We start from the raw sequence: 72,089 nt of genomic DNA on the forward strand, positions 1-72,089 counted from the left end.
CTCCTCCTCAGCTGATGAAAAATGGAGTAGTAGTAGTAGAGTGCTATGGGGCCTCATTTTTTAAATCAGAGGAGAGTCCCAGCATTGGCAGAATTTTTGGATATAGTATAAATGTGCCAGATTTTACACAACCCTTTAATCAAGATATTAGATTTCTAATTGAACCAAAGCATTTTTTTCCCCAAAAATGCTTAAAGGGAATCTATCAGCAAGTTTGGCTATGTAATCAGAGAGCAGCATGATGTAGGGGCAGAGACCCTGATACCAGCAATGTGTCACTGACTAGGCTGTGTTTTGCCATTTCAATACAATCAGTGTTTTATCAGCAGGAGATTATCACTGACAGGACTAGTTGTATTGTGCCTTCTTGTCCAACCACGCCCCCAGCACTGATTGGCAGCTTTCTGCCAATCAGTGATGTGGGCGGGGTTATACACATCTCAGCATTGTGAGCGTTGCTAGATTTGCAGCAGAGAAAACTGTGATTCTATCACAACTGCTGCACCCAGTAAGTGACACATCGCTGGAATCAGGGTCTCTGTCCCTAAATCATGCTGCTGTCAGATTACATAGCAAAAAACTGCTGACCCTAAAAAGTAACAAAACTTTGAACATGTTTTTACATATCTGACAGGCACAGATTGGAGATGGTCCGATCTCCATATAGTTGTGTGTTCCTGTCTGTTGAGTTGTACACCATTCGATGGTCTATTGAGCAATTGATGGGGGTCTCAGGACCCGGACTCCCACCAATCTGCAGTCAATAAAAGTGCCTGTTAAATATGAAAAAAATATGTTCAAACTTTAGTTAGAATGTCTGACATATGTGTGCACAAAGACGAAGAGGGCAATGGAGGATGACTAACGATGAGGTTTTCCACCAAAGGACCAATATCAAGTAGGGGTCTACCGGAAAGGAACCCTACTGAAGGGTATGGGTGCCAGCTATAGACCTCCTTACACATGGCTCCCAGGAAAAAAATGTTGCTGTTCTGCCAGTTCACCAGTAATGGAGTCCATCCAAGCTTAGACCTTTACATGGGATCTACGGGATGGTTGGGACCACCAGTAGGTAGCAGTGGACCTATTTCCTTGGGAAACCCTGTTAAGATACTTAGGTTGTCCATGTGGTATGTCCACCATCCCTAGGCTACATACCCTACCGTTCAAAAGTTTGGGGTCATTTAGAAATTTCATTATTTTTGAAAGAAAAGCTCATATTTTTTTCAATGAAGCTAACATTAAATGAATCAGAAATACCCTCTATACATTGTTAATGTGGTAAATGACTATTCTAGCTGCAAACGTCTTGTTTTTATTGCAATATCTACATAGGTGTATAGAGGCCCATTTCCAACAACCACCACTCCAGTGTTTTAATGGTACATTGTGTTTGCTAACTGTGTAAGAAGGCTAGTGGATGTTTAGAAAACCCTAGAAAATCTTTGCACAAGTATGTTAGCCTAGCTGAAAGCGGTTTGGCTCATTTGAGAAGCTATAACATTGACCTTCCTTTGAGCTAGTTGAGAATCTGGAGCATTACATTTGTTTGTTCTATGAAACTCTCAAAATGGCCAGAAAAAGAGAACTTTCATGTGAAACTCGACAGTCTATTCTTGTTCTTAGAAATGAAGGCTATTCCATGCGAGAAATTGCCAAGAAACTGAAGATTTCCTACAACGGTGTGTACTACTCCCTTCAGAGGAGAGCACAAACAGGCTCTAACCAGAGTAGAAAGAGAAGTGGGAGGCCCCGCTGCACAACTGAGCAACAAGACAAGGACATTAGAGTCTCTAGTGTGAGAAATCGACGCCTCACAGCTCCTCAACTGGCAGCTTCATTAAATAGTACACGCAAAACGCCAGTGTCAACGTCTACAGTGAGGAGGCGACTCCGGGATGCTGGCCTTCGTGGCAAAGAAAAAGCCATATCTGAGACTAGCTAATAAAAATAAAAGATTAATATGGGCAAAAGAACACAGACATTGGACAGAGGAAGATTGGAAAAAAGTTTTCTGGACAGACGAATCAAAGATTGAGGTGTTTGGATCACACAGAAGAACATTTGTGAGACGCAGAACAACTGAAAAGATGCTGGAAGAGTGCTTGACGCCATCTGTCAAGCATGGTGGAGGTAATGTAATGGTCTGGGGTTGCTTTGGTGCTGGTAAAGTGGGAGATTTGTACAAGGTAAATGGGATTTTGAATAAGGAAGGCTATTACTCCATTTTGCAACGCCATGCCATACCCTGTGGACAGCGCTTGATTGGAGCCAATTTCATCCTACAACAAGACAATGACCCAAAGCACACCTCCAAATTATACATGAACTATGTAGGGAAGAAGCAGGCAGCTGATATTCTATCTGTAATGGAGTGGCCAGCGCAGTCACCAGATCTCAACCCCATTGAGCTGTTGTGGGAGCAGCTTGACCGTATGGTTTGCAAAAAGTACGCATCAAGCCAATCCAATTTGTGAGAGGGGCTTCAGGAAGCATGGGGGGGAATTTTTCAATATTACCTCAGCAAATTAACAGCCAGAATGCCAAAGGTCTGCAATGCTGGAATAGCTGCAAAGGAGCATTCTGTGACCAAAGCAAAGTATGAAGGAGAAAATTATTCTTTCTAATAAAAATCATTATTTCTAACCTTGCCAATGTCTGGACTATATTTTCTAATCATTTTGCAACTCATTTGATAAATAAAAGTATGAGTTTTCAAGGAAAACAAAATTGTCTGAGTGACCCCAAACTTTTGAACGGTAGTGTATATTAGGTCAATCCTCACTATAATGAACTGTGTCCACGAAGACCTCAAATTGGGTCTTCATTGGATCTTTCCAATAATGTGATATTAATTAGAGAGTAGTCCAACATCCGTATAAATCAGAGTGAGATTGGAACGCAGTGCTTGGACTGACCAGTGGCTCTCCCGACCCGAGTGTGACAGCTTCATGCATTTCTATTCCTGGCCAGTCTGTGCACTGCGTTCCGATCTCGCTCTGATTTATATGGCGGTCGGACTGCGACCTAATAAATATCACAATATTGGAAATGTTCCAATGAAGACCCAATTTGAGGTCTTCGTGGACCTGGTTCATTTTAGTGAGGATTGACCTAATATGTGTAGCCTAGGGATGGACATGCCACATGGGCAACCTAAGTATCTTAACAGGGTTTCCCAAGGAAATAGGTCCACTGCTATCTACTGGTGGTCCCAACCATCCCGTAGATCCCGTGTAAAGGTCTAAGCTTTGATGGAATCCATTACTGGTGGACTGGCAGAACAGCAAGGGTTCTTCTCGGGAGCCATGTGTAAAGAGGTCTATAGCTGGCATCCATACCCTTCAGTAGGGTTCCTATCCAGTAGACCTCTACTTGATATTTGTCCTTTGGTGGAAAACCTCATCGTGAGTCATCTTCCATTGCCCTCTTCACCTTTGTGTACACATATGTCAGACATTCTCACGTTGAAGCTACAGTCTCTGACTACTTTTCCTTTTCCATCTAGCTGAAATGAAGAGGCGTTTGGAGATTTCGGGGTAATGTTGTAAAGAAGACAAATATTGTATCATAAATGCTGTCTCTCTAATGTAATCTCTGTATCACGAGTCCCACGGGTGAAATTCTGCAGAAAGAATGACTTTTTCCCACTTAATAATAAAGGAATACGTTGCTTTTAATGTCACGACCTTGACTTTTTTCTTCTCCCGGATTCCTCGTTTCCATTTTTCTCTGAAATGCATCCACTTTGGAACATTTACAGTTTTTTTTAATTTTTTTGCCACTTCTGTAGGCTCGTTTAATGCATCATTAATTTGTACAAATGCAAAGCTTTATTACTAGAGGAAATAACATTTGGTTATAACGGTAGGGGAAAAAAATAGGGGTCATTCGAGAGACGACTAGCTTCTAAGAATCTAATAAGTGTGAGAGAATTGTACTAATTTACTTGCAACTGGAATTATCGGCTCTACTGGACCTTCTGACACAACGCCGCATTTTATATATCTACCACGAAATTGGACTCAAAACTAAAGTTGTGGCAAGGATATCTCAGCAATGTTTTTGGAGACTTCATGGAATGTTCTACCATTATTGACCTCTCAAGAAGATCGGAGATGCATCCTAGGACCTGAGGAGGTCTACAAACTGTTCTTCTATTTCTTCTATTATCTTCCCTACGTCATCTCTATGAGACAAAGGATTTTAGTGTAGATTACAGTCTACGGATGGAAGGTTTCCCCGCCATGGAAAGCACCAAGGACACTGACACTCCATGCAAAATAGAGGTCCAATCCTGTCCTTGTACATGAGGTCTTAGACGTTCTTGGTTCCATTGGCTCGAGCTTCTGAGGTCATCATATCATGACGTCTTCTCATAATCAACCAGTTAAGAGTCACATGGACAACTTCAAGTGAAGATCTACCAAGAATCCTTTAATACATATAATGTGGAACAGTGTTCCCCAACTCCAGTCCTCAAAAGCCAACAACAGATCATATTTTCAGGATTTCCTTAGTATTGAACAGGTGATTGAATTATGACATGTGCAATACTAAGGAAATCCTCAAAACATGACTTGTCGGAGGCTCTTGAGGACTGGATTTGGGGAAGACTGTTCTACATCATAAGTGTTAAAGGAATATTGGTGCCCATTATTTTCCGCTCCCCCTTGCCCAACCCCAGGCTCCCCTCCTTTGGGAGAGGGGCCTGTCTAGACTGGCTCCTGGTTTCACTTGGGTGGCAGCCCGGGTGGATGCCGGGAGCACGATTTGAGCTTCGGCAAAGGGGAGCCACTAGTCCTGGTGCCTCACTTTGGCCTTCTGGCTCAGAGGGATAGGAAATGGTTTATCGGGGGTCCTGCTTCTTTTGATAAACCGCATCTTTGTGCACGGTCACATTTTTCAGAGCACCTGGGTGAAGAGAGCACCATCTCGGGCTTTCAAAAAAAGACTACGAGCAATGACGGTGCGTATGCAGAATCCCGGGCAGGGATGACCAGTCAAAGAGAGAAGAGTGACTTGTCAGTCAACCTCATATAGATTCTTACACAGAGCATCAGCAAATACAAAGTTACCCTTTAAAACAGTCAATTCTTACAGTTTTCAAATCTGGTATGAAGTCACCGATTTGGCCATTAGAGGGCAAAATGAAGCAAGAGAAATGAAGAACCTCATAAAACGAGCCCCTGTGCCAAAAGGTGAAAATCAGTCCAGTAATAAGGGACATTAATATAAATGAGTAAAGTTAAAATTAGAGCTAGAATATTAAAACCAGAATTAGCGGTGGAGAAGTCTCTAAATACTCCGTGTGTATTATTAAATTGAAAAGGAAATTGATACAGCAAATAGACTTAAAGGAACGAGCAGAGAAATTAATCTCCTCCCCGAGACGAGGACGGGCACATTGCGCTGTTCATTATCCATCACTTAATATCCTTAACCAGTGGAAATCTGAACACGGCGACTGCGATTTCCCCAGTGATGGAGCATTACGTATCATTACTGACTTGCTGCATTGTTAGAAAACTTAAGTAAAAGTTTTTTTTTCACTAATTGAAATAAATCTTCACTTGTTGGAGGTAGCAACCCAAGATGTCTCTCATTCAAACCATATAGACCTGGCTCAGGAGGCTAGGTGCCACCTGAGTATTCAGGTAATTGCCCTCCATCTCCACTGTAGACTTCTTGCATGCACTTGTATTGAACTCTATTTCAAACCCAGCTCTGCTACTTCCGTCTCACATTGCAGGGAAGCTCTGCTATATTGATGATCCAGCTCTGCTACTATAGACTGATCTCTGCTGCTCTGTACACTCATAGCTGAGTCAACTCTGCTACTTTGCTATGTCATCATAGCTACTTCAACTCTCTTACAAACCGAGATCTGTTACATTTTCCTCTGATTTTGGAGACACTTCATAAATAGCTCTGTTGCTTGGACTTTGTTACAAACTCAGCTCTGCTACATCACCGTGCTCTCTTTTCCATTCTGAATTCTGTTGCAAACATCACCGTGCCATCTCTGCCATACTGAACTCTGTTGCAAACATCACCTTGCCATCTCTGCCATACTGAACTCTGTTGGAAACTCAACTCTGCTACATCACCATGCTTGCTGTTCCATACTGAACCCTGTTGCAAGCATCACTGTGCCATCTCTGCCATACTGAACTCTGTTGCAAACATCACCATGCCATCTCTGTTATACTGAACTCTGTTGCAAACTCAGCTCTGCTTCATTGCTGTATTTACTCTACTACACCAATAGCCATGACTTCATGCCTGCTTCTTTGTGGATGACCATTCTGACCATACTGTATTTGTGGCCCTGCCTGATCTGCCACCATTGTTCCTACGTATCCCCCACCTGTCCCTATGTCATCTGTCCATTCTGCATACGGATTGCTCACCTGGACCTAGGTCTTCAAAAGCATCGGTGATAGTGAAGCCGTCCGCTGTCCTGGAATTACCAGGTAGATTTAAAAAAAAAAAAATTCCATTTCAACCCTGAGAATAATGAGGCCAGAGATTTGAAAAAAAATATAATCAGGAAAATCTGCCTTTTTCATCTTATCTAATTAAAGTTTGTCTTTATTAATCACTTGTGGGACCGGTAATGTCAGTGTTATTCAGAACTCAGAGGAGGGGGGACGCCACAGAAGAGATGAAATTGAATTGAAATTGATATCTTCACTCTGGGGACTCTCCGCACAATCCAAAAATGAAGTTTTCATGGCGGAATTTAATTTACGGAGATTAGAATTTAAAATAACGATAAAAATGATCAACAGGATGTAAGGCCATGTCAGCAGGGACCGGACAAGAAGGTGGTATGGATACTAACATGTCCACTGTAACTAATCCAGATATATATATATATATATATATATATATATATATATATATATATATAGACAGTACCAAGTCATTTGCTTCAGCAATGCTGCATTTTGTGGTCTGTATTCATTCCACAATGCACAGCCTGGTGGAGGGTCTCCTGCCCAGAACTCGACAGCCTGATATATGCCTACAATCCTGTTCATCGTTATTAGCACCCATGAAGTTTAAGTACATAATGTGAAATATCTCCTGAAAAAAATGAATCAAGGTAAACAGTTTTTTTGTATAGAGCACTCAGATTAAATACAAAAGAGCAAATGATAAGCAATAATTTAAAACAAAAAACAATGGGAGGGAAGAATAGGAAAACCTAAAGCTTGCTGTGTCACTGGTATTAGCACCCTTTACATTAATTTAGTATGGAAACACATTTTGACAAAAAATCACAAAAGAGATTCACCTGTGATTAATTGTCGGTGCCCATATGACATGAATTAGCCAATGAATGATGACTTCAGTGTTTTAAAAAGCCACATGGTAGGCCCTGTTCCTTTGTCAAAATGGTAAAGACAAAGGAGCTGTCTGAGGACATCAGAACTGCTATTATTAGCAAACACAAGACTTCCAAAGTGTATAAAGCCATCTCCAAAGACCTTGGTATCACAGTTTCAACAGTGCGCAATGTTATTAAAAAGTTTTCCATGCATGGAACAGTCATGAACCTCCCTGGATGTGGGGGAAAGAGGAAAATTGACAAGAAATGTCTTCAAAGGTTGGTGTGAATGGTGGAAAAAACACCACGTCAAACATCCAAAGACCTGAAGGCCAACCTGGAACAGTCTGGGATCATGGTTTCAACAAGCACCATATGCCACACACTAAATCAAGCAGAGCTTTATGGGCGAAGGCCAAGGAAGAAACCATTGTTGAAGAAAAGCCATAAGAAGGAACGACTGATTTTTTTGTCAAATAGTACCTTGACAAACCACAATCCTTCTGGAAAAATGTTCTGTGGAGAGATGAAACAAAAATAGAGCTTTTTGGCAATTCAAAGCAACAGTTTGTTTGCAGAAAGCGCAATGAAGCTTATAAGGAAAATAACACCTTACCAACAGTTAAGCATGATGGAGGATCTATAATGTTGTGGGGTTGCTTTTCAGCGTCTGGTACTTGGGGCCTTGACCTTATCACAGGAATAATGAAATAAGAGAATTATCAAGAGATTATAGAGCGAAATGAACTACCCAGTGTAAGAAAACTTGGTTTGAGTCAAAGATCATGGGTCCTCCAGCAAGACAATGACCCAAAGCACACATCCAAAAGTACACAGGAATGGTTGAAAAAGAAAAAATGGACTGTTTTAAAATGGCCAGCAATGAGTCCTAACTAGTGTTGAGCGAGCATGCTCGACACTGCTCGTTACTCGCCCGAGCATCACGCTACTTGGGATGTTCGGCTAGCATCAAGCATTTCCGGGTTACTCGGGCGGGAGCTCGGATCTCTGCCCTGCACGTTTGGCGCTCTTTACAGAGCCAATGAACATGCAGGGGTTGCCAGCCAGTCACTGTAATGCCGCAGCCATGTTGTTTGTGGGCATTACAGTGATTAGCTGGCCGCACAGCGTCACCTCGAGTATTTAAAACCAGGCGCCGCCTTCTTGGACAGAGTCGCTCCGGATCAGACGGTGTAGGGAGAGTGCAGCTGAGTTAGGAAGAGATATATAGTGCGAAATAGGTAGTGTGGGGTCTCTAAAGCCTGCCAAATCAAACAAACAGTCCTTCTCAGGACTAATATCCATCCCAGATATCAGGCAGGCAGGCTGTATAGGAGACGCAGTGGTTATACCAGCAAACGCTGCATTACAGTCCTGTGTGCTCCTGTTGGTCAAATTGCTAGACTTATCACCCCGGTCTCTGGGGCCAGGAAAAATTATGTTTTTTTTCATCTAAATCCTGTATTTTTTTTTTCCTCAGTCAGACTGACCAAATACGCGTCTTATTAACCTTTTGGTACTCCCCCCCCCCCAAAAAAAAAAAATTGAGTGTGACTGTGACTGTTCAGACACCAGTATATCTGTTTAAAACAGTCTGGTGTAGGCCAGAAAAATAGAACTGTAGTTTTGCAGTTCCACGGGTCAAATCTCTGTATTATCCTGTTTTTGGCATTTTTTGCCGTAAAAAAACAGAAATAGTGTCTCCCTGACTGGTCAGACACCAATATATCTGTTTAAAAGAGTCTGGTGTAGGCCAGAAAAATAGAACTGTGGTTTTGCAGTTCCACGGGTCAAATCTCTGTATTATCCTGTTTTTGGCATTTCTTGCCGTGAAAAAAACAGTAATAGTGTCTCCCTGACTGGTCAGACACTAATATATCTGTTTAAAACAGTCTGGTGTAGGCCAGAAAAATAGAACTGTGGTTTTGCAGTTCCACAGGTCAAATCTCTGTATTATCCTGTTTTTGGCATTTTTTGCCGTGAAAAGAACAGTAATAGTGTCTCCCTGAGTGGTCAGACACTAATATATCTGTTTAAAAGAGTCTGGTGTAGGCCAGAAAAATAGAACTGTGGTTTTGCAGTTCCACGGGTCAAATCTCTGTATTATCCTGTTTTTGGCATTTTTTGCCGTAAAAAAAAACAGAAATAGTGTCTCCCTGACTGGTCAGACACCAATATATCTGTTAAAAAGAGTCTGATGTAGGCCAGAAAAATAGAACTGTGGTTTTGCAGTTCCACGGGTCAAATCTCTGTATTATCCACTTTTGGTCCTTTTTTACATTAAAAAAACAGTTTGAATGTGTCGCTGACTGTTCAGCCCCAAATATATATCTATTTAAAAAAGTCTGGTATACGCCAGTAAATTAGAACTGTGGTTTTGCAGTTCCACGGTTCAAATCTCTGTATTATCCAGCTTTTGGTATTTTTTCCGTAAAGAAAAACAGTAATAGTGTCTCCCTGATTGTTCAGACACAAATATATCTGTTTGAAAGATTCTGGTGTACGCCACATAACTATAACTGTGGTTTTTCAGTTCCACGGTTCAAATCTCTGTATTATCCACTTTTGGGCCTTTTTTTACATAAAAAAAAACAGTTTGAGTGTGTCGCTGACTGTTCAGGCCCAAATATATCTATTTAAAAAAGTCTGGTATACGCCAGTAAATTAGAACTGTGGTTTTGCAGTTCCACGGTTCAAATCTCTGTATTATCCAGCTTTTGGTATTTTTTCTGTAAAGAAAAACAGTAATAGTGTCTCCCTGATTGTTCAGAAACAAATATATCTGTTTGAAAGATTCTGGTGTACGCCACATAACTATAACTGTGGTTTTGCAGTTCCACGGTTCAAATCTCTGTATTATCCAGCTTTTGGTATTTTTTCCGTAAAGAAAAACAGTAATAGTGTCTCCCTGTCTGTTCAGTCACAAATATATCTGTTTAAAAGATTTTGGTGTAGGCCAGAGAAATAGAACATTGGTTTTGCAGCTCCACGGGTCAAATCTCTGTATTATCCAGCTTTTGGTATTTTTTCCGTAAAGAAAAACAGTAATAGTGTCTCCCTGATTGTTCAGACACAAATATATCTGTTTGAAAGATTCTGGTGTACGCCACATAACTATAACTGTGGTTTTGCAGTTCCATGGGTCAAATCTCTGTATTATCTACTTTTGGGCCTTTTTTTGCATAAAAAATACAGTTTGAGTGTGTCGCTGACTGCTCAGCCCCAAATATATCTATTTAAAAAAGTCTTGTATACGCCAGTAAATTATAACTGTGGTTTTGCAGTTCCACTGTTCAAATCTCTGTATTATCCAGCTTTTGGCCTGTTTTACTTAAAAAAAAAAAACAGTAATAGTGTCTCCCTGTCTGTTCAGTCACAAATATATCTGTTTAAAAGATTCTGGTGTAGGCCAGAAAAATAGAACTGTGGTTTTGCAGTTCCATGGTCAAATCTCTGTATTATCCTGCCAGCATCAGCAGGGGTGACAAAACTACAAGCCTGACCACCACCAGCGGGGCGGCGTCAGCATCCGGCGCACCCGGGCAAATGCCGGGGCCCTGAGCAGGCAGAGGGGCCCACTAGCGGTCGCGCACCCCACCGGGCTATGGGCGGAGGAGAGCGGTGTCAGCGCCCGCCCTTCTCCGCCGCTTGCTCAGGGCCCCGGCAGCTGGATACTTACCTCTCCCCGTGCCTCCGCAGATCAGCTGTCTTCCTGCTCTGCGCTCCCTGTGATGCCTTTACACCGCGCCCTTCCCTGAGCCGTCACAGGGAGCGCTGAGCGGGAAGACACCGACAACGCTGGAGTTCGGACCCGAGCAGCGGGCAGCAGGCAGCAGGTAGCAGGTGAGGAGAAGGGAGGTGAGTATTTGATTTTTTTTTTTTTAATGTATGGAGGCATGGGACAGTATAAAGAGAAGGGGGCACATCCTGCATGGGGCATTATAAAGAGGAGGGGGGGGGGGTGACAGCCTGCATGGGGCATTATAAAGAGGAGGGGTGACAGCATGCATGGGGCATTATAAGGTGGGGAACATCCTGCATGGGGCATTATAAAGAGGGGGGGGGGACATCCTGCATGGGGCATTATAAAGAGGAGGGGTGACAGCCTGCATGGGGCATTATAAGGTGGGGAACAGCCTGCATGGGGCATTATAAAGAGGAGGGGGGGGACATCCTGCATGGGGCATTATAAAGAGGAGGGGTGACAGCATGCATGGGGCATTATAAGGTGGGGAACATCCTGCATGGGGCATTATAAAAAGGGGGGGTGACAGCCTGAATGGGGCATTATAAAGAGGAGGGGTGACAGCCTGCATGGGGCATTATAAGGTGGGGAACAGCCTGCATGGGGCATTATAAAGGGGGGGCAGCCTGTATGGGGCATTATGTGGGGGGTAACAGCCTGCATGGAGCATTAAAAGGGGGGGGCCTGTATGGGGCATTATGTGGGGGGGAACAGCCTGCATGGAGCATTATAGGGGGGGCCAGCCTGTATGGGGCATTATGTGGGGGGTAACAGCCTGCATGGAGCATTAAAAGGGGGGGGGGCTGTATGGGGCATTATGTGGGGGGTAACAGCCTGCATGGAGCATTATATGGGGGCCAGTATCCTGTATGGAGCGTTATAAGGGGACCGGTATCCTGTATGGAGCGTTATATGGGGGCCAGTATCCTGTATGGAGTTTTATAAGGGGACCAGTATCCTGTATGGAGCTTTATAAGGGGACCAGTATCCTGTATGGAGCGTTATATGGGGGCCAGTATTCTGTATGGAGCCTTATAATGGGGCCAGTATTCCGTATGGAGCCTTATATGGGGGCCAGTATTCCGTATGGAGCCTTATATGGGGGCCAGTATTCCGTATGGAGCCTTATAATGGGGCCAGTATTCGTATGGAGCCTTATATGGGGGCCAGTATTCTGTATGGAGCCTTATATGGGGGCCAGTATTCCGTATGGAGCCTTATATGGGGGCCAGTATTCCGTATGGAGCCTTATATGGGGGCCAGTATTCCGCATGGAGCCTTATATGGGGGCCAGTATTCCGCATGGAGCCTTATATGGGGGTCAGTATTCCGCATGGAGCCTTATATGGGGGCCAGTATTCCGTATGGGGCCTTATATGGGGGCCAGTATTCCTTATGGGGCCTTATATGGGGGCCAGTATTCCGTATGGGGCCTTATATGGGGGCCAGTATTCCATATGAAGCGTTATATGGGGGCCAGTATTCCGTATGGAGCCTTATATGGGGGCCACTATTCTGTGTGGAGCGATTCACCGGTTTCTGAGCTATTGTGGACCCCCTGTTGTGCATGCAAGGCAATCCCCTGTCCATACTGCATGCAAAGATGCCCCCTCCTCTCAGTCTTCACTTGTTATGGCAGTTTCTCAAGAAACAGCATCAACGTCCACGTCCACGTCCCACCGCAGCGTTCAATTGTCCATATCCTAGACCTTTGAAAGAAAGCTCAAATTCGCAGCCAACGCCCCACAGGCCACAGTCCTAAATTCGCACATTTCACGACTGCTTGCTTTGGAAATGGTGCCTTTTAGGCTGGTGGAGACGGAATCCTTCCGCAACCTTATGGCGGTGGCCGTCCCTCGGTACTCGGTCCCCAGCCGACACTATTTTGCCCGGTGTGCCATCCCCGCACTACACAAGCACGTGTCCCAAAACATCTGCCGTGCCCTCAACAGCGCAGTTACTGGGAGAGTCCACCTGACAATGGACATGTGGACAAGTGCTTGTGCCCAGGGACGGTACATCTCCCTGACGGCACACTGGGTAAACATAGTGAAAGCCGGGACCCAGTCGGACCTTGGGACGAAACACATCCTCCCCACACCGAGGATTGCGGGCCCTATGTCAGTCAGAGTTGCCCCCACAGTGTACAGCTCCTGCGCATCATCCTCATCCTCCTCCTCATGTTCAGCCTCCATTTCAGATATTACCACATCAGTTACAAGCTGGAAGCACTGCAGTACTGCCTCCGCCAAGCGGCAACAGGCTGTGCTGAAACTCATAAGCTTAGGTGATAAACCTCACACTGTTTGTGAGTTGTGGACAGCTGTGAAAGAGGAGGCAGATCTGTGGCTTAGACCGCTGAACCTACATCCAGGCATGGTCGTGTGTGACAATGGCGGTAACCTGGTGGCGGCTCTGAGGTGAGGCGAGATCACACACGTACCATGCTTGGCTCATGTGCTTAACCTCATGGTTCAGCCGTTTCTTAAATCGTACCCTGAGTTGCCAGATCTGCTCGTCAAAGTACGCCGCCTGTCAGCTCATTTTCACAAGTCGGGTACAGCTTCCGCTGCCCTTGCTGTGTTGCAGCAGCGTTTGCAGCTTCCAGCACACCGACTGGTGTGTGATGTCCCCACACATTGGAACTCTACCCTCCACATGTTGCAAAGGATTTGTGAGCAGAAGAGAGCAGTTGTGGAGTACCAGCTGCAACAAGGCTGTCGATATTCAGGTCAGACTCCACACATAACACCTCAGGAGTGGACCTGGATGTCTGACATATGTACCATCCTGACAAACTTTGAGGAGTTCACCAAGATGGTGAGTGACGATGACGCCATCATTAGTGTCAGCATCCCACTTGTCTGTCTTTTGCAACGCTCTCTGCAGAGAATTAAAGAGGAGGCATTGCAGCCAGAGTATGATGAGATGGATCAAAAACCCGTAATGGGCGATTACACACAGCCCAGCCTCATCTCATCCCAACGTGCATTGGGGGACAATGAGGGAGAGGAGGAGGAGGAGGAAGAACAGGAGCTGGTATCATGCGCTGTAGACGGTAGTACCTGTACAACTGTCATACCGTCGGTTCAGCGTGGGTGGCCTGAGGACAGTGGGGAGGAGGAGGAGAGCATGGTCAGTCATCATCTTGGTGAGGACACGGAAGTCTTGCCTGTTACCAGTCTGGCATGCATGGCTGACTTTATGTTACGCTGCCTTAACCGTGACCCTCGCGTTGCCAAAATGTTGGGTGACAGTCATTACTGGTTGGTGACACTTTTAGACCCCCGCTACAATGAGAACTTTCACTCTCTTATTCCTGAGGTGGAGAGGTCTACAAAAATGGGGCAGTACCAGAAGGCCCTTGCTGCAGAACTGTTAAAAAAAATTCCCATCTGAACACGCTAGCGGCAGAGGTCACAGTTCGTTGACCAACCAAGGCGTACAGGTGAGAGAGACGCAATTCCAATCCAGCAGAGGCAGGGGAACACTGTCAACATTCTGGGACAGTTTTCTGAGATCCGCCCAGCTTACAGGCCCTGAGGCGTGGGGTACTCTCACAAGGAGTGGAAAGTTTCAAAAGATGGTGAGGGAGTACCTTGCCGACCGTACCAGCGTCCTCCGTGATTCCTCTGTGCCTTTTAATTATTGGGTATCCAAGGTGTACACTTGGAATGAACTCGCTCTGTATGCCTTGGAGGTCCTGGCCTGCCCTGCCGCTAGCATGTTATTGGAGCTTGTTTTTAGTGCCACTGGGGGAATTATAACTGATAAGCGCACTCGCCTGTCAACTGACAATGCTGACAAGCTGACCCTTATCAAAATGAACAAGGGCTGGATTAGGCCAGACTTCTCATCACCACCAAATGACAGCAGAGTAACATAAAGTCAAATCCACTGTGTTATTTCCGGAGGTGTATTCCCATGCACCGCTTCACACCCACACATGGGCATACGCTTCCTCAATTCGGCTTTTTTTTGCTCTTCTCCTTATCCTCAGCCTCCACCAGCACTATACCACCAGGGTGACCGTGGTCCATGTTGCCAGCATTGCAAGTTCCTCCATCCTAATTTTTGGCAGCTTTTGCTTGGAAGGCATAGGCAAAGACTCTGGGAGACCCACTCCCCAATAATGGGAATAATGTTTTTAATATGCTGTACTGCATGGCTCTTGTAAGGGGCATTAAAACCGTCTTGTTAAACCACTCTGACCTCCACGTCTCTTCCAAGGGGCATTTAAACCGTCTTGTTAAGCTACTGCAACCTCCACGTCTCTTCCAAGGGGCATTAAAACCGTCTTGTTAAGCTAATGCGACCTCGACCACTTATCCAAGGGGCATTAAAACCGTCTTGTTAAGCTAATGTGACCTCCACCACTTTTCCAAGGAGCATTAAAGCTGTCTTGTTAAGCTACTGCGACCTCCACCACTTTTCCAAGGGGCATTAAAACCATCTTGTTAAGCCACTGCGAACTCCACCGCTCTTCCAAGGGGCATTAAAACCGTCTTGTTAAGCTACTGTAACCTCCACCACTCTTCCAAGGGGCATTTAAACTGTCTTGTTAAGCTACTGCAACCTCCACGTCTCTTCCAAGGGGCATTAAAACTGTCTTTTTAAGCTACTGTGACCTACACCACTCTCCCAAGGGGCATTAAAACCGTCTTGTTAAGCTACTGCGACCTCCACCACTTTCCCCAGGGGCATTGATATTATCTTTTTATTCCACTGCGACCTCCGTCACTTTTCCAAGGGGCATTAAAACCATCTTGTTAAGCTACTGCGACCTCCACCACTTTTTCAAGGGGCATTGATATTGTCTTTTTATTCCACTGCGAACTCCACCGTTCTTCCAATGGGCATTGCATTTCCTCCTAATTTTAGTCAGCTTTTGCTTTTCAATGCATAGGCGAACACTAAGGTAGACCCACTCCCCAATAATGGGTAGAAGGTTTTTAGTATGCTGTAGTCCACGTCTGTTTCAAGGCATTGCAGTTCCTCATAATTTTTGGAAAGCCTTCCATTCACTGCTTAGGCCAACAGTGCACAGGAGACCCAGTTGCTATAAATGGAAAAAATGGTTTAGTTAAGGCCGTCTGACCTCCATGTCACTTCCAAGGGGCATTGGAGTGCCTCGAAATTTTTGGTAGGCATTGCATTCACTGCATGCCCTATAACTGTGTAGCCGAACCTCTCCTTTTGGTACAGAAACATATCCTACTAGACATGTGTGGTTGACTGGCCTGATATTGATGTGAATGGTCCCTGTTCCTCCTGCTCTTTCTCCTTTGCCACCACCTCATCCATCATTCATCACCTGAAGCTTTGTTTTAACGGGAGTCACAGAACTGGGATAGTAGCAGGAAAACATTCAGCAATCCTCAGAGGAGGTAGGATATGCACCAAAACGCTGACCACCTCAGGCCTAGCCGCTACTACATACATGCGCTTGCATTCCAAGAAAACAAAGCAGATGCTAACTTCTATCATCGTCATCATGCTCCTCACCTTGGCACTCTCAACTCCCCTGATGGAGAAGCCAGGGCCCACCGAAGGAGTCTGGTTCTCTGGTGGGCTCGTCCAATGCTGCCCTAAAGCAGGCCGGGCTAAGAAAAGTGTGGGGGGATGTTCCAAGGAGAAATAGGGGCGTTTTTGGACACCCGGCCACCCCCTGGCGGCTGGGGACCGAGCGTGGACACCCGGCCTCCGGGCGGCTGGGGACTGAGTATGGATACCTCGCTGCTGAAGCAGCCATGAGGTAGTGGCCAGCTTCGGCCTCCTCAAAAGTAAAAGGCCCCATTTCAAGTGCAAGCAAGCTAGCAGCATGGTATTGCAGCCTGGGGGTGGGTGGGTGGCAGGTTGCACACTTATGCTTGCATTCCAAGAAAACAAAGCAGATGCTAACTTCTATCATCATCATCATTCTCCTCACCTTGGCACTCTCAACTCCCCTGATGGAGAAGCCAGGGCCCACCGGAGGAGTCTGGTTCTCTGGTGGGCTCGTCCAATGCTGCCCTAAAGCAGGCCGGGCTAAGAAAAGTGTGTGGGGGGATGTTCCAAGGAAAAATAGGGGCGGCTGGGGACCGAGTATGGACACCCGGCTGCCCCCTGGCGGCTGGGGATCGAGCGTGGACACTCGGCCGCCGGGCGGCTGGGGACTGAGTATAGATACCTCGCTGCCGAAGCAGCCATGAGGTAGTGGCCAACTTCGGCCTCCTCCAAACTAAAAGGCCCCATTTCAAGTGCAAGCAAGCTAGCAGTATGGTATTGCAGCCTGGGGGTGGGTGGGTGGCAGGCTGCATACTTGCGCTTGCATTGCAAGGAATGGGGTAGGTACAATTGAACACTGCCCTGGGACAAGGACTTGCACGGGGATAGTTGCAAGTCTGCATCTTCTGATGCAGAAAGGATCACTTATGATGGGCACACTTTTAGGCAGTGACCTGGGTGTCAGACATGCTTCCAGGGGTCTTCCCCATGCTGTTCCCATGTCTTTTCAGCACTATATGCATGTGTCACACAGCACATGGCCAGATAAGATTGTAAAATGTTAAAATGACATTTCCCGGTGAATGCATTTGTCACGGTTGAAAGCAATACAAAAGTGCAAAAACACATAAAAAATGCTACTTGTGAACATAGCCCAAGGTGTGGAGGAGTATTTTTGCTTTTGGTTATTTATTTTACCTTATACACAAGTCTTTACCCTGGAAAGGATGTTCCTTAACATATTTCACAGGAAAACCATTTCAGTTTCGTTTTTGAGCGTTTTATTGTGAGCCCGTTAAAGTGGCTTAATACCTCTGATCACGTTGTTGACAGCAGTGACTTAGGGGTCAGAAATGCTTCCTGGGGCGATGCCCATGCTGTCCCCATGTCATTTGAGCACTGTCACTATCGTTTTGGGCACTTTTTAGGCTTTCTACAGACTGCCGGGGGTGCCGCCGCAAAAATGCTTGGGTCTCCCATAGACTAACATTGGGCTCGTTGCTCGGGTTGAGCACCCGAGTATCACGGCGAGCTCGGCCCGAGCTTCGAGCACCCGAGCATTTTAGTGCTCGCTCAACACTAGTCCTGACCTCAATCTCATTGAAAATCTTTGGGGGAATCTGAAATCTGCTATTGGGAAAAAGAACCTGCAAACATTCAAGAGCTTGAACAAACTGCAAAGGAAAAGTGGGAGAACATTCCAGCTGAGAAGTCCAAGAAGCTTATAGATGGTTACAAGAAACGTTTGGAGACTGTGAGCAATGTCAAAGGGTGTGCAACAAAGTATTAATTAGGGGAGCCTTTATTGCTGCAAGTGCGGTTTATTCTGTTTCTTCTTTGAAATTGCAACATGGAAGTTGAAAAAATTGTACAGTCAATGATAAAAATGAACGGGCAAAATGGTGAGCAGCACTGTACGTGGCTGTCAAGTTCAGGTCAGGAGACCTATGGCCCGTCTGTACATCGTGGTACGAATACAGACCACAAAACACGAATATGTGAATCTGACCTTATATTTATCTAATCTCTCTCATACATTTGCCCATCTAGCAATCCATTCATCTACCCAACAATCTACCAATTCATCCATTCATCCGCCCACCCATCCATCTACTCAACTACCCATAAATATTCCAAACTACTAATCATCCACCTAGCCATCCATCTACTCATGCCAACTATGCATCCATCCATCTGGCCAACTATTCATCCATACAGCAACTCCCCATCCATTCATCCATTTACCCAGGTATCCATCCCCTCAACTACCCATCATCCATGTTCCCAACGGCCCATCTATCCATCCATCTACCCAAATACATATCCCCATTCACCGATCCATCTTCCCAACTACCCATCCATCTTACCAACTTTCCACCCATGCCATTTATCCATCTATCCAACAACCCATCATCCATCTACCCATCCATCTTCCAAGCTACCCTTCCATCCATCCAATTACCAACTCATCCCATCTACCTATCCATCTTCCCAACAACTCACACATCCCATATACCCATCGATCGATCTAGCCAATAATTATCCATTCATCTATCCAACTACCCACCTATCCCATATACCCAGCCACCCATCCACCCACCTATCCAGCAACCCATCACCCATCTAGCTAATAATTATCCATCCATCCAACTACCCACCTATCCATCCATCTTCCCAACTACCCATCCAGCCATCTACCTATCATCCATCTTTAATATTATATATATTTCATACCCATGTAATATCCAGCTATGTCATCACTCGCTCATATTAGCATACATTGATCAGCCATAATAATACTATTGACAAGGTTCTCTGCTTCTGGCACCTCCCTTCCCCACAATCAGCAGCAGCAACTCGGCAGCAAATGCCCTGCAGCGCCACCACAGGAGAAACAAAACATTACACAGTAGCTATTGAAGTCTTTGCACTTAGTTCTTTGGAGTTTCACCCCTGTAAAGTTACTCTGACTATGTAATAGGGGTCTCAAGAGGGTACCCCACATATCCTATTACCCTGTAGGGTGTACAGGAAGAAGTTGTTGAGCTCCAATTCCAACCCTCAGATTCCTGATGTCAGCTATGGGTTGTCCAGCTGGTTCAAAACCAACTCCCGCCGTGCCCTGATGGCCGCAGGTTGGAGACCACTGTTATGGGACTGTACGAGGGTAAGCAACAAATGAACCACCATGGCAGATCCTCTTCCTCAGCCCAGGCCGCGTGTAATTAACACAACTTGTAACGAGGCAATCACGAACGTGCGGACAGCGATTATCTTGTATTTCAGCCTGTACCGTCTGAACTCCCATTTTCTCCGACTGCCTGGCAGTGACTGGTGATAGACCTCCATCTCCTCGTCTTAATTTGCATTGCAAAGAAAATTGATTTTGTTTTCCAAGAACGCCTCTGAATCTGATAAGGGGCCGCCTTTGTTTTCTGCCGCAGACCCGTTGTTCACCTCGTTAGTGGAGTTAATTATCCGGCTTGTCGATGGCGGAAGAAGAGTAGAAAAAGTTACATTCCCGGAAAGTAGCCAGAAATCCGAATAACGGATCGGGGTTTATCAGTGTTTTAATGTATATGTCGTACTGGGTAAGGAAAATGGCCACTGGGTTGCGTCTTAATTTTCAACTTCGCTCATTGAGTATGAGCTGCAATACCACACACGGCCAGATAAACAAAGATGGAGCTGTTTTTTAAACAAAGCCACTATATTTTTCGTCTTGACGTTAGGGTGTGAACCTAAATAATACCACACCGTCAGAACTTATTAGATAAATTCAGACTGTCCAGGGACGCAGACAATGATTTTTGGCACGGGTAAAAGGTATCACCCAGAAATTTATAAGAGGAATAACAAAGGAACAGCACAAGGCAGAGGGAAAGACGCTCCAACATTGTAGATACTAAGGAAAACTGTCATCAGGAAAGAGGACAGGTCCTCTTAAAGACCAGTTAAAATATCGTAAATAGCAGACAACTAGTAATGAGTGAGCACTAAAATGCTCGGGAGCTCGATGCTCGGGTCGAGTACATTGGAATACTCGGGTGCTCGACCCGAGCAACGAGCCCAATATAAGTCTATGGGAAACTCGAGCATTTTTCAGGCGCCTCCCCCCGGCGGTCTGCAGAGGGCCTAAAAATTGCCCAAATCGATGGGAACAGTGCTCAAATGACATGGGAACAGCATGGGGAAGACCCCTGGAAGCATTTCTGACTCCCAGGTCACTTCTGTCAACAACTTTGTAAGAGTATTACGCCACTTTTACGGACTCACAATAAAACATACAAAAACGAAACCAAAATGGATTTTCCTGGGAAATATGTTAAGGAACATCCTTTCCAGGGTAATGACTTGTATATAAGGCAAAATAAATAACCAAAACTAAAAATACTCCTCCACACCTTGGGCTATGTTCACACGTAGCGTTTTTGATGCGTTTTTGCACTTTTGCATTGCTTTCAACCAAGACAAATGCATTCACTGGGAAATGGAAGTGCATTGAGCTGTAGGGTGCATTGCTGCAAAAGGGGAAAAAAAAACAAAAAAACCCTTTTTAAATCTTCTTCCTTAGTGAGTGTGACCGGAGTGTAAGTGCAAATGGAAGTAAGTGTGTGACTTGTTGTTCAGTGACTTGGATTCAGGGAGTTTGGAAGGGAGCAATTTGGACTAAATTGCTGTCTGTATTTTAGTAATTCTTTACATTTCTTTTTGCCTAACATTTCTGTCTAGTGCAGTCCCCATTAGGAAATGAGCTCCATTATTGGCAATGCTATCCAGTGTACATCTTGCCACATATATGCAATCCTTGAACAGCTGGTCAGGGTTGCATACTGCTGCGCGAGATGTGTGCACGTTGTGCGTTTGGAAGCCCAGGTACTGGATCTAAATGAGCAGCTGGCAACACCGAGATCCATTGACAATATGGAAAGGAGTCTGCTGCTCACTGAGCAGCTGCTCACTGGGGTAAATGTGGGAGAAGGTGGTAGTAGGGAGCTGCAGGACAGTGAGGCAGCTAGCTGGGTGACAGTTAGAAGGGGGGGTAGAGGGAAGAGTGCCAGGGAGGCTAGTCATGATCTGGCACAGCCCAATAAGTTTGCAAAGTTGGCAGATGAGGGGGATATCGGTACAGGGGTAGCACTGCTGCAGCAAGGCATGTCCCCTGAAAGCCGGAGGAGTGTCAGCTCCAGTAAGGGGGGAAATAGGAGAGCAGGGCAAGCCAAGCAGGTGCTGGTAGTGGGGGACTCAATTATTAGGGGAACAGATAGGGCAATCTGTCACAAAGACAGGGATCGTCGAACAGTGTGCTGCCTACCTGGCGCTTGAGTCCGGCACATCGCTGATCAGGTTGACAGATTACTGGGAGGGGCTGGTGAGGACCCAGCAGTCATGGTGCACATTGGCACTAATGACAAAGTTAGAGGTAGGTGGAGGGTCCTTAAAGATGATTTCTGGGAACTAGGCTGCAAGCTTAAAGCAAGGACCTCCAAGGTGGTATTCTCAGAAATACTACCTGTACCACGTGCCACGCCAGAGAGGCAATGGGAGATTAGGGAGATAAATAAGTGGCTCAAGAACTGGTATAGGAAGGAGGGATTTGGGTTCCTGGAGAACTGGGCCGACTTCTCAGTTGGCTACAGACTCTATGCTAGGGACCGGCTGCACCTCAATGGGGAGGGTGCAGCTGTGCTTGGGGAGAAAATGGCTAGAAGGTTGGATGAGTGTTTAAACTAAAGATTGGGGGGGAGAGGGTATTCATTTTATAGGTGGGGAAGATAGTGCAGATATTGACTTGGGCACAAATAAAGAAATTGGGTGTGGGGTTAGAACCGTCAATAAAGTAAGAAGGAATAGAGAGGTACAGAGAGATACATAAAATGCATGTACACTAATGCCCGAAGCCTCACCAACAAAATGGAGGAATTAGAATTAATTTTGTTGGAAAATAATTATGACTTGAGGCCATGATGATGATAGGGGCCACCATCTGCTTAGTTTTCTGTTACTTGGAATTCTAGCGCAAGTATGCAGCCACCCACAGGTCGCGATACTAAACTGCCAGATTTCTAGGCAGCTGCTTGCACTTGAAATGTAGCCTTTTAGGCTCGTGGAGGTGGAAGCTGTCCACAACCTCATGCTGGCGGCGGCCGGGTGTCCATACTCGGTCCCCAGCTGCCACTATTTCTCCCGGTATTGTCTCCGCCTTCTACAAGCGTAGGTCCCTGAACATTACTGCTGGTACTTTTCTGTGGGATTCTGCTTGCCTCCTACCAGCCTGGAATATTTCCAGTAAACTATGGTACTGTTATGATCTGCTACAAGAACTAAGGAAAGATAGGAAAACTGTCCCTACAATAGGACTAAGCTGATTCCCTACGATGCAGCGGGCAACCTGTTCCTTGTGAACAGACCCGCCTTCGTCCTCAACTAGTCTGAACGCAGACCTATAGATATAAGGGAGGGGTCCCTAAAAGTACTAAGGACTGGGACAAAATTGGACACCTCCTAGCAGAAGTTGTAGCGGAGCAAAAAGACAAACAGACAAAAATACTTAGAGGTCCAGGGACCAAGCAAACTATAGAGATAGGTACAAAGCACCTGGCTAGATTAAGAGTCAAAGTATCACTGAAGTCCAGCAAAGCCAGAAGGGCGGAGCTGGAATAAATAGGCAGCAGGTCACGTGACCACAAAATAGAAAAAAACTAGCAGGAGGGTTCTAACAGTACCCACTCTTCTATGAGGATCCTCCAGGCCCAGGCCTATCAGGAAACCTCCTGTGAAACGATATGATAAGTCTAGGAGCAGAGTCATCATCTGCCCTTACCCAGGAGTTATCCTCAGGACCGAAACCTTTCCAAGCCATGAGATACTGCAATCTCCCTCTATGCCTTCTGGAATTCAGGATACGAGAAATTTCATATTCACCGTCTTCCACCACCGGAGGAACTGTGACAGTGCCATCCCTATCCGATACATCAGCTTTTTTCAACAAGGAAACATGAAACACCGGATTAATCTTCCAGGAGGAGGGAACCTCCAACCTAACAGCAGACTGGTTAACCACCTGAAGCACCTTAAATGGTCCCACAAACTTCGGACCCAATTTCTTAGAAGGAATCCTCAACCACAGATTCTTTGAGGACAACCAAACCATGTCACCAACAGTAAACAAAACCTCTTGACGTTTCCTGTTAAAATACTTCTTAGACTTTTTGTTAGCCTCTTGAAGGTTACACCGTACATCAGTCCAAACTCTCTCCAAATCACCGGAAAAATTCTCCTCCTCCGGCACAGTCGACACCAATTTGGAGAACGAACCAAACGACGGATGTCTCCCAGTACAACAAAAAAACGGAGAACACCCAGCAGAAGAGGATGTATGGTTGTTAAAAGAAAATTCAACAAGTGGCAGAAACTCAGACCACCCCTCTTGATTGTCTGCCACAAAACAACGCAAAAACTGCTCAACATCCTGGTTCTTTCTGTCTGTCCATTAGACTCAGGATGATACCCAGATGAAAATGACAAATGGACTCCCAACCTGTCACAAAAGGCACGCCAAAAACGAGCCACAAACTGAGGTCCCCTATCAGAAACACGGGAACGCCATGGAGTCTGACAATTTCCTTGACAAAAGCCTAAGCGAGTGTCATAGCGCAGGGCAGTTTAATGAAAGGAACCAAGTGACACATCTTGCTAAAACGGTCCACGACCACCCAGATGACAGTGAAACCCTCGGACACAGGAAGGTCAGTAATAAAATCCATTGCAAGATGCGTCCAAGGTGCACTAGGAACCTCCAGAGGGCAAAGCAACCCCGCAGCAGGAGCATGTGAAGCCTTTGATCTAGCACACACCATACATTGACGCACCCATTTAATGATTTCCTTCTGCCACCCAGGCCACCAAAAACTGCGACCTACCAGTCTCTTAGTCTCAGAAATTCCTGGATGACCTGCCAACCGAGACTCATGATACTCCACAAAGAACTCTCTCCTAAAGGTTCTAGGTACAAACAACCTCCCATGGGGAGTGTTAGATTGGGCATCCTCCTAGGCTTTCAGAATCCCATCTTCCACAACGGAGTCCAATGCTGCTATCACAACTCCTTCCTGTAAAATGCTCTCCTCCTCCTCGGTACCAACCATGGGAGAAAAGCTGCGAGATAAAGCATCAGCTTTAACATTCTTAGTACCCGGGATGTAAGTAACAGAAAAATTAAACCGCGAAAAAAACAGTGCCCACCTAGCCTGACGGGCATTCAAGCGCTTGGCAGCATCTAGATAGATCAGATTCTTATGATCAGTGAAAACCTGAATGGGAAATTTAGCACCATCCAAGAAATGACGCCAATGTTCAAACGTGAGTTTAATAGTCAGCAACTCCCGATTACCAACATCGTATTCAAGTTCGGTTTCAGAAATTTTTTTCGAAAAAAAGGCACAGGGATGAACCCCATCCTTGTTCTCCTGAGACAAAACCGCACCGACACCCACCGAAGAAGCATCAACCTCGACGAAAAAAGGCTTGGTCTCATCAGGCTGCATAAGGATGGGGGCAGAACTGAACCTCTCTGTAGCGCCGGCGTCCCTGCCCTCTGCTAGGCAGGGACGCTGTTCCCCTCACCCCTCTGCTCCGAGCCCGGCGTCCTCCTCCCACTCTGCTGGCAGCGCGCGCTCCTTCCCGGCCACTGTGCTTAGGGCGCGCGCGCTCCCTCCCTCTTAAAGGGACCGGGCGCGGCGTCCTAAGGAGTCCCCGGCCAATGGCCGGAGGACTTCACCATATAAGGCACCACCTCCAAAATGGAGGTGCCCGAGCAATGTTGTTGCACTGTTCACTACTCTGCTTCAGCCCTCAGGTCCCGTTGCCAGTTACCTGCCAGATTCCTGCCAGTTTGCTGTCTGATTCCTGCCTGATATTCCGCTTACCTGCCTGCTAGCCTGAGGTCCGACGGTCTGCCTACCGACTCCTGTCAGTCTGTCTAAGGACCAGCTTGCCCGCTCACCTGGGAGCGCTCTTCTGCTACCTGCCTGCTAGCCTGAGGTCCGACGGTCTGCCCTCCAACTCCTGTCAGTCTGTCTATGGACCAGCTTGCCCGCTCACCTGGGAGCGCACATCTGCTACCTGCCTGCTAGCCTACCTGGAGGCTCCGCCGTCACGTGCTGTGACCACCTGCCATTCCAGAGACTCCTGCCCGCTCACCTGGGAGCGCACACCTGCTACCTGCCTGCTAGCCTACCTGGAGGCTCTGCCATCACAGGTCGTACCTACCCTTTACCCAGAGACTGCCCCGGTCACTTGCCGTGACCTCCTGCCCGTTCATCCAGAGACTGCCCCGGTCACTTGCCCTGACCTCCTGCCCGTTCATCCAGAGACTGCCCCGGTCACTTGCCGTGACCTCCTGCCCGTTCATCCAGAGACTGCCCCGGTCACTTGCCGTGACCTCCAGCCCGTTCACTCAGAGACTGTCCCGGTCACCTGCTGTGACTGCCTGCCCGTCTTCCCTGGTCGCCACCCGCTCCCTTACAAGGACCGCCCCCTTGTATAGTAGCTCAGAGGTTCCGCCTCCCAGACCCGTTACACTTTCCTTGAGATGCACAAAAGTTTCAATGGCCTCAGTAGTCCACTGGACCGTATTCGCACCTTTCCTGGTGAGATCGGTCAGCGGCTTAACAAATATAGAAAAATTCTTAATGAATTTTCTGTAATAATTGGCGAAACCCAAAAATCTCTGTATCGATTTTAAACCAATAGGCCTAGGCCATTCCTGCACAGCCTGAACCTTCACCGGGTCCATCTCAAAGCCCTCGCTGGAAATAATGTAGCCCAAAAAACTAATTCTCTGCACAGCTCTCCAGCTTAGCAAAAAGTGAATTGTCACTTAATAACTGCAATACCTCACGTGCGCTCTGCCAATGGGACTCCAGATCCGGCGCAAAAATCAAAATGTCATCCAAATACACCACCACATTCTTACCAATCAAAGGTCTCAGGATGTCATTAATAAGGTTCTGAAAAAACGCTGGTGCATTGGTAAGACCAAAAGGCATCACCAGATTCTCAAAATGACCCACCGGAGTGTTAAAAGCAGTCTTCCATTCATCACCCTCCTTCATTCGCAATAAATTGTATGCCCCCCGAAGATCAATTTTAGAGAACCACTTGGCCCCCCCTAACTGGTTAAACAAGTCAGGAATTAACGGCAGTGGGTAGGAATTGCGTACGGTAATTTTATTAATTTCTCAAAAGTCCAGACATGGACGTAAACCACCGTCTTTTTTTTTTACAAAAAAAAATCCAACAGCCACAGGTGACTTAGAAGGTCTAATGTGACCAGCAGCCAAGCTCGTCTGTATGTATTCCTCCAAGGCTTTTCTTTCAGGGATAGTAAGATTAAATAAGCAACTCATGGGAAGAGTAGCTCCAGGAACAAACTCAATGGTGCAATCATAGTCCCTATGAGGAGGTAGAATTTGCGACTCCTCCTCTGAATAAACCTTCCAAAAATCCTGAATAGGTACAGGTAATTCCCCTCTTTCCACAGCAGCAATGCGACTGTTACAACATTTATCATAACACTTAGGACTCCAAGATTTAATCTCATTAGTAGACCAGTCTGGTAAAGGATTGTGCAGTTTTAACCAAGGCAAATCTAACACTACTGGAGAAGGTAAATTATTTAATATCACTAAATCCAAATTCTCTTGGTGAATACCATTAATAGTGAGGGAAAATTCAAAAACCTTGTGAGTAACACATTTCAAAGGAGTGTTATCAACAGCAACCACAGAAATAGGAGATGACAAAGGTTTAGGTTCCAATTTAAGTTTTTCCAAAAATACCTTATCAATCACATTCAGTGTAGAACCACAATCCACAAATACCTGAAATTCAATCAACTCCTCCTACAATGAGGTACTCCCTGAAAGAAATACTCCCTTAGAGTTTAAACCAGCAATACGGGCGTAACAGACCTTTTTTTTTTCTTTGTTTAACAGAAGCTCACAGCTCTTAATAAAATGGTCAGATTTACCACAGTAAAAACACAATCCCTTGGAAAACCTGCGGTCTTTTTCCTGAGAGCGGAGTGGCATCGCCCCAATCTCCATCGGTTCTCCGTCGTCCGAGCAGACCCTCTGATGACTAGGAGCTGCCATAGCAGGAGTTTTCTCCTCATTAACCCTGGCACGCAGTCTCCTGTCCACCCGTATAGCTAATTGCATGGCTTCTTGCAAGTTTCCAGGTGCAGGGAAAGCAATCAGCAGATCCTTAACCCTTTCACTTAGACCAGCAAGAAACAAACATTTTAACGCCGAATCATTCCATCTCACTTCAGAAGACCACCTTCTGAAGTGTGTACAATAATTTTCAACATCCCCTGACCCCTGCTTTAAACGTCTCAGTTGTGTCTCAGCAGAAGAGACTCGATCAGGATCGTCATACAACAACCCCATAGCAGAAAAAAAATCTTCCACTGATCTAAAACACGGATCATTAGGTTGGAGAGAAAAGGCCCATCCCTGTGGTTCCTTGCATAAAAGTGACATGATAAACCCAATGCGCTGTGATTCATTCCCAGATGACCTGGGTCTCAAACGAAAATATAATAAACAAGCACTTTCAAAGGAAAAAAAATCTTGTTGTTTACCATAAAAAAAATCAGGCAGTCCTACCTTCGGTTCAACAAAATGCGCTCCAGGACAGCTACTCACGTGTTGCTGGAGCTCGGCCACATCAAGAGACAATCCCTGTAGGCGTTGAGCCAATTCCTGAACAGACAGCATGCTGATCTCCGGATCTCGTTCCTTAGGATTTTTTTTTATTTTTTATTTTGGGCTGGACTTACTGTTATGATCTGCTACAAGAACTAAGGAAAACTGTCCCTACAATAGGACTAAGCTACTTCCCTACGATGCAGCGGGCAACCTGTTCCTTGTGAACAGACCCGCCTTCGTCCTCAACTAGTCTGAACGCAGACCTATAGATATAAGGGAGGGGTCCCTAAAAGTACTAAGGACTGGGACAAAATTGGACACCTCCTAGCAGAAGTTGTAGCGGAGCAAAAAGACAAACAGACAAAAATACTTAGAGGTCCAGGGACCAAGCAAACTATAGAGATAGGTACAAAGCACCTGGCTAGATTAAGAGTCAAAGTATCACTGAAGTCCAGCAAAGCCAGAAGGGTGGAGCTGGAATAAATAGGCAGCAGGTCACGTGACCGCAAAATAGAAAAAAAATTACAGGAGGGTTCTAACAGGTACGACACCATGGTATTAGCACTGCCCCCAGTACCAGTAGTGAAGCCATCAGCAATTTCCTTGCCAGTAATTTTATTTGGTAGACTGAGTGGCTGCCCAATTACATTAGTTTCTCACAAAGGAGCTGAAGATAGAGTGGCAGTAGATGCAAGTTTCTCCAGCCTGTTAGATTTTAGAGGGTGAACGGCAGCACATTGGATCAGTGGTTAGCACTGAAGCCTCGCAGCGCTGGGATCCTGGGTTCAAATCCCAGCAAGGACAACATCTGCAAGGATTTTGTATGTTCTCCCCATGTTTGCGTGGGTTTCCACCTCAGTAAAAAAAGCAGCCATAGAGTGTCCGGGAACCTTCCCACACACTTTTCTTAGCCAGGACTGCTTCTCGGCAGGGTTGGACGGTCCCACCAGAGAATCCTCTGGTGTGCCCTGGCTTCAACTCAGGAGAGTTCATGGTAGCGCTAACTTTGAAGCTGCTATGGGGCTCTTGAGCAGTGGAGAAAGGTTAGCCCTCAGAATCAAATCCTCTGGTTGGCAAAATGTTTTCCAATCTGAAACAGCTTCTCAGTGGAAGTTGTATTTCACCACAGCCATATTCTTTAGCTCGGTGAAAGGACTGGCATAAAGGGAAACCGTATCTACTCCGGGTGTCATTTCTCCATCACCAGGTTCCGCACATTGTCACACACGACCATGCTTGGCTGTATGTTCAGTGGTGAGAGCCACAGATCAGGCTGCTGTGTTACAGCTTTCAACAACTTTTCAGCGCGGGGCGGTTTGTCACCTAAGCATTAAGCATGTTATCTTCAGCACAGCCTGTTTGCGCTTGGCCAAGGCAGTGCTGCAGTGCTTTCAGCTTGTGACTGATGTGGTCATTTTGGAGATGGAGGAGGAGATGCAGGAGCTGAGCAATGTGATTACATTGAGGTTACATTGGCGACTGTTTTTTATACTAAAGAAAGATCCTACTGTTTTTTTCTTTTTTTACGTTATTTTTAAGACAAATGCATTCACCGGGAAATGTCATTATAATATTTTACAACCTTATCTGGCAATGTGGTGTGTGACACATCATCAGACACATCCTGTTTCATTTATGATGCACGGACTCTGAAAGTCACAAAGCATATTTTTATAGGGCCATCAGGCGGCCCTTACTATTCTTAAAAGGCCAGCAGTCGGCCCTCGCTATTGTTAGAGAGCCATCAGCCAGCTATGCTTTGTTGTTCCCATTATTAACGAGTGGGTCTCCTATACTGTTATTGCATATGCAGTGACTGCAAGGGCTGCCAAAAATTCAGATGCAACCCAATACCCCTTTGAAGAGACATAGAGTAGGGTCTCAGTAAAAAAAATGTTTGCATTATAAAGGAGCAGGTCTCCTATAGTGGTAATGCCCATACTGTAACTGCAAGGGCTGCCAAAATTAGGGAAAAACCACACTAAATTTAAAGACACATAGAGCAGGGCCACAGTAACGACAAATTCCTATTAGAAAGGAGAGGGTCTCCCATAGTGTTGGCCTATGCAGTGAATGCAAGGGCTGCCAAAAATTGGGAGGCACTCCAATGCCTCATGGAAGAGACGTACAGGGCCTCATGAAAAAATGTTCCCATTATTAGGAAGTGGGTCTCCCATGGTGTTGGCCTATGCAGTGAATGCATGGGCTGCCAAAAATTGGGACGCACTCCAATGCCCCTTGGAAGAGACTTAGAGGGCCTCATAAAAAAATGTTCCCATTAGAAAGGAGCGGGTCTCCTATACTTGTAATGTCCATGCACTAAGTGTATGGGCTGACAAACATTTACCCCTGGGGGGTATACATGAATATACTGTATAAAAATGTTTTTTTTACGGGCCTCATAAACACCCTTTAAAAAAATTATGTGGGTGTTGCATCACGGACCACGGTCACCCTTGTGATATTGTGGTGGAGGATGAGGAGAAGGAGTAGGACAAGAGCAAATAGCCAAAATCAGGAAGCGTATACCCATGTGTGGGTGTGAAGAGGTGCATTAGAATACACCTCCCAAAAAAAGACACTGGATTTGAGTTTAGGTTACGCTGCTATCATTCGGTGGTGTTGAGAAGTCTGGCCCAATCCAGCTCTTGTTCATTTTTATAAGAGTCAGCCTGTCAGCATTTTCAGTTGACAGGCGGATGCGCTTATCAGTTATAATTCCACCAGCGGCACTAAAAACCCGCTCTGAAAAAACGCTAGCGGCAGGGCAGACCAGGACCTCCAAGGCGTACAGAGCGAGTTCATTCCAAGTGTCCAAGTCCGACTGGGTCCCAGCTTCCACTATGTTAACCAAGTTTGCTGTCAGCGAGATGTACCGACCCTGCCCACAAGCACTTGTCCTCGTGTCCGTGGTTAGGTGGACTTTCCCGGTAACTGCGTTGTTGAGGGCACGGCTAATGTTTTGGGACACGTGCTTGTGTAATGCGGGGACGGCTCACCAGGAGAAATAGTGGCGGCTGGGGACAGAGTACCGAGGAACAGCTGCCGCCATAAGGTTGCACAATGCTTCCGTCTCCACGAGTCTAAAAGGCAACATTTCTAGAGCAAGCAGTCGCGAAATGTGGGAATTTAGTAGTGTGGCCTGTGGGGCGTTGGCTGCATATTTGCGCTTGTGTTCCAAGGACTTGCGTATGGACAACTGAAAGCTGCGCTGGGACAAGGACGTGGACGTGCTTGCTGATGGTGCTAGTTGAGAGTGTGCAATGACAGGTGCAGGGCAGGAGGCATCTTCGCATGCACTATGGACAGGGTCATTGGCTTGCACGCACAACAGGGGAAGAAGCAGTGGTGTCAGTGGTGTCACCCGCAGACACTGTTCCTGGACCCTGGGGTTTGGCCCACAATGTCGGGTGCTTTGCTGCCATGTGCCTGATCATGCTGGTGGTGGTCAGGTAGTTTTGCCACCCCTGCTGATGCTGGCCTGGCAGGTGGTGCCAATTTCCTTTTTGGGGTTATCGCCAGAGTCTTTAATAAACAACCAGACTCGGGACGACCTAACAGTTGTACTGGCAACTTCCTTCGTGTTGGTGTTATGGGGAACAGTTGCCTGCCTTCTAGGTGCGGCCACCATACTGCTTCTTCCTGCCTGGTAGGGTGCTCTGCCTCCCTCCCCCTGTGTGCTGCTGTCCTCGTTCTGCATGTCCTCCTGCCAGGTTGCATCAGTTACTATATCATCCACCACCTCGTCTTCCACTTCCGCACCCTGGTCCTCCTCCTGACTTTCTGGCAATTGTGTCTCATCATCGTCCACCTCTTGTGACACTTTCCCACCGGAGCCTTCGTGTGTCCGTGGCTGCTCAAATATTTGGGCATCGCTACATGCGATTTCCTCTTGCCTCGCTTCAAGTGAATCAGGCGAGTGGCCCGAATCTATAAATGGAAAAGTGAACAGCTCTTCAGAGAGTCCAAGTGTGGGATCAGTTGTCTGTGGGCACTCGGCACGGTGGGAGGAAGGAGGATCAGGGTAAGGAATACGCGGTCCAGACTCACAGCTACTGAGACTTGACCGTATGGAAGACAGGGTGGTGGTGGTGGCTAAGTGACTGGAAGCATTATCTGCTATCCAACCAATAACCTTTTGACACTGCTCTGGGTTCAGTAGTGGTGTGCTGGGGTCCCCTATGAATTGGGACAGGAAGGTCGAGCGAGAAGATGTGGGTGTTCATTGTGGCACAATTTCAGCTTGTCCACGGCCTTGTCCTCAGCCTCTGCATGCACCATTACCATCACGTCCAGTTCCCCGTCCCTTGCCACGTGCCTTGCCCATTTTAAATGGAGGACAGTATCTTCCACGCTCACTACAAATGACTGAGTTTGGAGCGAACTTATATTTGATCCGTGTGACGGAGAAACTACAAATTTAAATACCTGGCCTGTAGGTAAGTAGTTTGAACAGCAAACTGCTGTGGATGGCTTCACTGACACACTGAAAGAAATGTTTAATGGATGCCAGAAATGGCAGTATTTCCTGATAACGTACAGTACAGACCAAAAGTTTGGACACACCTTCTCGTTTAAAGATTTTTCTGTATTTTCATGACTATGGAAATTGTACATTCACACTGAAGGCATCAAAACTATGAATTAACACATGTGGAATTATATACTTAACAAAAAAGTGTGAAACAACTGAAAATATGTCTTATATTCTAGCTTCTTCAAAGTAGCCACCTTTTGCTTTGATGACTGCTTTGCACACTCTTGGCATTTTCTTGATGAGCTTCAAGAGGTAGTCACCGGAAATGGTCTTCCAACAATCTTGAAGGAGTTTCCAGAGATGCTTAGCACTTGTTGGCCCTTCTGCCTTCACTCTGTGGTCTAGCTCACCCCAAACCATCTCAATTGGTTTAAATGAGAAGGTGTGTCCAAACTTTTGGTCTGTACTGTATATGTGATCCGTGATCCGTGTGACAGGCAAACCAGTTTTAAATAGCTGGATTTTTAGCGCTGTAATATGGAAAGGACCTGGCTGTATTCTGCAGTGTCAACAAGCAAATGGCAAAGAACAACGGTGTTCTCTGGATTGCTTTTTATGCAAATAATGAGGATTAAGATCCCCCAAAAAATTATTCCTGGCCCCTGAGACCTGGACCTTTGTCTAGAAATATCTAACAGCAGCAGAAAGCAGAACTGGAATGGAGCCTCTTGTGCTATTTGCACTGCAGTCTGCTATATACACTGCCTGCCTGATATCTCTGTAGATGGATTAGTCCTCAGAAGGACTGTTAGTTGAGATGGATATGTGTCTCTAATATAGTGTGTACACCTACACTAACTAGAAACAAGCAAATCTCTCCCTAGCTCTCCCTACTCTGCCTGATTGTGGAGTAGACTGACGAGCACAGTGGCGTCCGGTCTGATATAGACCTGATGACGCTGTGCGGCCAGCCAATCACTGTAATGCCACAACCAACATGGCTATGGCATTACAATGAGTGGCAGGCAATACCTGCATGTTCATTGGCACTCTAAAGAGCTCCAAACATGCAGGGAGGGGACCCGAGCTCCCGCCGAGCAACCCCGGAAATACTCGGCGAACACCGAACATCTCGAGCAGTGAGGCTCAGGCGAGCACCGAGCAGTAGCGAACATGCTTGCTCATCACTACAGACAACCACTTTAAATCTCTCTCTATAAATAAGTAAAATGTCTTAAAATAGAGGACAACCCCTTTTAATGTTATACAGTATATATATGACTTTAAAACGGGTTGTCCGCTACTTTAAATATCTCTTTATAACTATAATTTAATGTCTTAAAGTATTGGACAACCCCTTTAAATATCTATCTATATCTATAATAAAATGTCTTAAAGGGGTTGTCCGCTACGAGAGTAAGTGTTTGGATAGGGTTACATACAAAATTGATAATAAGGAATTGTCACTCAAACAATTTTCCAATATTTGGAGCGTTGCAGTAAACATCATCCTGGACGCTGTGCACACTGAGTCTCCGTAGAACCCCCTGTACCCCAGCTTCTGCCGCCATCACTTTCCCCGCCGTAGAAGAACACAGACTGATTTGAGTCACTTTTCTTCCTCATAAATAATAAACTCTTTGCCGGGACCGTTGTGGGATTTTATGCCGGGAATCAGATGAAGGACGCGGGTTGTTTTTTTCCTACCTGCAGTCTCAGCTATCATGTAAATATATTCTCCGGGAGCCGCCAGTGACAGCGTCTATTAGAGTTATGACTGTAGAGGCGTGATACATCTAGATCTCTGGAGCGGTGTAAGTGCGGGGGAGCTGCGTACATCTCCTCCTCCTTGTGTGCCGCTCCCTTTGTATACGGCTTCCATTTTCATTATTAAGAACGTGTCATAAATCTCAGCTAAATTGACTCCTCTTAGACTAGGCTTAAGAGAGACTGACTGCAATTTTGCCATATTCCCCCTCCCCCCCCTTTTGCGACGAAATCTATTACGCAGGTTGAAAAGGAGAGAAGTTTGAATTGTGGGAAAAAAGTTTCATCAGTTTGTAGAGATCTGTCATCTCGTCTCAGAAATTCATGGTATGTGTGTTAAGCTCACCAGGTGTGGTGGATCCTCTAAGCCCAATGTCACGACACAGATGCCAGGTGACCAGGGAACAGGGGCTCCTACCCTGTCCCTAACACTAGGGGCCTCACTAGCTCGCCCTATTCCCCGGGATACCTCTGAAGGTGAAGATACCGGGGCCTCCGCCCTCGCCTTAACTCCTCAGTTAGCCCTCCATCTGTTCTCCTCCCACACCCAGGGAAAGGGGCGCTACTGTGCACCGTAGTTCACCAACCCAACAAACAAGGATACACAGACAGGGGTTAACAGAAAACTCCAGGCAAACTAAATATTCACTCACATATAACAGAGGAAAGCACAGGGGTGTGAAGGTAGGGGAATAAACCAAAATGGAGAAGGATAAGAAATTACCACGCAAACAAACCGAAGAGTCACTAATAATTCCACCAACTCTCCTTCTCATTAGAACTCCTCTCCCTCCGTTAGCCATGTAGCAAATGCTAGCTCTGACAAGGATTAGTATCAGAGCCCAGATTATAAAGGGAAAATGAGTGGCTAACAGAGCTCAGCTGTGAGTACAGGGATTTCCAACACAGCCGTTTAACCCCTCTTCTGCAAGAATAAATAAAACATGTTTTAAAATGAAGGAGAAGTGCTTCTTCTTGGAGCCGGAGTAGGAGCCATCAGACGCTGTGGTCTTCTGGCTCCACCCCATTGCGGTAACCCCGTGACACCCAAGGTCCAGTGGGCATACGGGTCATGGACATCAGTGCAGCAGATGGGTGAGGCATGCAGGCAGGGTGCAGGAGACCATAGGCAAGTCAGCAGGATACTGGAAACCGCAGGCAGGCAGAAGACGTCCAGGAGACCACAGGCAAGCAGGCAGGGTGCCGAGGCCACAGGCATGCAGGCGGGGATGCAGGAGACAACAGGCAAGCAGGAGGGATTATGGAAACCTTAGACAGATGGATGATATCCAGGAGACCACAGGCAAGCAGAGCAGGACAAGGTGCATAGAGTAGCTCAAAGTTTAGAAGCACTGAAGTCTTAATGCCAAGACACTTGTGTGTTGGTGAGCCTTACATAGGCCCAAGCGGATGCTCACATGGGAACGCGCTGGGCCATCTGCAAAGCCCAATGTGGACCACAACAGAATCTACCTGAGGTGAGGGAAGCAAGGACTACATACGGGACAGGTGCTTAATAATATGCCAGGACTTGCAATATAATAGATGAATATCCTGTCTGTTGACAGGGTGTACCATAGGGTAGGGGCACAGGTGCCAAATTCTATGGAGATCCAAATTTTGCTCACCCAATCCCCTGGACAGAGTAGATCGTGCCCGCGCAAACTAATCAAGTAAAGTAGCCACCAGTTCCTATGCAAAGCGCAGCAGTCAAGATGAGTTTGTCATTAGCTGCTGCACTCTGCACGGGCGGAAACATACAGTAGGTAACAAAGCTCTCAGTTCACATTTTCCAACCCTAACCAGAATTAGGGCTAGGGCTGAGGATAGGGTTAGTGCTAGGGCACAAACGTGTTTCGTAAAAAAAAAAAAATAAATATATATATATATATATATATATATATATATACACACAGTATATATATATATATATATATATATTAGTAAAAAATATATATAAATGTATAATGATAAACTATAATTAAACCATAATTACGTCATTGTTTTATTAAAAAAAAAAAATATATATATATATATATATATATATATATATATATATTTGAGAAATAAGGGGATGGGAAGTGGCAGGTCCACAGGTAGGGGATTCAGAGCCTTGCGCGAGGCACTGGTGCCCCCCACTATGCCACTGGCTGTGAATGGAGGGGTTGCTGCCCCCGTCTGTGTCTCTCCAGTCACTTCTTCGAGAGTCTGAAAAACAGAGCACAACTGCGTGATTTCCATTTGAGCTCTCACTATGTCTAACAAAATCTGCAGCGCAGGAATTCACCCTGAAGGAGCATCCAAAACAGGACGGATCAGCTGCAGACTCTCAGCAGCGAAAGCTCCAGAGCACCAAACACAAATGCCATGGTCTTCATTCCTATATTATAGATTTCAGCCTCATCATTGCAAAGAGTCAAATCCGCAGAGAAACTCCACGGCATAAAAAAGGACATGATGTGAACTTCAAATCCAGAGTTCAATTTTCGTTGCGGATTTTCTCTGCGCTTCATGGATGAAATTTGCCAAAACTTGATCCACATTGCTGATGCTGAAATACAAAGAATATTTTTTGCATGCAAAATTGCAGTAGAAAATTCTTGGCATTCATGGATGGACATAGTCTAATGTGTATTGGCGGCTTTAGGGTTACATCGGCTGATCCCACTGATATTGACCCTTTTGTGTATGGGGTCCCCGGACAGACGATTGTAGGGGCGAGTCAATTTTCCGGCATGTCGAATTTTGGACTGTTGATCAGTTTGGTCTCCTTGAGATCACCCACCATCACGGCTGGCCTTAGGGGCAGGTAGACTAGGCATCTGCCTAGGGTGCCCATTCTCCTAGGGGCCCCCAGCCAGTGGCGTGCCGCTATTAGCAGCACACCACACAACCGCTATGGGGCCCGTAAATCATAGGGGACCGGTGCCAGTGCCGTCCCCCCTCCCCCGCACTGCGTATTCATCATTCCCCCTCTGCCTCTGACACAGCTGCGCGATGACGTCATTTCATCGTGCGTCGGGCAGTGGAGTGACGAGATGTGCAACAGAGACCAGTCAGTGGAGTAAATGGTGGCCATAATACTAGAGTACTGTGGGCCTGCATTATACTGTATGGTGTGGGGGGGCTGCATTATACTGTATGGGGGGCTGCATCATACTATATGGGGGCATATAGGGCTACATTATACTGTATGGGGGACTGCATTATACTATATGGGTGGCTGAATGGTACTCTATGGGGGCTACATGAAATTATATGGCCTGCGTTATACTATATGGGGACTGCATTATACTATATGGGGGTTACATTATATTGTGTGGGGGCGGCATTATACTCTGTGGGGGTGGCATTATACTCTGTGGGGGCGGCATTATACTCTATCAAGGACTATAGGCTGTGTATTATACTGTATGTACTCTATGGGGGCTGCATTATACTGTATGGATAGCTATGGGGTGCAATATACTGTGGGGAGTGCATTGTACTATATGGAGGACTATGGGGAGTGCATTATACCTTATAGAGGACTATGGGGAGTGTATTATACTATATGGAGAACTATGGACTTTGCATTATACTATATGGATGAAAATGGGGTGGGTGCATTATACTGTATAGAGGACTATGGGGAGTGCATTATACTATCTGGAGGACTATGGGGTGCATTATACTGTATAGAAAACTATGGGGAGTGCATTATACTATATGGAGGACTATGGGGTGCATTATACTGTATAGAGAACTACGGGGAGTGCATTATACGATATGGAGGACTATGGGTTGCATTATACTGTATAGAGAACTATGTGGAGTGCATTATACTATATGGAGGACTATAGGGTGCATTATACTGTATAGAGAACTATGGGGGTGCATTATACTATATGGAGGACTATGGGCTTTGCATTATACTATATGGATGACTATGGGGTGCATTATACTGTATAGAGAACTATGGAGGTGCATTATACGATATGCAGGACTATGGGGTGTGCATTATACTATATGGATGACTATGGGGTGGGTGCATTATACTGTATAGAGGACTATGGGGAGTGCATTATACTGTATAGAGGACTATGGGGAGTGCATTATACTGTATAGAGGACTATGGGGAGTGCATTATACTATATGGAGGACTATGGGGTGCATTATACTGTATAGAGAACTATGGGGAGTGCATTATACTATATGGAGGACTATGGGGTGTGCATTATACTATATGGAGGACTATAGGGTGTGCATTATACTATAAGGTGAACTATGGGGTGTGTATTATACTATATGGATGACTATGGGAAGTGCATTATACTGTATAGTGGACTATGGGGAGTGCATTATACTGTATAGAGGACTATGGTAGTACATTTTACTATAAGGATGACTATGGGGAGTGCATTATACTATATGGATGACTATGGGGTGCATTATACTGTATAGAGAACTATGGGGAGTGCATTATACTATACTAGATGGTGGCCCGATTCTAACGCATCGGGTATTCTAGAATAGGTATGCGGCCGACGGGGCGCAATTAGCAGAGCGGCTTTTAAATTTGGCGCCCAAATCGTTGATTGGTCGCATTAGGCAACCGCGACCAATCAGCAAAGCGGTGTTTAAATTTGGCGGCAATATCGGTGATTGGTCGCGGGCGGCGGCCGCGACCAATCTGCGAACCGCGTTAGTGAGGACTGGAGAGCGTGTTTAAATTTGGCACCAAAATCGCTGATTAGTCGCGACCAATCAGCAGAGCGGTGTTTAAATTTGGCCCCAATACTGCTGATTGGTCGCGGCCGCCGACCGCGACCAATCAGCAGAGCGATACAGAGCGGTGTTTAAATTTGGCACCAAAATCGCTGATTGGTCGCTGGCCGCGATCAATCAGCAGAGCGGTGTTTAAATTTGGCACCAAAATCGCTGATTGGTCGAGGCCGCCGGCCGCGACCATTCAGCGATTTTGGCGCAAAATTTAAACAATGCTCTGCTGATTGGTCGCGGCCGTCAGACGCGACTAATCAGCGACTTTGGGGCCAAATTTAAACCCCGCTCTGCATCGCTCTCCTGATTGGTCGCCGGCCTCGACCAATCAGCAGAGCGTTGTTTAAATTTGGCGCCAATCTTGCTGATTGGTCGTGGATGGCGGCCGCGACCAATCAGCAGAGCGGTGTTTAAATTTGGTGCCAAAATCGCTGATTGGTCGCGGGCGGCGGCCGCGACCAATCAGCGAACCGTGTTAGTGAGGAATGGAGAGCGTGTTTAAATTTGGCACCAAAATCGCTGATTAGTCGCGACCGCGACCAATTAGCAAAGAGGTGTTTAAATTTGGCGACAATACTGCTGATTGGTCGCGGCCGGCGACCGCGACCAATCAGCAGAGCGATGCAGAGCGGGGTTTAAATTTGGCGCCAAAATCGCTGATTAGTCGCGGCTGACGGCCGCGACCAATCAGCAGAGCATTGTTTAAATTTTGCGCCAATACTGCTGATTGATCTCGGCCAGCGACCACGATCAATCAGCAGAGCGTTGTTTCAATTTGGCGCCAATCTCGCTGATTGGACGCGTCTGGCGTCCGCGACCAATCAGCAGAGCGTTGTTTAAATTTGGCGCCAAGCTCACTGATTGGTCGCGGCTGGCGTCCGCGACCAATTAGCACAGCAGTGTTTAAATGTGGCGGCAAGATCGGTGATTGGTTGCGGCCGCTATTTAAATGTGGCGCCCAAATCGGTGATTGGTCGCGGGCAGCGGCCGCAACCAATCAGCAGAGCGGTGTTTAACTTTAGCGCCAAGATCACTGATTGGTCGCGTGCGGAGAGCGCGACCAATCAGCGAATCGTATTGGTGAGGAGCGGAATCGTATTAGTGAGGACTGGGGAGCGCCGCTGCCTGTGCGGCTACTTCCGCTGTGAGAACCCGGGACTAGTGTTGAGCCACCTCCGTAGTGTTCGGGTTCGGTTCGGTTCGTCGAACACCGGGATGTTCGAGGAACTGTTCGTCGAACTGTTCGTCGAACACCTTAGAACACCGTCGAACACCGTTAAAACCAATGGCAGGCAAACAAAAACACATAGAAACACATAGAAAACACCTGCAAAGGTGTCCAAAAGCTGACAAACTGCTCAGAAGACACTCTCTTTAAAAAAGCCGGCCGGCAAATTCAGCAGCGGCATACAACGGTACCCGACAATTTAGACAAGAAGGAATAGAGCATCACACATAGATTAGATAGATAGAAACATGTCAGTCACACATATAAGAAGCACAGTGACAGTGTTGGTTACTGCACTTGTCATTTAGTGTAAAGGATTTATTAAAAAAAATATTAGTGTTTTCATGCACCGTCTCTTTAAAAAAGCCGGCCGGCAATTCAGCATCTGTACCCGACAATTTAGAACAGAAAGAATAGAGCTTCACACATAGATTAGATAGATAGAAACATGTCAGTCACATATATAATAAGTACAGTGATAGTGTTGCTTACTGTACTTGTCATTTAGTGTAAAGGATTTATTTAAAAAAATAATAGTGTTTTCATGCACTGTCTCTTTAAAAAAGCCGGCCGGCAATTCAGCAGCGGTACCCGACAATTTAGAACAGAAAGATAGAGCATCACACATAGATTAGATAGATAGAAACATGTCAGTCACATATATATGAAGTACAGTGATAGTGTTGGTTACTGTACTTGTCATTTAGTATTAAAATAAAGGATTTATTATTAAAAAAATTGGCGTGGGGTTCCCCTTAATTTTAGGCTCTAGCGGAGGTTAAGCAGACGGCTGGGGCAGATGTTTGAAGCCTGGGAAGGGGGTAATACCCACGGAGCTTCCCAGGCTACTAATATCAGCCCCCAGCTGAATACATAGCCTTTACTAGCTATTAAAATGGGGGACCCCCCCAAAAAAATGACGTGGGGTCCCCCCTAATTTAATAGCTAGCAAAGGCTAGGCAGACAGCTGGGGGCTGATATTAATAGCCCAGGAAGGGAGCCATGAATATTGGCCCCCTCCCAGGCTAGAAACACCAGCCGTCAGCCGCCCCAGAAATGGCGCATTCATAGGATGCGCCAATTCTGGCACTTAGCCTCGCTCTTCCACGCTGCCCTGGTGCGGTGGCAGGGGGTAATAGGGTTGGGGTTGATGTCAGCTTATAATGCCAGCTGACATCAAGCCCAGGTTAGTAATGGAGAGGCGTCTATAAGACACCCCCATTACTAACCTCATAGTCAAAGTTAAAAAAAACACAAACACCCAGAATAAAGTCCTTTAATTGAAATAAAGACACAATCCTTTATTGTTCTAAATTAAACCATACTTACCATCACGCCCATTCCAGCTGAAGCCAACGATCTCCTGCAATAAAAGAAAAATAATAAAGCAACCTCATCCTTACCTTTCCATGGTTCCCACGACAGCTTCAGCTCTGCTACATCGAGATGACAGGCTGGACCGCAGCAGAACGCTGCCATCCAGCCTGTCATCCCGCAGACACTGAGAAGCGCAGGCTTGCTTGCGCTGCTCAGCGTCTCTCTGTGACGACATCCAGATGAGCCGAGTTCATGTCCAATGAACTCGGCTCACCTCATGCACGTCACTGACAGCGTGGGAAAATTCTCACGCTGAAGCGCTGATTGCAGGAGAATTTTCCCACGCTGTCAGTGACGTGCAGGAGGTGAGCTGAGTTCATTGGACATGAGCTCACCTCATGCACATCACTGACAGCGTGGGAGAATTCTCCTGCACTCAGCACTTCAGCGTGAGAATTTTCCCACGCTGTCAGTGACGTGCATGAGGTGAGCCGAGTTCATTGGACATGACCTCGGCTCATCTGGATGCCGTCACAGCGAGACAGTGAGGAGCGCAAGCATGCCTGCGCTTCTCAGTGTCTGCGGGATGACAGACTGGATGGCAGCGTTCTCCTGCGGTCCAGCCAGTCATCTCGATGTAGCAGAGCTGAAGCTGTCGTGGGAACCATGGAAAGGTAAGGATGAGGTTGGTTTATTATTTTTCTTTTATTGCAGGAGATCGTTGGCTTCAGCTGGAATGGGTGTGATGGTAAGTATGGTTTAATTTAGAACAATAAAGAATTGTGTGTTTATTTCAATTAAAGGACTTTATTCTGGGTGTTGTGTTTTTTTTAAATACTTTACTAGAAATTCATGGCGGTCATGTCTAATACTGGCGTGACCCCATGAATTTTGGGCTTGGGGCCAGCTGATAATACCAAGCTGGCCCTAACCCCTTTATTACCCAGTGAGCCACCGCACCAGGGCCCTGGATGAGTTGGGTACAGCGCCAGAAGATGGCGCTTCTATGAACGCGCCATTTTCCGGGGTGGCTGCGGACTGCAATTTGTAGCGGGGGGGGGCCCAGAAAGCTTGGGCCTCCCTGCGCTGCGGATTCCAGCCCCCAGCTGCCTAGTTGTACCTGGCTGGACACAAAAATAGGGCGAAGCCCCACGTACTTTTTTTTTAATTATTTCATGAAATTCATGAAATAATTAAGAAAAAAAGGGCTTCCCTATATTGTTGTGTCCGGCCAGGTACAAATAGGCAGCTGGTGGTTGGGGGCAGCCCGTTCCTGCCTGCTGTACCTGGCTGGACACAAATATAGTGCGAAGCCCCACTTCAATTTTTTTTAATTATTTCATGAAATTCATGAAATAATTAAGAAAAAAAGGGCTTCCCTATATTGTTGTGTCCGGCCAGGTACAAATAGGCAGCTGGTGGATGGGGGCAGCCCGTTCCTGCCTGCTGTACCTGGCTGGACACAAATATAGTGCGAAGCCCCACTTCAATTTTTTTAAATTATTTCAGGAAATTCATGAAATAATTTAAAGAAAATTGACGTGGGGCTTCGCCCTGTTTTTGTGTCCAGCCAGGTACAACTAGGCAGCTGGGGGCTGGAATCCGCAGCGCAGGGAGGCCCAAGCTTTCTGGGCCACCCCCGCTGCAAATTGCAGTCCGCAGCCACCCCGGAAAATGGCGCGTTCATAGAAGCGCCATCTTCTGGCGCTGTACCCAACTCATCCAGGGCCCTGGTGCGGTGGCTCACTGGGTAATAAAGGGGTTAAGGCCAGCTTGGCATTATCAGCTGGCCCTAAGCCCGAAATTCATGGGGTCACGCCAATATTAGACATGACCACCATGAATTTCTAGTAAAGTATTTAAAAAAAACACAACACCCAGAATAAAGTCCTTTAATTGAAATAAACACACAATTCTTTATTGTTCTAAATTAAACCATACTTACCATCACGCCCATTCCAGCTGAAGCCAACGATCTCCTGAAATAAAAGAAAAATAATAAAGCAACATCATCCTTACCTTTCCATGGTTCCCATGACAGCTTCAGCTCTGCTACATCGAGATGACAGGCTGGACCGCAGCAGAACGCTGCCATCCAGCCTGTCATCCCGCAGACACTGAGAAGCGCAGGCTTGCTTGCGCTCCACAGTGTCTCTCTGTGAGGGCATCCAGATGAGCCGAGTTAATGTCCAATGAACTCGGCTCACCTCATGCACGTCACTGACAGCGTGGGAAAATTCTCCTGCACTCAGCGCTTCAGCGTGGGAGAATTCTCACACTGAAGCGCTGAGTGCAGGAGAATTCTCCCACGCTGTCAGTGACGTGCAGGAGGTGAGCTGAGTTCATTGGACATGAGCTCACCTTATGCACGTCACTGACAGCGTGGGAAAATTCTCCTGCACTCAGCGCTTCAGCGGGAGAATTCTCACGCTGAAGCGCTGAGTGCAGGAGAATTCTCCCACGCTGTCAGTGACGTGCAGGAGGTGAGCTGAGTTCATTGGACATGAGCTCACCTTATGCACGTCACTGACAGCGTGGGAGAATTCTCCTGCACTCACCGCTTCAGCTTGAGAATTTTCCCACGCTGTCAGTGACGTGCATGAGGTGAGCCGAGTTCATTGGACATGAACTCGGCTCATCTGGATGTCGTCACAGAGAGACTCTGAGCAGCGCAAGCAAGCCTGCGCTTCTCAGTGTCTGCGGGATGAGAGGCTGGATGGCAGCGTTCTGCTGCGGTCCAGCCTGTCATCTCGATGTAGCAGAGCTGAAGCTGTCGTGGGAACCATGGAAAGGTAAGGATGAGGTTGCTTTATTATTTTTCTTTTATTGCAGGAGATCGTTGGCTTCAGCTGGAATGGGCGTGACGGTAAGTATGGTTTAATTTAGAACAATAAAGGATTGTGTCTTTATTTCAATTAAAGGACTTTATTCTGGGTGTTTGTGTTTTTTTTAACTTTGACTATGGGGTTAGTAATGGGGGTGTCTTATAGACGCCTCTCCATTACTAACCTGGGCTTGATGTCAGCTGGCATTATAAGCTGACATCAACCCCAACCCTATTACCCCCTGCCACCGCACCAGGGCAGCGTGGAAGAGCGAGGCTAAGTGCCAGAATTGGCGCATCCTATGAATGCGCCATTTCTGGGGCGGCTGACGGCTGGTGTTTCTAGCCTGGGAGGGGGCCAATATTCATGGCTCCCTTCCTGGGCTATTAATATCAGCCCCCAGCTGTCTGCCTAGCCTTTGCTAGCTATTAAATTAGGGGGGACCCCACGTCATTTTTTTGGGGGGGTCCCCCATTTTAATAGCTAGTAAAGGCTATGTATTCAGCTGGGGGCTGATATTAGTAGCCTGGGAAGCTCCGTGGGTATTACCCCCTTCCCAGGCTTCAAACATCTGCCCCAGCCGTCTGCTTAACCTCCGCTAGAACCTAAAATTAAGGGGAACCCCACGCCAATTTTTTTAATAATAAATCCTTTATTTTAATACTAAATGACAAGTACAGTAACCAACACTATCACTGTACTTCATATATATGTGACTGACATGTTTCTATCTATCTAATCTATGTGTGAAGCTCTATTCTGTCTGTTATAAATTGTCGGGTACCGCTGCTGAATTGCCTGCCGGCTTTTTTAAAGAGACGGTGCATGAAAACACTATTATTTTTTTTGATAAATCCTTTACACTAAATGACAAGTACAGTAATCAACACTGTCACTGTACTTCATATATATGTGACTGACATGTTTCTATCTATCTAATCTATGTGTGATTCTCTATTCCTTCTATTCTAAATTGTCGGGTACCGCTGCTGAATTGCCGGCCGGCTTTTTTAAAGAGACGGTGCATGAAAACACTATTATTTTTTTTGATAAATCCTTTACGCTAAATGACAAGTACAGTAAGCAACACTGTCACTGTACTTCGTATATATGTGGCTGACATGTTTATATCTATCTAATCTATGTGTGATGCTCTATTCTTTCTGTTCTATATTGTCGGGTACCGGTGTATGCCGCTGCTGAATTGCCGGCTTTTCATGTTTCACTGTTGGCACTGTTCCCATCGATTTGGGCAATCACTGTAATGCCACAACCACCATGGCTGTGGCATTACAGTGAGTGGCAGACAATCCCTGCATGATTGGTGCTCTAAATAGCGCCAGACATGCAGGACACGCTTTTGGTGCACGAACAGTTATCGAACATAACCTCGAACAGCCGAATTTTTTGCAAATCGTTCGGGTTCGTTGAACAACTCGAACACCGCCCAAAACAGCTCGAATTTGAGATTGGCGAACAGTTCTAGTCGAACACCGCTCATCTCTACCCGGGACATGAGCGACTGCTCGCAGCAGAAGTATCCCGACCCGCAGCACCGCTCCCCGGTCTTCCTTTCACACCCTAGCCGCTGATCTCCCCACAGTATCCGCATGGTGTTACAAAGATCCGGACATTTGTGTTAAAAATCGCTGATTGGTCGCGGGCGCTGCCCGCGACCAATCACTGATTTGGGCGCCAAATTTAAATATCGGCCGTGACCAATCACCGATCTTGGCTCCACATTTAAAAACCGCTGTGCTGATTGGTCGCCGACGCTGGGCGCGACCAATCACCGATTTTGGCGCCACATTTAAATAGCGTCCGCGACCAATCAGTACAGCGGTGTTTAAATGTGGCGGCAAGATCGGTGATTGGTTGCGGCCGCTATTTAAATGTGGCGCCCAAATCGGTGATTGGTCGCGGGCAGCGGCCGCAACCAATCAGCAGAGCGGTGTTTAACTTTAGCGCCAAGATCACTGATTGGTCGCGTGCGGAGAGCGCGACCAATCAGCGAATCATATTGGTGAGGAGCGGGGAGCGGAATCGTATTAGTGAGGACTGGGGAGCGCCGCTGCCTGTGCGGCTACTTCCGCTGCGAGAACCCGGGACATGAGCGACTGCTCGCAGCAGAAGTATCCCGACCCGCAGCGCCGCTCCCCGGTCTTCCTTTCACACCCTAGCCGCTGATCTCCCCACAGTATCCGCATGGTGTTACAAAGGTCCGGACATTTGTGTTAAAAATCGCTGATTGGTCGCTGGCGCTGCCCGCGACCAATCACTGATTTGGGCACCAAATTTAAATATCGGCCGCGACCAATCACCGATCTTGGCTCCACATTTAAACACCGCTGTGCTGATTGGTCGCCGACGCTGGGCGCGACCAATCACCGATTTTGGCGCCACATTTAAATAGCGTCCGCGACCAATCAGTACAGCGGTGTTTAAATGTGGAGCCAAGATCGGTGATTGGTCGCGGCCGATATTTAAATTTGGCGCCCAAATCGGTGATTGGTCGCGGGCAGCGCCAGCGACCAATCAGCGATTTTTAACACATATTTCCGGACCTTTGTAACATCATGCTGATACTGTGGGGACATCAGCGGCTAGGGTGTGAAGAGAGGACCAGGGAGCGGCGCTGCGGGTCGGGATACTTCTGCTGCGAGCAGTCGCTCATTTCCAGGCTTCTCGCAGTGGAAGTAGCCGCACAGGCAGCGGCGCTCCCCGGTCCTCACTAATACGATTCCGCTCCCCACCAATACGATTCGCTGATTGGTCGCGCTCTCCGCACGTGACCAATCAGTGATCTTGGCGCTAAAGTTAAACACCGCTCTGCTGATTGGTCGCGGCCGCTGCCCGCGACCAATCACCGATTTGTTCGCCAAATTTAAATATCGGACGCGACCAATCACCGATCTTGGCTCCAGATTTAAACACCGCTGTGCTGATTGGTCGCGGCCGATATTTAAATTTGGTGCCCAAGCGATTTTTAACACAAATGTCTGGATCTTTGTAACACCATGCGGATACTGTGGGGACATCAGCGGCTAGGGTGTGAAGGGAGGACCGGGGAGTGGCGCTGCGGGTCGGGATACTTCTGCTGCGAGCGCCCGCTCATGTCCCGGGTTCTCGCAGCGGAAGTATCCGCACAGGCAGCGCCGCTGACATCCATGCGGCAAGGGTGTGAAGGGAGGACCGGGGAGCGGCGCTGACATCCAATTGGTCGCGGCCGCTATTTAAATGTGCTGCACAAATCGGTGATTGGTCGCGGTCTTGGCCCGCGACCAATCACTGATCTTGTGGCTAAAGTTAACCACTACTGTGCTGATTGGTCGCGGCCGATATTTAAATTTGGTGCCCAAATCGGTGCCGGCGACCAATCAGCACAGCGGTATTTAACTTTTGCGCTAAGATCAGTGATTGGTCGGGTCCGAAGACCTCGACTAATCATCGAATCGTCTTGGTGAGGACCGGGGAGCGGCACTGCCTGTGCGGCTACTTCTGCTGCGAGAACCCGGGACATGAGTGGGCGCTCGCAGCAGAAGTATCCCGACCCGCAGCGCCGCTCCTCGGTCCTCCCTTCCGCATGGATGTCAGCGACGCCGGCGGTCCTTCCACTGCTACCGGCCGGGACATGAGCGCCTCGCGGCGCTCATCTCCCGGCTGCAACGCCGCGGAGCTCCGTCCCGCAGATGAGCCGCTAACGGCCGCCATCTTTTTTCTGAAATCCCGCGGCGCTGATTGGCCGCTGCCGGACCAATGAGCGACGCGGGATTTCCTGGACAGACAGACAGACAGACAGACGGGATAAGACAATTATATAGTAGATGGATGACTATGGGTGCATTATACTATATGGAGGACTATGGGGTGCATTATACTATATGGATGACTATGGGGAATGCATTATACTGTATAGAGGACTATGGGGAGTGCATTATACTATATGGAGGACTATGGGGCGTGCATTATACTATATGGATGACTATGGGGTGCATTATACTGTATAGAGAACTATGGGGAGTGCATTATACGATATGGAGGACTATGGGGTGTGCATTATACTATATTGATGACTATGGGGAGTGCATTATACTATATAGAGGACTATGGGGAGTGCATTATACTATATGGAGAATTATGGAGAGTTTATTATACTATGTGGAGGACTATGGGGTGATTTATACTAAACGAGCAAAATGTTGCCTATTTATCGAGTGATTGGATTGTTTATGCCGGAACAAAAGTCATTGTTCTCAGCAGCACATCGCCCGGTGAAAACTGCAGATCTGCTGCTGATAACATGATGTGTATGGGGACAGACTGATCTATTAGTGATCGTTCTGTCCCCATCATTCTTCCTCAGCAGGTGTAAAGAAGCAGGAAAACAAGTGTCGAACAACTTCAGTATTGTAGATCGCTGGTTTAACGGCCTGAACTCAGAGCATGTAAATACAACCAAAATGTTTCTGTGTGATGGTGCAATATTTTAGCATTTGGGGCCCTACTTTAAACTTTTGCCCTGGGCCCCATTTTGTCTAAAACCGGCCAAAGCAAACTTTCCAAAAGACCTTAATTCGCACTTGACCGCTCCGCCTCTCGAGCTCTGCTTGGGTAGGTGTCAGTCTTCATTGTCTAATTGGCGTTGTAGCCAAGAACCAGGGCGATCTGGATGTACCTTACACAAAACTCACACTTTTTTTGTTGACATCCCCTTTAATTCGTCACCATCAGTTCCCAAAAGCTCTACGCTATATTAATGTCTAATCTTCCGCTCAGATTTCCCTTAATGCCAAACACACACAGTAGCTTTTAATTAATACTTTTCCCTCTGAAGGGCCGGGATCACTTTTGTACGGCGTCGACCCATCTCATAATACTTTTACTTCTGGAGCGAATAGATCCAGAGGGCTTCTTGTTTCCATCAGGCTACAACATAAAGTAATTAGCTTCCAACTCCCCGTCTCATCTCTGTGTGTCTATCAAGGAGGAAAATGAAAATTACAGAGTGATTTCCATATGGTGCTCTGAGCGAGGAGGAGTCTCCGGTATGGAAATCTCCGATGGAGACCAGAAGCGATTTAATCTTTGTTAGTGGAGGACGTTTATGGCGGGGGCAGTAACCCAGCTGCTGACGAAGACGTCTTCCAGTACAGTAGATTAGAGCCCTGGATACAGTTATTAGGCTTATTGATAATTGGGATTTACTATGCCACACTTTGCATTTTTGCAATTACCAGTCCTAATTTTGCCGGTGCCACTCTGGACACGTCTAACAGCCAAGACTCATATTTCATAAGTGCAAATCAAGCAAGACCTCGGCTCAGATCTCTAAGCACCAGTCACTTCTCATTTAGCTGCAGCAGAGAAACCAAACAGGATTTTATTTATTTTGCCTTTCCATGTTTAACCCTCGGTGCTCTCCTGGAAACACGAGTCAGATGCTAAGGTGCAGAGTACAAGAGCCATCACATAAGCTGGACTGACCACTCAAAGTTAACCTCCTAATAAAGATTTGGGAGTCCTACTAATAGAGCCCTGGTTCTACATCTCATATGTGTCATATAAATGAAATATTATTCCTTCTACTAGTCTTTGTCCAAAGTAACCAACTAGGTCCAGACGGAAAACCAAGCTACACCACTAGAATAATGGGTAGAACTGCCATTGACCACAAATTTCTTGGCCAAACCCAATGATGGACCTGAAGTTGGGCATATCAAGAATTACAGAAGTTAAGTTATTGAAGGATTGTTCCTGGTGTCGACAGTGGACCAAAGAGTGTGAAGATATTTAGTGGTAGTGAGATATCTACCCATCTATGCTCAGGGTCAGACGCCTCATATTCATGGTAAGACTTTGTAGTAGTTGGCATGGAAGAACGTGGCAATCAAAAAGTGAAAAGCTTTAGTCAAGACTACGTATAGGAAATAGAAGCTACTTAAGGTTCTTGAAGGATTGGCGCTAGTTCTACAAGTGAACCATGGAGTTGAAAAACATTAGACAAAACACCTCCCCATCTATCGTCAGCTCAATTGACTATTCGCTCAAGAGAGTTTGGTATGGAGGAAACTAGCTGTCCTACATAGAGTCAACATTTACGGATTTGAGTTAGATTTGTCAGAAGACCAGAGGGGCTTGAGGCCAGTCAGAGTTGACAAAACATCTTATCTTTGCTCCTCCATAATTCTACAACTTTGGTGTGGTAGAACTAGTCTTCCTATACTAAGTAGTGTTGTGCGAACATGCTCAGATAAGGGGTTATCTGAACATGCTCAGATAAGGGGTTATCTGAGCACGCCTGAGTCCTAATCGAGTATCTTTGACGTGCTAGGAAAATATGTTGGCGTCACCATGGCTGCATGATTTGCTGCTGTTAGACAGCCGCAACACAGGCAAGGATTGCCTATGTGGCCTGCATGTCCTGCTTGTGTTGTCTGCTGGTGATAGATTAATTTGGATTTTCTGACATTCTACTGATGTTTGGAGCCAGTCTGTGAAACTGCAGCTAAGGGTTTTCGCTTTGCTGTTTCTTTGCTATACTTTGCACCTATCTTCTGTTTATCATTAGGAAATAGGCAGTATATAACAGTACTTGCTTTATTCTTTGTTTGGTATTTCGTTATTTACTTTACTCACTCTGGGAGCTGTTCTTTGTACAGCACACTTCTCCTCTTGTAGGTAATTCACACTCTGCTCTGCCCTCTGGTTCTTTAGGAGTAACATGAAACTACTCAGTGGCCGTTTAGGTAGTTCTAGGTCCGAGTTGCCATCTCCTAGTCTTTGGATAGGTCTATCTCTGCACCCGCAGGCACCACTAGGGACTGTGGATTCAGAATATCTAGTTGGTTCAGGAACTGGCAGGGTCAATTGCAATTTTTTAGTATATAACCTATTTTCCCGAGTGAGTTGCTACACAGGCATAACACCTAGGCTTTGTTTCCTTCCACTGGGTCCACTGTCACGTCAGGTTTTGCAGGTTGCTCTGGTTAGATCAATGACATCTCCCTAGACCTATTAGAGGTCAATTTAGACACACACCTGTATTTTTGGATTGAGACTAGTCCTATGTTAGGTGTGCTCCACCATCTTTGTTTTTTGTGTTTGTGCTTGCATTGATCCCAGCAGGGTTCCACTTCAACCATCCTGCTGCTCCTGAGATTCCTGTGTGTGCCAAATCCCCACTACCCACGTGCCTTCTTGCATAAACGTCCAGGGTCTCTGTGCCCAACCGAACCTAGGGATTAGAGGATCCACCTCACCTGGTGAGCCAAACACCATCTTATATATGTTTTTTGCAATACAAAATAGGTAATCTTCAACTTTTGCCAATATACACTTCTCAAAAAAATAAAGGGAACACTCAAATAACACATCCTAGATCTGAATGAATGAATGAAATATTCTCATTGAATACTTTGTTCTGTACAAAGTTGAATGTGCAGACAACAAAATCACACAAAAATCATCAATGGAAATCAAATTTATTTACCAATGGAGGCCTGGATTTGGAGTCACCCCCAAAATTAAAGTGGAAAAACACACTACAGGCTGATCCAACTTTGATGTAATGTCCTTAAAACAAGTCAAAATGAGGCTCAGTATTGTGTGTGGCCTCCACGTGCCTGTATGACCTCCCTACAATGCCTGCGCATGCTCCTGATGAGGTTGCGGATGGTCTCCTGTGGGATCTCCTTCCAGACCTGGACTAAAGCATCCGCCAACTCCTGGACAGTCTGTGGTGCAACGTGACGTTGGTGGATGGAGCGAGACATGATGTCCTAGATGTGCTCAATCGGATTCAGGTCTGGGGAACAGGCGGGCCAGTCCATAGCTTCATTGCCTTCATCTTGCAGGAACTGCTGACACACTCCAGCAACTTGAGGTCTGGCATTGTCCTGCATTAGGAGGAACCCAGGGCCAACCGCTCCAGCATATGGTCTCACAAGGTGTCTGAGGATCTCATCTTGGTACCTAATGGCAGTCAGGCTACCTCTGGTGAGCACATGGAGGGCTGTGCGGTCCTCCAAAGAAATGCCACCCCACACCATTACTGACCCACTGCCAAACCGGTCAAGCTGAAGGATGTTGCAGGCAGTAGATGTGCTCAGTGTGAACCTGCTTTCATCTGTGAAGAGCACAGGGCGCCAGTGGCGACTTTGAAAATCCTGGTGTCCTGTGGCAAATGCCAAGCGTCCTGCACGGTATTGGGCTGTGAGCACAACCCCCAGCTGTGGATGTCGGACCCTCATACCACCCTCATGGAGTCGGTTTCTAACCGTATGTGCAGACACATGCACATTTGTGGCCTGCTGGAGGTCATTTTGCAGTGCTCTGGCAGTGCTCCTCCTGTCCCTCCTTGCTCAAAGGCGAGGTAGTGGTCCTACTGCTGGGTTGTTGTCCTCCTACGGCCCCCTCCATGTCTGCTGGTGTACTGGTCTGTCTCCTGGTAGGACCTCCAGCCTCTGGACACTACGCTGACAGACACAGCAAACCTTCCTGCCACAGCTCGCATTGATGTGCCATCCTGTATGAGCTGCACTACCTGAGCAACTTCTGTGGGTTGTAGAGTCCGTCTCATGCTACCACGAGTGTGAAACCACAACCAACATTCAAAAGTGACGAAAACATCAGCCAGAAAGCATTGGTACTGAGATGTGGTCTGTGGTCCCCACCTGCAGAACCACTCCTTTATTGAGTGTGTCTTGATAATTGCCAATAATTTCCATCTATTGTCTATTCCATTTGCATAACAGCATGTGAAATTGATGGTCAATCAGTGTTGCTTCCTAAGTGGACAGTTTGATTTCACAGAAGTTTGATTTACTTGGAGTTATATTCTGTTGTTTAAGTGTTCCCTTTATTTTTTTGAGCAGTGTATATCGGAACAAGGTGACCTAACCTCTGAGAGTGACTCTTTGACAAAAACTTTGCCCTTATTTTTGGCTGGAGGGCAGGGTGAACGTGAGCCATCACTTTCCATATGCTTTAATGGGGAAGTTCAGAAATAGCTATAGATGTTCATTCAAATGGGTGCAACATCAAAGAGACTCACCACCTGCTGAAAACACATCACCTATTTAGGACGTCCTAAATTGAATGCAGATTAGAAAAAATATGCATGAGCATTCGGCAAGCTATGCTATTGACGCAGTTTGCCGCAGCCCTTTATACCTTTGGCGTAATGTCGCCACTTTAATACTATGAATACCTGTCTGCTACATCTTGAATTATAACCATGGGTTCATGTACTTGTATTAGTGCCAAAAGGTGTCCAGAAGAGGCGCAATGCGTCTAAAAGAGTTTATCTGGTGTTGTTCATTTCCGCATCTGGAGGTGAGCAACACCAATAATGTTGAGTCTACAGATACCTACTGGGACTCTTACATGGCCAGCAAATATCACACAGCGGCTATCAGAAATAGGACATGTGTTCGGGTGTATGTGTGACATGTGTCACGGATGTGTCAGTTGTGAGACAGTCATTCTGGATCCAGCTGTAGCAGGTCAATGAGTTTGGCTCTGCAGGCACCTTCTTGATCTTTCCTTCTCTGCAGTGTGGTGATATCCTGCTCTCTCTGGGACCTAGCAGTTACCTTCACCTTCTGCTGCTAATTGACACACCCTTGCTGGATGTTTAAACACCCACAGTCTCTCCAGAATGTCGCCGGTGATAGCTCTATTTTCCTCTGTCCAGGCTTGAAGTACTAGTAGTCGGCTAGTGTCTTCTTGGAGTTCCCTTGGAGAATCGTTGGAGTGATCTCTCTGGTGTCTTCTCAAGCTAAGTGTATTCCCCTGTCTGTCTACCTTTTTGTCTTTAGTTGCACTGGGGGCTGACTAGTGCTCACCCCGTCCCCTCCCTATCTAGGGCCTATCACTAGGGGCAGTCAGGGATTTGGTTTCCTGCTCGGCGATAGGTGGAGAACCTATTTAGGGATGTTAGGGGAGTCAGGGTGTTGTCAGATCTGTCTAGGGGTCTCCACTCCCCCTTTCCCTAATGTTTGGGCTTCCTCCCCCTCTTCCCGTCTTGTGCACTTAGTTCAGTGTTGGCGAACTTATGGCACGCGTGCCAGAGTGGGCACACAGAGCCCTCCCTAAGGGCACGCGCGCCATTGCCGCAGCATTATTGCTCCTGGACCAGTACCTGGCCCTACAGATGAGTACTCGGAGCCCACAGAGTACCGACGCCAGTCCCCACTTCAGCTAGATGTGCGCTCTCTGACACACATCTAGCTGAAGTGTATTGCAGCGCACGAGTTGCCAGGCCCGTGCGCCGCAATACACGCTGCCGGCCAATCAGAGGCCAGCAACTAGCAGCTGATGTCAGCGTACAAGCGACGAGGCGCAAGGCATGACGTCATGCGCCCCCGTCTATAGGACGCTGAAATCAGCTGCCAGCTAAAGTAGAGGACGCTGCGCGGGAGAGGAAGGAAGGTGAGTAGGAGGGTTTATTATGTTTTTTTTTTTAATGTAAACAGCGGTGACAGCAGGATGGAATGGGGGGCGGCGGGGGGGAAGGAGGGGTGGACGACAGCAATATATACTGTACATGGAATTGGGGGCGGGAGAGGGGGTAACAGCAATATATACATGGAATGGGGGGCCAGAGGGGGGAACAGCAATATATACACGGAATGGGGGGGCGGGAGGGGGGAACAGCAATATATACACAGAATGGGGGGTGGGAGGGAGGAAGAGCAATATATAAACATGGAATGGGAGGGGGGAAGGAAACCGCATATATACATGGAATGGGGGAGGGAACAACATATATACATGGAATGGGTGGCAGCATATACACATGGAATGGGGGGCAGCATATATATGGAATGGGGGGAAAGAGCATATATACATGGAATGGGGGGAAAGAGCATATATACATGGAATGGGGGGAAAGAGCATATATACATGGAATGGGGGGGGAAACAGCATATATACATGGAATGGGGGGAAAGAGCATATATACATGGAATGGGGGGGAAACAGCAGAAATACATGGATTGGAGAGGGCAGCCATATATACATGGAATGGGGGGAAAGAGCATATATACATGGTTTGGGGGAGGCAGCATATATACATGGATTGGGGGAGAGCAGCCATATGTACATGGATTGGGGAGGGCAGCCATATATACATGGATTGGGGGAGGGCAGCCATATATACATGGTTTGGGGGAGGCAGCATATATACATGGTTTGGGGGAGGGTGGCATATATACATGGATTGGAGAGGGTAGCCATATATACATGGATTGGGGGAGAGCAGCCATATATACATGGACTGGGGGAGGGCAGCCATATGTACATGGATTGGGGAGGGCAGCCATATATACATGGATTGGGGGAGGGCAGCCATATATACATGGTTTGGGGGAGGCAGCATATATACATGGTTTGGGGGAGGGTGGCATATATACATGGATTGGAGAGGGTAGCCATATATACATGGATTGGGGGAGAGCAGCCATATATACATGGATTGGGGAGGGCAGCCATATATACATGGATTGGGGGAGGGCAGCCATATATACATGGATTGGGGAGGGCAGCCATATATACATGGATTGGGGAGGGCAGCCATATATACATGGATTGGGGGAGGGCAGCCATATATACATGGATTGGGGAGGGCAGCCATATATACATGGATTGGGGGAGGGCAGCCATATATACATGGTTTGGGGGAGGGCAGCCATATATACATGGATTGGGGGAGGGCAGCCATATATACATGGATTGGGGAGGGCAGCCATATATACATGGATTGGGGGAGGGCAGCCATATATACATGGTTTGGGGGAGGGCAGCCATATATACATGGATTGGGGAGGGCAGCCATATATACATGGATTGGGGGAGGGCAGCCATATATACATGGATTGGGGAGGGCAGCCATATATACATGGTTTGGGGGAGGGCAGCCATATATACATGGATTGGGGGAGGGTGGCATATATACATGGATGGGGGCATATAACAAGATGGGGGTGAGCACATTCTTTATTTCTGCAGTCTCATACCCTGCTCCTTTCTGTGGCTGCTCTATGCTGCCCTCGTCTGCTTTCTGTATGAGATGTTTTTTCTAAACTAAAACCTCAGTATTCAGGTTAATTTGTCGTGTTGGCACTTGGCGATAAATAAGTGGGTTTTGGATTGCAGTTTGGGCACTCGGTCCGTAAAAGATTCGCCATCACTGACTTAGTCTTTCCCTCACCTTGCGTGACAATATCTCAATGAATTCCGGCAGTTATGTGTAGGTGCAACATCACTGGCGACGCTCACCTCCTGATGCATAAGTGGACATCTCCAGTTAAACGCTTTCTTAGCTTTCATTAGCTCCTACAAGTTTTGACCATCGCCAGGCTACTGTTTAGATCTGCCGCCAACTCAAAACAGTCAAAAATACTAGGAGAACATTTGTTACATCACATATCATAGAAGAACATAAAACATAAAGCACAATTTTGGCAGAGGAGACAACAGCCACGTCCAATTTGGAACAAGCCCACCAACAACAGAACCATCGAGAGCGTTCATTAATAACTGCATTTCTGTTAACGCAACGCAATGAGCTGACTAATTACCGGATGTGTTGCTTCATGAAGATGTACCAAGACCCTGCCAGATGCCTCCAGAAGGAGCTTTGAAAGAAATGCTCTCAGGTGTTAAGGCGGGAACGCAATTATAGAAATGGATCGGCACTTGGGAAGTTTGGAGGAGAGGATGACGTTGATCATCATGATCTTTGCCATACGATGTAACTCTCGGTGGAACCTCCTCACGGAGGACAAACTTTACGACGAAAATGCATTAAAAAGGGGCAGGAGATATATGTAATTGTTTTCAAATGTAATGTTTTCGAAAGATGAATTTCACGTTAGACAGGCTCTTTAAAAATCAATTTGCACTTGCTTCCTCTGTAAAGATTTATACCAGTGCAAAAAAAATCCATTAGTATGAAAAGTACTTAAAAACTTGGCAGAGTATCTCTGAAGGCATCAGTTTCGAGGACTAATTGCAACTAATTATTCACTCAGCAGTTGCACGTTGCGTGCGGTCCCCAGGGGTGGAGAGAGGGTTGTCGGTACGTTCAGAGCCGTGTAGATTATCTTGTATATATTTGTTTCTAAAGTTTTCATGTGCAAACATTGCAGCAATAAACAAGTTCTGCTTAGCCATATTAACATCTGGGTAAGAGCTCGGAGTGGTAATTACAGCTGCAATGTCGGCCGTTAAAAAGTTTACGGAGATAATTTTATTTCTAGGTTTTACGAGAAAATTATTTAATCTACGTGGCTTAAATTACAGGGAAAATAAATTCATGCAAAGCGCAAGAGTCCACTGAATTGGTTATAAGATTTGAACTACGGAGACTCTAAGTCAACATCAGGGATTTACAGAGGACTCCATTCCTGGTGCTGGTTAGGGCAACGAGCTCCCCGCAGATAGAGAACGTTTGTGGGAATCTAATCTTGTTAAGAAGTTCCACACATCTTTGGTGGCAGAAGATTATCTCGTAGGAAACCAAAGAAAAGAATTGGCTATGTTGAAATTCAGCCATCCAATTCTTGCCCCTCTTGGGAACCTGACTTTGGGAAGGGAATCAGGAGCCCTCCCAAATGTATTGAACAGTTGAGTTGGTCCAACCTAAATCAGTGTGGCCTGCATTAATCTAATGCGTATGGTCACCTTGAGGTTGGCTTAAAGTTTTATTTTCATATCACTTTGAGGAAGATTGTCTGTTTCTGCCATCACACCCAATTATGTGTCTTGTCCACCCCATACCTTGCAGTTGAAAGGGTTGTGAACCTTAAGATGGGTGTGATCCTCAAGAATTATATTGGATGGGTAATATTGGGGATGTGATTCTGGGAAAGTGGAGAAGATATTGGGAAGGTGATGCTATGGGTGGAGGAGGGGATATTGGGGAGATGATACTGGAAAAGAAGAGGAGTTTGTATGTTCTCCATGTGCTGGCGTGGGTTTCCTCCAGGTTCTCCGGTTTCTTCCCACAGTCCAAAGAGATACTGATTGGGGCTCACAATTTAGATTCCCTATGGGGACAGCGATGATAATGTATGTAAAGTGCTGCAGAATTAATGGTGCTATATAAGTAAACATAATAAATAAATAAAAATAAATAAATATTAGGGAGGTGATACTAGGAGGGGAGAGAAGGGTAATTAGGTAAGTTTTACTGGGGGAGATGAGGAGATATTGGGAAAGGGATACCACGGAAGTGAAACTGGGGAGGTGATGATATGGGTGGAGTAAGGGATATTGGGAAGGTGATATTGGGGGAGAGTATGGGATATAGGGTGTAACATCCCTGGCGGCGTGCTTGCATGGCTTACCATCTCCCACCATGCAAGACCGCAATCTTACCTTTCAGGCCAGGCTGCACACTCTGCTCCAGTACCTACTGTTTGTATGTCTCTTGTCTGCTGGCTTAGGGTGTCGGCGCTGTTGCTTTCTAATTCTTAAAGCTACAGTGTGCGCAGTTCTAATGCATCCCCAGCCTATTGCTGTGAGTCACTGGATACTTAAACCCCCTCCACCCAGTAGGAGGTGCCTGAGCAACACTTTCTTACAGTGTGTTCTGTGCAACTGTGAGTTGCCAGGTCCCGTCCTGACTCTAGTCTGTTTACGCCACCCTGGGGGCTGAGTACCCAGGGCCGCTACCTGTATCTCTGACTTCTAGTCTGTTTCCGCCACCCTGGGGGCTGAGTACCCAGGGCCGCTACCTGTACCTGTGACTTCTAGTCAGTTTCTGCCACCCTGGGGACTGAGTTCCCAGGCTCGTTCCTGTATCTTGTTCCTGGTTCAGATCCTGTCTGAACAGTATCCTAGTCCGTTACTTGTTTGTCTCTATGTTTGTATCTTACCCTTTTCCTGCAGTATCTAAACCTACACCTAACTTCAACTCGTTGTCTCTGTACTTCTGTTTGTGAGTTTTGTGTCCGCTCGCTACTTCATTGCAAGTACCTTGTGTGTATCTGGTTGTGCTCGTTCTGTTTCCCTGCCTCTGTATCTAACTCCTGTGTTCCAGCTATCTTCTTGTGTTTTCCAGTCTGTTCCATGTGAACAGAGCCCTGTCCAGTCTACCGCATCTGCGGGTTTTGCCTTGCTCTGCTTGCTCACCGCACCTGCGGTTTTGCTCTGCTTTATTTGTTCACCGCATCTGCGGGTTTTGCTCTGCTTTGATAGTTCACCGCATCTGCGGTTTTGCTCTGCTTTGCTTGTTCACCGCATCTGCGGGTTTTGCTCTGCTTTGCTAGTTCACTGCATCTGCGGTTTTGCTCTGCTTTGCTTGTTCACCGCATCTGTGGGTTTTGCTCTGCTTTGCTTGTTCACTGCATCTGCGGGTTTTGCTCTGCTTTGCTTGTTCACCGCATCTTCGGGTTTTGCTCCGGTCTGCTTGTCTACCGCACCTGCGGCTCTGTTCCTGTATCCCAGTCTGTACTGGTCCCTATCCTGCCTACGTTCCTACTTGCCAGTACCCGCCTGTCTGCATGTCAGCTGTGCCTGCCTGTGCCCACCTGTCCTTATGCCAGCCGTGCCTGCCAGTGCCCACCTGTCTGCATACCAGCTGTGCCTGTCAATATCCACCTGTCTGCATACCAGCCGTGCCTGCCAGTACCCACCAGTCAATATGCCAGTTTAACCTGCCTGTTCCTGCATTCCCCGGTGTGGGTCAACAGCTGTGACCGGGTTCTGACCTGGAGTAGCACCTGGTCCCTCTGCTCGGTTCCTCCCTGGTTCACGGAGTTGGGTTGATACTTAGTTACGCCCCTCCAGGCACTTCTCGGTTCATGGTACAGTGGGATCACTAATCACGCTCACGCTAGTCTGCCCGGGCGTGTGCGTAACATAGGGTAGGTGATACTGAGGAAGAGGATAGGATATAGGGTAGGTGATACATATTTTCAGTTGTTTCACACTTTTTTGTTAAGTATATAATTCCACATGTGTTAATTCATAGTTTTGATGCCTTCAGTGTGAATGTACAATTTTCAAAGTCATGAAAATACAGAAAAATCTTTAAATGAGAAGGTGTGTCCAAACTTTTGGTCTGTACTGTAGGTGATGCAGGAGTAGAGGAGGGAATATTGGGGAGGTGATGCTGGGGTAGGGGAGGGAACTTTGGGAAGGTGATACTGGGGTAGTAGAGGGGACATTCGGTAGGTGATGCTGGAGTAGAGGATGAAATATTGAGTAAGTGATGCTGGGGTAGAGAAGGGAATATTGGGGAGGTGATGCAGGAGTAGAGGATGAGATATTGAGTAGGTGATGCTGGGGTAGGGGAGGGGACATTTGGTAGGTGATGCTGGGGTAGAGGATGAGATATTGAGTAGGTGATGCTGGGGTAGAGGATGAGATATTGAGTAGGTGATGCTGGGGTAGGGGAGGGGATATTGGGGAGGTGATGCTATGTGTGCATGAGCAGATATTGGGGAGGTGATACTGGAGGAGAGGAAGTGTTACAGGAGAAATGGAGGCTAATGTAAATGACGCGCCCCCTGGGACATATTCCTTTTTGAGGGGAATACCCGGCACCGGATCAGATGGGGGGTTGTAGTCTCCGAGCGGCTGTGACCCGGCCCGTGCCCAGGGCGTCAAGCTCAGTGTTATGTGGCAGTCCTACAGATGTTATTAAGAGTTCTTTTGTGTCGACTATGCCACCCGTTGTGATGCGGTCACTGTGGCCGCCGCTGCAGCAGGGTCCGCTGAGGCTGATGGTGGGTGCGCAGCTTGGTGGGATAACCCCCAACGGGAGGGGTATAGCCTCAGGGGGGACAGGTGCAGAGGATGGGGGTTGTGGTGGTGCAGTGCAGACGGCAATGAAGACAGAGTCGGGTTGTGCAGTTAAGGGTGTTTACTTACTGCAGATGTTGTACTGGTCACTCCAGCTGCGAGTGACCACCCGAGCCGTGCTGCGTCCACCAGGTCCTGGGTCCAGCCAACCCCCAAACAAGTCCGGAGCGTGGCCCTGAGCTCTCCTTCTGTCCCGTTCTCTGGCCGTCCCCACCAGTGATCCACCTAGGTCCAGCTCCCTCGGGCCTTCTGTTGGGACACCCTTGGCCCTGGGTTCCCTGACCCTTCATGTGGTGTGCCTTCGGGGTGGATATGGTGGGTGACCGTGACAAACGCTGCCCACGGTCTCCGGTCTCTGGCTAGGGTGTGTTTTCTGCCCCCACCAGCTTGGGATCCGGTACCCTGTGCCGACTCCTCACCCGGTGCTTTAATTTGGGTTCTTGGGTCCTCTCTGTTTTCCCCTCTGGGTACTCCTTCTCTGCTCCTCTCTCACTCAGGGTCTCTCTCTTGCTGCAGGCTGACTTCCTCTCTGCTTGCTGTCTGCTCCTCTGCAGCTGTCTTGCTGTCTCCAACTGACTTGTTCTCTGCATCTGACTTGTTCTCTGCATCTGACCCTGTTCTTAGTTGGTGCCCACCTTATATACACCCTCTATGTGTGAGCTCAGGTGACCAGCACCCAATGAGCTCCTATCTTTACCCAGGCTGCTCCCCCTATCTGCCCCTACACTACTTGGGATGTACCACCCCCCTCCCACTCCAGCCAGGAACAGACTCGGTCGTACCTGCACATTTCTAAGTGGGAGTACCGTCGGTCTGCTCCTCGGAAATGGGATGTGTGTAGTGCATGCAGCCTACCGAGCTCAGTTCCACACTCCATCCTTACCCGGGAGTGGAATATCACACCTCTGGGTTGAGGTGCAATACCCCTCTAGCAGCCGAATCCTCAGGGTGCTACATTCCCCCCTGGTAAATCACAGCACGTCCTCGGGCTGTAAGACATAATTAACACCAAAAACATACATTTTTTTTTTTTTTTCATAAACATATAAAACAACATATATTAGCAAATAAAACATTCTCGTCGCCTCTGGCTCCTCCTCCGGTCACTGTGCAACGTGTGACCGGGTAAAGTGCGACAGTCTTTCTAGAAAAATGGTTTTCCTATAAAACCAGTAGGGGGCGCTTTAGGAAGCGCAACTATATACAGGGGAAGTTGGCCGCTCTCAGTCCTCGGCCAGGTAAAGGGAAGGGAATGGCTGCTCACAGTCCTCAGCCTGGTATGGATACGGAATAACGGGTAAAAAGTTCACTCATACTGGTCCCAACAGGGACTATATATATTTAGCAACAGTTTCTTTATACCCCGGTCGGGTAACTATTTACATCCACTGCTCTGCCGCACTCAACGGCGTCTTCCTCCTGCTCTTTGCTTATAGCTGGTTGTAACTTCAGACCCGTCCGGGTCCTCTTGCTCCTCCTCCTCGCACTGCAACTCCTCCTCCGTCAGGCGGTGTACGTGGAGGGCGTAAGGTCCTTTGGCACACTTGTGCCGGGTGAAAGTGACCTCGTCTCCGATGTAGAGGTCACGACCTCTGTGCCCCTCCGGCAGATGGGACTCCACGTCTCTGCGCGTGACAAAGACGTCGCCGGGGGTGTTGTTGTCTCGAATGAAGCCCCACCCATGCTGCTGGTTGAACTTGATCACTGTCCCGATGGTGCGGGGACAATGCGCTGCACGGGGGTCCCTCCTGGTCCGGCTCTTCTGCTCGGCGCTCCTTATTTGGGCCTGTTGTTCCCGGACCCGCCTCTCTCTCCGCTCCCTCGCAAGCTCTTCGAGCTGCTGTCGGCAACACTCAGCGCGCTCCGCTGCAGCTGCCCTAGTTTCCTGAGTGAACCCCATTAGATCTTCTCCGGTGGGGTCCCACTCAAACTGTGCTTCCGCTAGCGGGGGCGAGATCCGTGCCAGGGGCTTCGGAGCCGGAATCAGGGGTTCATCCAGGGGTCTTAGTCTCTGCTGCCGTTCCAGCTCATGGTATTCTTCGGGCCAGATGAAGGGCCGCCCGTCCGGCCATGTGAGCTGGCTGAACAAGTCCTCCCCCAGGTGTGGCACCCTTGGTTTTACGGGTGCGGGCGCGGTGGTGGTGGCGCCCGGGTTGCCCAGGCCTTGCGGCCAGGCCTGGGGCACCTGGAAGGTGAAGGGCACCGTTAGGACGGCGGCGCCCTTGGCTACCTGGCCTTGCGGCCAGGCCGGAGGCTCCGCGGAGGTAGGGGGCGCTGTTGGTGATGTGGCGCCCGGGGGTACTAGGCCTTGCGACCAGGCTGGTGTTTCTTCCTGCTTGGTCACGCTCCGGGTCGAGGCGCGTGACGTCACAGGGGTCGCTGCGGCGGCTTCCGGTCGGGGCCTAGTCCATAGCGGTGACATGGCGGCTACGGGCACAGCAGGGGGACTTTCGGGCTCTGCGACGGGGAGCTGGGGCAGGTGGGCGGTTTCCCGGCTTGGGGTATAGGCGTCCCCTTTACCTGCCTCCATGCGTTCGGCTCCCTTCTCGGCGCCGTCTTCAGCCTTTGGTCCTCCCGCGCCATCCTCAGAGGCGGTCTGCTTCCTCTTCCAGGGTAGCGTGCTCCGTTGACTGGTCTCAGCTTGCTGGGCCATCTCCCGGCTCCATTCCGCCAATATCTCGCGCTGTACCCGGGCCATCCTCCGTGCGAGGCCCTCCAGGGCAGTCTGTGCACACTCCCGGTCTCGGGGGAGCTGTGCAAGGACCTCCACTAGGCCTAGTGGGGTCGTGGTGTCTAGCAGGCTCCTGACCAACGGGTCGGTGCTGCTCTGCTCTTCTTCCAGCAGGCTCCTGGCCAGCGGGCCGGTGCTGCTCTGCTCTCCTTCCTCGGTCTCTAGCAGACTCCTGGCCAGCGGGCCGGTGCTGTTCTGCTTTCTCTCCATATCCGGGTAAGCTCCTCCGCTACTCCTCGTTAGACTTCTTGCCTCCGGGTGCGCTCGCTCCAGACTGCTCCAGGCGGCACCCATCTTCGTTCTTTTCTTTCGTCTCCTCCCACTTCGAGGGCGGTCCCGGGGCAACTCGGTGACTGTCAGCTCCAGGGGTAGTTCTTTCACGCTGACAGACACCTCCAGCATCACAGTCTCTGTTGGTGGGGGCGGTTTCCACTTTTGGCGCCATTTTCTGTCCTGGCCCACGATGGGAGGCGGCCTCTTGCCCTCCTTTGGCACGCCCTTAATGGCGTCCGCTGCTCTTCCAAGGCGGGAAATCTTCGGATTTGGCGGGAAGCGTCGCCCAGTGGCGGGAAACTCTGCAGATGGCGGGAACAAGCTGGAAATGGCGGACAATCGGCGGGAAACGACCTGTGATGGGGTCCGATGGCGTGGACCCTCCGGAACCGGCGGGAGACTTCTTTCTGAGGTAAACTTGCACTTTTCTTCAGGCACGCAGTACCCGGGTGTTGCGGGCACGTAATCCTGCCGACTACGCCAAAGTTGACGCGCCCCCTGGGACATATTCCTTTTTGAGGGGAATACCCGGCACCGGATCAGATGGGGGGTTGTAGTCTCCGAGCGGCTGTGACCCGGCCCGTGCCCAGGGCGTCAAGCTCAGTGTTATGTGGCAGTCCTACAGATGTTATTAAGAGTTCTTTTGTGTCGACTACGCCACCCGTTGTGATGCGGTCACTGTGGCCGCCGCTGCAGCAGGGTCCGCTGAGGCTGATGGTGGGTGCGCAGCTTGGTGGGATAACCCCCAACGGGAGGGGTATAGCCTCAGGGGGGACAGGTGCAGAGGATGGGGGTTGTGGTGGTGCAGTGCAGACGGCAATGAAGACAGAGTCGGGTTGTGCAGTTAAGGGTGTTTACTTACTGCAGATGTTGTACTGGTCACTCCAGCTGCGAGTGACCACCCGAGCCGTGCTGCGTCCACCAGGTCCTGGGTCCAGCCAACCCCCAAACAAGTCCGGAGCGTGGCCCTGAGCTCTCCTTCTGTCCCGTTCTCTGGCCGTCCCCACCAGTGATCCACCTAGGTCCAGCTCCCTCGGGCCTTCTGTTGGGACACCCTTGGCCCTGGGTTCCCTGACCCTTCATGTGGTGTGCCTTCGGGGTGGATATGGTGGGTGACCGTGACAAACGCTGCCCACGGTCTCCGGTCTCTGGCTAGGGTGTGTTTTCTGCCCCCACCAGCTTGGGATCCGGTACCCTGTGCCGACTCCTCACCCGGTGCTTTAATTTGGGTTCTTGGGTCCTCTCTGTTTTCCCCTCTGGGTACTCCTTCTCTGCTCCTCTCTCACTCAGGGTCTCTCTCTTGCTGCAGGCTGACTTCCTCTCTGCTTGCTGTCTGCTCCTCTGCAGCTGTCTTGCTGTCTCCAACTGACTTGTTCTCTGCATCTGACTTGTTCTCTGCATCTGACCCTGTTCTTAGTTGGTGCCCACCTTATATACACCCTCTATGTGTGAGCTCAGGTGACCAGCACCCAATGAGCTCCTATCTTTACCCAGGCTGCTCCCCCTATCTGCCCCTACACTACTTGGGATGTACCACCCCCCTCCCACTCCAGCCAGGAACAGACTCGGTCGTACCTGCACATTTCTAAGTGGGAGTACCGTCGGTCTGCTCCTCGGAAATGGGATGTGTGTAGTGCATGCAGCCTACCGAGCTCAGTTCCACACTCCATCCTTACCCGGGAGTGGAATATCACACCTCTGGGTTGAGGTGCAATACCCCTGTAGCAGCCGAATCCTCAGGGTGCTACATAAAGAATTGATATATGGGGCGAAATTCTACCTATTTCTGTGTGTGGGTGGGATAGAGAATGGAGAGTGGCATTACCAAGAGGAGAGAAGAAGTGATTTTGGCAGAGGTTGGTTGACACCCAAGTGTCAAACCAACCTTCCCACATCTGTGCTTCACAGTCTGAGTATGGAGCACGATGCAGGAACCGACCGCGGATCTCTAGTGTTGGGTTTGGGTTAGTCTATTAGCATGGAAATGCATAGGTCTGCATAGGAGCTGTATACATGAAAAATGAAAAATAATTGGATATGTATTTGCAATGCAAATTAGAGGAGATAAAAAAAAACAGATGTGAAAGTAGACAATAAATCTATGGTTGTTATGCAGGGACTAGGTGGTCCACAAAATATTCCCACAAGCGACGCTTGCTAAGCAAAGGTCGGTCCCAGGTGTCAGTATAGCGATTTCTATAAGAACGCTTTGTGTAAGCCACCAATCACATCACTGGAATGAACGCAGCAGACGCGCCGGGTGCACGGGGACTGATAAAGACGGGAGGGAACGTATGTTTGGCAACAAATCCCACTATTCTACATTCTGTAAGTCTCCCTTTAGGAAATCGCTTTTATTCTCTCCGTTCTGTTCATTAAGGAACATGCTTACTCTCCTCATTGAAGTTAAATGTTCTGGATCAGGCCATATTGTGAACGGTCCATTTACTTTTCGTTTCAGCTGAAGAATAACCAGTGATCTATGGTTTAATTACATTTCTACCGCTACAAAACTAATACAGGCAAAGCAAAAAAAACAAGAAAAATGACTGAACCGAGCGATTGTGTCAGCGTCTATTGTACGGCACTATCTGCTTTTCCATTATATGGCCTAGCTGCTCAGTCCTATTGAGCGCACCTCTGACTCCCAAAACTGTACAATTATGGCGCCTGGTGGTCCATGGTGGGAGCAGAGAATGACATGAGTCTGGGATAATGTCCCCCCACTAGGAGGTTATGGACTTGGCATGGACTTGGGATTTTGGGTGTAAATTTCAGGGAAGTTTAAGGGATGACAAGGTTTTTACCCTTTAACCCCCATACAGTGGTCTGTGTAAGAACCAAAATTAACCAAATTACTCAGGTAGGAGAGAAGGAGAAGAGATCCTTCAAGGGGTTCTCCATGAAAGTAAAATAAATGGATAAAAGAAATACAATGATTAAGAAATTCAAAAAATACCATTAATTAGTAACTCACCCTCATATGTTTTAGTGAACCTCCACCCTCCCTTCATGTGTAGAAAGATGTCTTCCCAGTGGATATTCTTGTCTGATACTGGAGATACCAGGGATCTTGAGGTAAGAAGAAGCTGTTCACACTGCTGTCCATCCTGTCTATCTGATCTAATACTAGTGATACCAGGGTGCTGAGGTAAGAAGAGGCTGCTCACACTGCTGTCCTCCTTGTCTATCTGATCTTACCTCAGCACCCTGATATCTCCAGTAATAGAAGAGGCTGCTCACACTGCTGTCTTTCCTGTCCATCTGATCTAATGCTGATATACCAACAGTGTTGAGGTGAGAAGAGGCTAATCACACTGTTGTCCACCCTATCTGATCTTATGCTGGAGATACCAGGGTGCTGAGGTAAGAAGAGACTGCTTACACTGCTGTCCATCTTGTCTACATGATCTAATACTGGAGATACCAGAGGTGCTGAGGTAAGAAAGGCTGCTCACACTGCTGTCCACGTTGTCTATCTGATCTAATACTGGAGATACCAGTGGTGCTGAGGTAAGAAAGGCTGCTCACACTGCTGTCCACCCTATCTGATCTAATACTGGAGAAGCCAGGTGTGTTGAGGTAATACCGGGAGTGTTGAGGTAAGAAGAGGCTGCTCGTACTGCTGTCCACCCTGTATATCTGATCTAATACTGGAGATACTGGGGGTGCTGAGGTAAGAAGAGGCTGCTCACACTGATGTCCACATTATCTATCTGATCTAATACTGGAGATGCAAGGAGTGCTGAGGTAAGAAGAGGCTGCTCACACTGATGTCCACATTATCTATCTGATCTAATACTGGAGATGCAAGGAGTGCTGAGGTAAGAAGAAGCTGCTCACAGTACTATCCACTCTGCCTATCTGATCTAATACTGGAGATACCATGGGTGCTGAGGTAAGAAGAAGCTGCTCACAGTACTATCCACTCTGCCTATCTGATCTAATACTGGAGATACCATGGGTGCTGAGGTAAGAAGAAGCTGCTCGCATTGCTGAGAATCCTGTAGTGGGTTCATTCTGATGGTTTAGTTTATGATGCTTAATTTCCTACTTCTGAGGCTCTGGCAGCTCATTGACAACCACAAAGCTCTGCTCAACTTTCATGGTCATAAATCAGATGATAGGAGCTCAAAAAAGGATGTCAGTAACTCTCCTATCAACTGATTTATGACCATGAAAGTTGAGCAGAACTTAATGGGCATTAATAAGCTGACAGGAGCTCTGAAGAAGAAACATAAAAGGGTATACACTTGTCTGTCAAAATGCGCTTACTTGCGGATTCTCAGTTAACTCATTCTGCAGCCAGCAATACACAGTGCAACACAGAGGCTATAGAAGGCCAATGGTGCAACATTATGAATGAAACCCAATTTCAAAAATTATTTTTAGTCAAAAATACACACATTTAAGTAAAATAAAAATCCACCCCCTAATTTATTCATATTATTTCAAATTAATGGCCTTTACCATTCTAAAAGGTGGCCATACAGACTATATTAATGTTGGCTGAACCCATTGATTATGATCGAACTGGCCAACCATCTAAAATGTCCAGACTATCCCCAGGTGTCGAGATAAAGAAGGGTCAGGCATGTTGGATTTCAACATGTTCAGTCCTTTGTTCTCGTGGAAGATAAGCCACCACCTTCCTATTCAAGTATGAAAACACATGAACATTCGGCCAAATTGATCATGCATATATAGAAGGTCAAAACACAACAATCTCCATATATCCAACTCTTCCTCCACCACGTATTTGCTGCAGGTCGCCAAACAACCAGCGCACCACAAACGTCAGGACTAGACGTCCCTCCGCTCTTATCTTGTCTTCACCAGAGCACATGTAATGTCAGACGAATTTCAGAATTAAGATGCTTTATCAGTGCCAATTAAGCGGCCGATCCAGCGCTTTAATCCCTCTTCAGTTCACACTTTGCCAGCACGGACATATTTCATGCCCATCCCGAAGAGGAACCTTAATGAAAGTAGCAAATATTCAATTTGTGCTCTTTGACTCCAGAATTAAGACAAAATCCAGTCTTAATACCGGCACGGCTGCGCGCTCGAGATAAGGTCACCCCAGCTGCGACCTTCGACAGGGATTTCAAGTCGCATTTGCCGACTGTAACTTGTTAATAATGGATAAAATATGATTTCAATAATACATCTGATACATAATTCAGCGTTTCCACCAGAACAGTGTGCACAATCCCCCTCGCAATGATCCGTGTGTATGAATATCTGATAATTAAGTCCTTTTCTCAGACAGGCGTCTTACAATGTAATCAGGATATTAATTAGTGGACATTAAGCAGAGAAAACACTGGGAGGAGGAAGAAGACGAAGATTACCCAGACAGCATGAGAAGAGGTCTGTGCCGTGACCTGAGCCGGAGCGGGAAAGGCAGAGACCTTATATTCTGGAAACACATGTTTCGCCTGACGTTCCGTCCATTTACTGTATACGTGACGCATTGCAAAACGTCCATATGACCCCCTTCATCACAGCTCCTTAATACAGACCTAACACCCCACCCAAAAAAAAAAATAGACCCCCGTATTTATAAAGATCCCAGAAAGGATCCTCAAAAAAAATACAGAACCCAGACCAGACCCCCTAAACAAATACAGAACCCAGACCAGACTCCCTAAACAAATACAGAACGCAGACCAGGCCCCTAAACAAATACAGAACCCAGACCCTCTAAACAAATACAGAACCAAGACCCCGTAAACAAATACAGAACCCAGACCAGACCCCGTAAACAAATACTGAACCCAGACCAGACCCCGTAAACAAATACAGAACCCAGACCAGACCCCGTAAACAAATACAGAACCCAGACCAGACCGCGTAAACAAATACAGAACCCAGAACAGACCCCCTAAACAAATACAGAACCCAGACCAGACCCCCTAAACAAACAGAACCCAGACCAGACCCTGTAAACAAATACAGAACCCAGACCAGACTCCATAAAACAAATACAGAACTCAGACCAGACCCCTAAACAAACACAGAACACAGGCCAGACCCCCTAAATAAATACAGAACCCAGACCAGACCCCTAAACAAACACAGAACCCAGACCAGACCCCCTAAACAAATACAGAACCCAGACCAGACTCCCTAAACAAATACAGAACCCAGACCAGACCCCTAAACAAACACAGAACACAGACCAGACCCCTAAACAAACACAGAACACAGACCAGCCCCCCTAAACAAATACAGAACCCAGACCAGACTCCCTAAACAAATACAGAACCTTAGACCAGACCCCTAAACAAACACAGAACACAGACCAGACCCCCTAAACAAATACAGAACCCAGGCCAGTCGCTAAACAAATACAGAACCCAGACCAGACCCCTAAACAAACATAGAACACAGACCAGACCCCTAAACAAACACAGAACACAGACCAGCCCCCCTAAACAAATACAGAACCCAGACCAGACTCCCTAAACAAATACAGAACCTTAGACCAGACCCCTAAACAAACACAGAACACAGACCAGACCCCCTAAACAAATACAGAACCCAGGCCGGTCGCTAAACAAATACAGACAGTAGATCAAATCCCCTAAACAAACACAGAACCCAGACCCCCTAAGCAAATACAGACCCCAGATATAGACCCCCATATTAATAAAGATCCCAGAAGGGATCCTCAAAAAAATACAGAACCCAGACCAGACCCCCTAAACAAATACAGAACCCAGACCAGACCCCCTAAACAATTACCGAACCAAGACCAGACCCCCTAAACAATTACCGAACCAAGACCAGACCCCCTAAACAAATACAGAACCCAGACAAGAGTCCCTAAACAATTACAGAACCCAGACTAGTCGCTAAACAAACACAGAACCCAGACCCCCCTAAGCAATTACAGAACCCAGACCAGACCCTGTAAACAAATACAGAACCCAGACCCCGTAAAAAAAATACAGAACCCAGACCAGACCCCCTAAACAAATACAGAACCCAGACCAGAGTCCCTAAACAATTACAGAACCAAGACCAGAGTCCCTAAACAATTACAGAACCCAGACCAGTCGCTAAACAAATACAGACAGTAGATCAAATCCCCTAAACAAACACAGACCTCCTAAGAAAATACAGACCCCAGATCTCCTAAACTAATACAGACACCAGACCACCTAAATAATTATAGAATTCAGACCAGACACCCTAAACAAATAAACAGTAGATCCGACCCCTGTAATAATAAATATCCCGCAGAGATCATCAAAACACACAAACCCCAGACCAGACCCCCTAAGTAAATACAGGCTACAGACCAGACCCCATAAATAAGTAGACAGCAGACAAGATCACCAGAAACAAATACAGACCCCACGCCCTAAGAAAATAAAGCCCCCACCCTAGACCCACTGAACATATCTACAGTTGACAAGACCCCCCTAAATAAATACAGATCCCAGACCAGTCCCCAAATCTAATACAGACCTCAGACCAGACCCCAGACCCCTAAACAAACACATACCCCAGACCAGACCCCCTAAACAAATACAGACCAGACTGTATAAACAATTATAGAATCCAGATCAGCCCCCCTAAACAAATACAGACAGTAGATCAGAGCC

This window comes from Phyllobates terribilis, unplaced genomic scaffold (genome assembly GCF_046119375.1).
Source record: "Phyllobates terribilis strain yellow unplaced genomic scaffold, ASM4611937v1 Scaffold_14__1_contigs__length_39327217, whole genome shotgun sequence".
NCBI lineage: Eukaryota > Metazoa > Chordata > Amphibia > Anura > Dendrobatidae > Phyllobates > Phyllobates terribilis.